A 70424-nucleotide genomic window follows, 5' to 3' on the forward strand; every position below is an offset into this window, starting at 1 on the left:
ATCTGTCAACTATTTTCACACAAAACCTCACCATTTTATTACTATTGTTTAGCTACAGATTTTGTATCATTTTCGTTGCTAATCTATTGTCTCTTGTTCTTATCATATAACGGGAGGATATATAGCAACAAATTGTATGACAGAACAATACAGCTATCACTAAAATTCAGGAAAGTTTGTTAAAAAAAGTATCAATAATGCAAAAGATTTTAGTAGTATCTACCATCGGATATTGAATTACGAAAAAAATATTAACAAAAAAATAATCAAAACCTACTTTATTTAACATTCATTAAATATTGTAATAATTAATAAATATTAAATTAAGTTTTTTTTGTTGTCTCTTTAACATAGCCTAGTATTAATTACCTGCCAACAATGCATGCAACTATCATCTAAGTATTTTTTTTATTAGAAAAGTATAAATAGACAACGAGAATATTAAACAATGTGAACAATAGATATATCGGATGTTTAATTCAATAGGTATGCAGATGATTTTGTTCATTATTTTTAATTGGATGGTTATTTCTTTTGATTCGATTTACTTATGCACATTTAACAATGACTGAATGTTCAATTCACTAGGTGTGCAGATGATTATCCTAATGTAGGAGTGGCAACGGGACGCGTAGGGGCAGATTTTCGCTCTTCTCGACTCCGCCCCGCCGTAATACAAAAATTTTGAAAAAAAAGGACTTGACCCGATCCCCATGTTATTCCAAAATTATCGCCAATTGATAACGTGAACAGAACACAAAACCAGAAACATACATAGTAAAACCCACACAAGCAAACGGAAGGAAAAATGCAACAACCCATATACTCAACACAACCTTAGTTGCAAAACCTAATCGAAGCAGCTATTGAACTACCACACCGAACAACAAACGCAAAAAGAGCAATGAATTCACCAGAAGCCCTCGCCACACAAATTCAACTTCGACCCAGAAAAGATTGAGAAATATAAATGGAAGAAATTAAAGGATTGTAAAATAAATTCAGATAGACAGTGCATGGGTCTTGATATGAAAGAAAGCAATCACAGGTTCTACGCAAAGCAAGCAGGTTTTTCATCATTTAACAAGTAAATCAACTAACTCCTAAAAACACATCAAGACTCAGGGGTTCAGATATTGGGAAAAAATTCAATCTGAGTGTTAAATTGAAGAAAAAATTGGCCAGAATTAATCAAAATACGTTGTTCAGACCAAAATTAATAAAGCATAAAGATTAAATTGATGCTCGAATAGTTTTCTCAAGAGCCCCGAAACTTAAATTGGGACGAGGGAGAGAAACTAACCACTTAGAGGGGAGTCTATTGTAATCGGCAACGTGAAGCACCGCCAAAGGGGAGAAGGCTGCCAAGGATGACACAGGGACGGATGGATTGGGATGACGCCGACGACTTCACACGCATGCATAGCAGGAGAAGACTCCGACGACTCCTTCTACTTCACCTTCGTGCACGGGAGCTACACGGATGAGGGAGGAGCCTGGTGACCGGAACAACGATGGAGCGGACTCGGTTGGATCTGACAGAGGGAAGGGTAAGGACGGCGGGGAAGGAGCCTTGTTGATTGCTATACCTTGGCTCTGACGAAGGGTTCTCGCGTCAAATACTTGAAGGTTATGGCGCGAAATCAATTTGCTCTGGGTATTTTAGCGAGGCAAAATCCCATTCCCCCCAATGTCATCTACTGCGGTGAGGGCTCAATACCGCCTCGGTTCAGTTTATTTGGAGCGGGGGAGTATTCACGCAGCAGGAATCGCAACAAAATAGAGCAATCTGGAGCGGTTGGGGAGAACGGCCGGCAATTTGGGCCGGCAATAAGGTTATTAGATGCGGACCTTCAAACCGCATGAAGAACGGCAACAGATCCCTCAAACAGCAGCGTTATGGAAAAGGGACTGGTGTTTTAGCACAGGTAACACCCGGTTCTCTTGTAGTGAACCCGCATAGAATCCGCCCCGCTTCTACATGTGGGTAGTAAAACGGTGAACCCTAACCCGTCCTTGCGGGTACTCACCCCACCCCTACCCGCCCCTATAATTATTAAAATCCAATAAATAAAATAAAATTTCAAAATTTATATAACTTTCATCACATACATAATATAAATTAAAGTAAAAATTTAAATATAATACAATATTATTAATCATTTACTAATTATTTTACATATATTATACATATTATATATTAAAATTATATATATTATATATATAACGGGGCAAGTATTACCTAAATCCGACCCTGTCCCGCCCCTTCCAAGAACCCACCCCGCTAAAAATCTGCCCCACTAAAAACCCGCCCTGGTGCGGGGCGAGTAATTACCCGTACCGAGCAGGTAGGGGCGAGGTGGATACCCGCGGATTCCGATGGTATTGCCATCCCTATCCTAATGTTAAGGTTTAGGATGTAATTTAAGAGTAGTGGAGTATTTTTTATTTTATTGGGTTAATTCTAGGGTCCTTTATAAAAGTCATTATTTACCTTAAACTGTTTTTAATTTTTAGTTTACTACATTTGAAGTAAAATATATTAAAAAATATTTTTTTTGTTTTCCTTAAATGTGTATTCTGTTTTAATTATCAAACATAAATAAGTTTTATTAGCGAATTCTTCCTGCAATGATCAATGAGGCAATTTTTTGTTAAGAAAATAAAAAACTTTTTAACCCAAAGTTTAAACTATAGTAATATATAAATTATAAATTATTTGATTTTACTCTTGAATTTGTAAGTCCCAAGTAATTAATTGGAAGGTTTGCACGTGATAGTACTATTCATTTAATTTGCTTGATAGCTGAGTTCCTGGTTGCATAGTGAATCCAAAGAAACATCTTCCATTTTTGTATTGTTTAATACCTAATGCACGTATAGACATACCTTATACACTTGAGCGGCATTTAAAAAAAAAATTTGAAACTGAAACACAGAAATTATAAAATAAAGACTAAAAGATTAAAATTAAAATAAATTTTTGTATTATATTTAATATAAAATATATTATTAGATTAATTTATATTTAAGTATTATATTTGGTTTAAGATAAATATAAAGATTTAAGAATAAATTTAAAATTTAAAACATTAAATGAGAATATTTAAAAAAAAATGTATTAAAATTTTAGTTTTTAGTCTCAAAATTTTCAATTTTTTTTTTGTTTCGATTTTTTAAAAATACTGAAAAACTAAAAATTTTGTTTCGAAATTAAAATTTTAATTACAATTTCTAAACATCGAACACAATATTAAATCCTAATTTCCTAATTTCAATTCCAAGTCTATAAAAAAAAAAAAATCTCAAGAGTACAATGACAAAACTGCCTATATATTTAATTTCTTGTCAGCTTTCCCTATTATTAGCCGTAAAAGTTAGTGCTTTTGTTATTAGTACGAAGATTTATTAACATATGTATAGTATGGGCAATAAATTTTATAGCATTATTATTTGATTAGCTTATATATCATGTCTCTTGTTTATCATTTTTGTTTCTATAACTTAAATAGTCATCTACTACTATGAATACTAAAATTTTAATTTCTTTGATACCATCAACTAACAAAAATTTAGGCTTATATATATCAAGACCTACATAGATGTTTACTAAGACTGTTTAGTGTTGGGAATTTTCATTTACTAATATATATACATAACAGGGAAATAACATAGGGAAAATTTTAGAAATAAAGACTGTATAAAGTAAATTTATGAGTAAAAGTTGTATTAATTAAAAAAATTATCTTTATTGACCATTATAAAAAAAATTATCTTTATTGACCATTATAAAATTTATTGAGTTAGTTTAAAAGCTTTACTGGAGTTTAGGGGAAAAAAAAATTGTTTTACCATAAGTTTTAAGGTTCTATTTCAGACACACTTACAATAAAAATAGATTATGTATGTGTATTTTATTCAAATTATTAATTAGATATACTTGCTCGATCATTCGAAATGTTATAATAATCATGAAGATCATTTATACTAAAATTTGTAAAAATTGAATGTTCTAATAACAACACCCATATTCATGTATGTTTTAAACTTTTATTTATCGTTAATTTTGATTTATAATATATAACCTTCTTATCAAGCCAATATTAGGTTTTATACAATTCTCATTAAAAGTTATTCAATGGTGTAATTTTACTTAATTTAATATTATATTTTAATTAGTTGATCCTAATTATATATATTATATTTGGCTCTATATAAAATAATTTCTTAGAAAATAACCGAAAATTCAAGTTGTGATAGAAGAGAAGTTAGTAGAAAGGGAGAGAAAGGACCACAGCACGCAGCCTAATAAGTAATAACCTTGAGGCATTATTATTATTATTATTATTATTATTATTATTATTATTATTATTATTATTATTAGGGAGCCATTCCGATAAAGACGACTAAAACGTCTTTTTTTAAAGGTGTTTTTCTATAATTAAAATTTAACACATATAATCGATTAAATTGTATTATTTTTATCAAAATTAGGTTAGATAAATTAATTTGACCAAAAAATAATGAATCAAATTTTAAATTTGTCTAAATTAATATTATTTTTTATAAAAAATGACTATAATACCCCTTTTATAAAAAATGACTAAAATACTCTTATTATATATATTAATTTTGAAAATCCTAAATTCTAGCACATTTCTTCTCTGTCATCATAGGGTTAGGATTTAGAGTTTTTATAAAAAAAATATTAATTTATGCCGGTTGAAAATTTAATTTATTAATTTTTTGACTAAAATGATTTGTCCAATCTAATTTTAATAAAAATAACACAGTTTAATTGATTATATATGTTAAATTTTAATTTTTAAAAAATATCTTTAAAAAAAGATATTTTTGACATCTTTATTTAAGTGACTCCCTTATTATTATTATTATTATTATTATTATTATTATTATTATTATTATTATTATTATGATGATGTAGGTATGTATGTATTAAAAGTTTGTTCAATCTAAAAAGAGAAAATACATAAATGATCTTTAACATGATCTGTCATGCAAGAAAATTTTTTTTAGAGAAAGATTTTGTAATTTTTTTATAAATCTTTTTTAATATTTTTTTGTTTTATATTATTTTTTTAAATTGTAGAAGATTTAATACTATATTATAAAATTATTTATCTCAAAAATTTAAACTAATAAAAAGAAATATATAAATAATTATAAATAAAAAAACTAATAATAATTAGTATAATTATTTTATAGGTTTTATTATTTATTCTTGCTTCATCATATTTGAAACAAGAGTGTCTGAAACTTCACGTCTGAGCTTCTTTTCCTCCCTTGGTTACATCATTATATTTTATTTTATTCTTTTTGAAAAATACATCATTATATTTTTATTATTTATTAGGATGCTTGTAACAACTATTTTTGGTATTTTTAAATATGATGATAATTTTGTAGCTAGGGCAATTTATTATACTAATTTATGTTGTCAATTTGTGCTAGAATGTTATTATTAGGTCGTTATTTTTAACTATTAATTAGATGGATGAATGATTTAGTTAGTTTCTTTAAAGTTTAGTTATTTGATAATAATTAGTGTAGGAGATGTTTAATTAATTTACGTTTACATTTATGCGTATATGAATGCAATATATGAAAAAGCCCATTCGTGAGTGCAAGTAATTAATTAATTTTGTGTCGTTTTTTCTTGTTCCGTAGTGAAGACACAAAATCGTGGTTGGGCAAATAAAGAACAAAGAAACCAGAAAAGATTATACAAAAGCATATAGCTTCTTCACAAAAAATGAATTGCCATTTTGCATGGATACAGACAATATTGTAATTAATGCTCGTAGTTAATAAAAGCAAAAAGAAAAAATAGTATATTATAATTGAGAGAATCACTTTCTATAATAATATAAATTTAACCTATAGCAAAATACATAAGACAATTAAAATTCTTTTCTTTTGTCTCTTTAGTCCCCGACGTAACAAAAAAAAGATGATTCCTTAATTTCTCATAAAGTCTCTGGATCTCAATAAAATTAACTTTTTCTATGCTAGTCGATAAATAAAATCACAATTAAAGCTTATCCACTAACATCTAGCTAAATATTCGTGAGAACAAACGATATTTTAATCGTGCTTTTGATTTGTATTTTTATTTTTAATATTTTTTAAATAAAAAATATTAAAAATAAAAAATACAAATATTAAAAATAAAAAATTAAATCAAGCGCACCTTTAATTTGTGGCCCTCTTATTTTTTGTAGTGATTTAAACAAAAATAGAAATGGTTATAAAGATATAGTGTTATATTTTTTTAACTATTCTTACTATACATTTATTTATTTATTATTTAAGCCAAAGTATATATAATACTATAATAGTACAGTAATTATCCTATTTATGATAGTACGTTTATAATACAATTTTTCTTTATTAGGTTTTCACATAATTTTAATAATGAAAGTAGTAATTGGATATGTAATTATTATAATGATTTTTCCCTAACTTTTTATAGTTTTTCTGTGCAAAATTTTGTGTATATAATAACTTGTATTCTTGTTTTTATTTATTTTGAAAGTCAAATATCAACTATTTATTAAAACAAAATAATCATCATACAAGTATACAGCCACACAAATAATCTGTTTCCTTTTAGTAAATTTTTTGTCTTCTATCCTTAATAAAATAATAAATAAATATTGCATACATAATAATTTATATTTTTATATCATAAAAAAAGGGAACAATTATTGTATGAAAAGAAGGGAACAACTATTGATATGCACGCCACATACTAATACAAATATTTCATTATTAATAAGCAACTCATGTTTTCACTATGAGTTAAAATTCTTAACCATGTAATAGTTAAAAATATCTTTTCATTGCATTTTTTTTCATGACATTTCTGATTTTAATAGGTCAAGATGTTATTTAGAATTTTTTTATTAATTTAATATTTATAGTAATTAATTATATAAAGAGTACATAAAATTAACTACAATTTTTTTTATAATTTGAATCTCAATAACCATATAATTAAACATAAAAGAAAAAAAAGGGTCATTTTTGGCTGAATGAGACTTAACGCTTTAGATCACATTAATAGATAAAATATTGATGTTCTATGCATTCATCCCAACCGTAAATCAAATATATTTTACGGAAAATATTCCAATACAATACTTCTGGTAGAGAGTTTATAGAAAATATTTTACTGTCTGTAATCAACTACACTGTCAATAGAGAGATCCTTACTGCTTAGAACAACTTGGCCACCTCCATTGATTGGTAGGTAGCAATGTTGATAAAAGAGGAGGAGAAGGATCATCAGGGTACTCCATTCCTTCGTCATCTTTATCGTCATCTTAAAATACGGGTACCATAAAATACCAGGATTTACTATAGTTGTTCATGAAATGCCAGGGTTTGTTAGATGAACCCAACTAGTAGAACTTTGTATAGTTGTGTTTTTTTTCCTCCACGGTCAATGGAACACTTCGGATTGTAATTTCAAAATCCCTTTATTCAACCAAGATAGATTCAAACACACCTTCATTTACCATCATGTATTCTTTCACCGCCTCATAATTCTTGTATCTTTACAATTTTTGTATAGTCTTAATCCTAAATATGTCTATTAGAATTCCACGTTCACCAACTATCAGTACCGTTATTTATTTTTATTAGTTTATCGATGATAATTAAATATAGCAAGAGTACATAAAAAGTACATAAGGTTAATTATAAATTATTTTCTCAGTTTTTTTGTTCTCATTTATTTGAAATTTTTAAAATAAAAAGAACTAATTTTTCTCATTTTCTCAACTTTCATGCTTCTTTTCTTTTATTTTATCAAACCATTAATATTACAGCTTGAATAGCTTAGGACATAATATTCTTTTCCTTATTCTTTCTTTGAACATTTTTCTTTTTCTTTTTCTTTCTTATCTCTTTCTTCAAACTCATCCAATAGATGAACATAGCTGTTTTGATTCATTGATTTCTTAAAATGGTGAACATGGTAAATAGATCCTCGTGGTGGACCACCACAGCAATGCCAATCTCCTTTATCAACTCATGAATCTTCAATCTCAAATTTCGAAGAACAACACAAATCCGATTCAAGATCAATCAAACTCTTATTTTTTTCACCCTAACAAAAATTAGGTAATAGATAATATGCTCTCATTGTAACAAACAAGACTACACAGAAAAAAATATGTGCTATAAGAAGCATGGATATTTCTCCTATTTTCAGCAATGGCAACAACAGGAACAACATAACACCACAAGCAATCAATCACGTGATCACTGAGGAGCATGATGATATATTTAGTGACGGATAAGTCCAGCTCAATTATGAGAATACTAAAATATCAAGATATGAGTTTACTCTAGAGCAAAGATTTGCCTTGTTAGAGTTTATCAAAGAAAAAACTGTCCAGCAATAACCTCATAATGCAAATCAAATTTTGACTAATTCCATTCGAACTTCTACTCTAGGTAAAACCATTGCATTGAAGGATTACCATGTGTTCATAACACGTAGCGGAAGAAAAGAAGGTAATCCTAAAGATCTATTTTGTACTTAAACTTTATTTGAATAATGAACAATATATAGATCAGATCTGAATATAATACATGTGTGTACGCTAGTAAAAATTACTTTCTCCTTCGATGGTACGAAGGTGCTATGCGTATCCACACCGAGACCAACATTTACTATCAACTCCTTGACCAATGGATTTAACTGATCTAAATTGAGAACCTCTTTGCAACTTTTTGCACACCATAAAATTCTTCTCCGAGAATTAGGCTCACATACATTTATGTGTATAGAAGTAAAAGAATAAAACTCTTGTTATTCTCATGTCTTTCCTGTACTCTTGACGTACATATATATAGTATGAGATTTGTTATTGATTTTAAATTTGAATCTCAATTCAAATTTAAATTATATCTTGAAATTCTAAATCTGAATCTTTTAAATTTATCAATCATATCATAACTCAATTTGAAAACAGAATCAGCTAGGATCTCATCCAAATTTAGAAATAGAATAACTAATTATTCTCAAATCTCATTTAATATTCTCAATTATCATACTATTATTATATTCTTGGTGCTAGCAAAGAATATAATAATATTCCATTTGAATCAATATAATTATTTATTTGATTAAATCAAAATAATAATTAAATAATTCTATAGCAAAGATTAGAACACTCGTTAATTGTGATCCCATAGGTTCAATACTAAGCGGGTAGTAAATTAGTCATACTAAATTTACTAATCAAGGTTGGCGTCTAGCAACACTCCTCAACGACCCGATAGTATGAAGTAATATATTTTTAATAAAAACCTTAGAAGAACAAAGTATAATTCCTTCCATCTTTCCAGCTCTTGGTTAACCCTTAAAGTATGGTTTAATTGTCAAACTCTAACTTGTTACCATTATTATAATGAACTGTGAATGACTTAAAAAACTCATTTCTTCATTCATTCAATCCCCTTGGCCAATGTTTTATTCATCTCAGTCATTATAATCATAGAGCTCAAACTCTTTACCGAGAGTTGACGGATTCCTTATTGACTAATCATTAATTCTACAAGTATTTAAATCATACCCAATGTCAATTCAACTAGCACCCTAGGGTATTAGGTGTCCGAAATCAAAGTATAATAAATACATTGTTAATTACTATGATAGTCGCAGGTCAAAGGAAACTCTATTACTATGTTCATCTTGAGAATATCCTATTAATCTTCATCCAATGAAAACCATTATATATATATTGATCTTTGCGGATTATAATGTCCTTTTTAATAATCCTATGATTAAGAGCAATTTAGATTAAATTATAAAAGATTCATCACTTAATATTGTGATCACTATCACAATGATAAATATCTAAATTCAATCAAGAACCTTATTATATTAAAATTTTAACATAATAATAACAAATTATTTGACACATGATTGATTGAATTGTGGTCATACTCCTTATTCCCAACATACATTACATTTTTATGCAAGAATGATGAGCATTATCACTCCAAAATCTGCACTATGGGTCATTGGCTCAGGTGCAACAGATCATGTGAGTTTCGATTTAAAAGATTTTACAAGCTTTTAAAATATTCCTTCAATCAATGTGATATTATCAAATGAGACCAAAACTATCAATACCATCATTGGTATAATCACGTTCTCTAAAAATTTTTTCTCAAAAATATTTTGCACATTCCTTCTTTTGATTTTAAATTTATCTCTGTGTCAAAATTAACCTCAAACTTATATTGCCAACTATTAATCGATGGTAAGTGTTGTGAGATACAAGATCGATTCATATCAAAGATGATTGGCATTGCTAAGTGTAGAGAAGGGTTATATACCATGAGTAGAGAAACAGAATTTTCTCTCTTTCCTCCTCCTCCAACAAAGCAAGCTTCATTGGCGGCAACTACAACTACTACTCATCCCACAACACCTTCACACACTGAGCACAACAACATTTGACATCTTAGATTATGACACATACTCATGTATAAACTGATTTTACTGAAAAAATATTATCCTTTTATAGATTGTATTGTTTCATAAAATAAAAGAAATTATCTTTTGATCTTAATTAGTATAATTGAAATAAAAGATTGTTTTGACTTAATTTATATGAATATTTAGGGTCCTATTTCTGTTTCTTTCAATGAAGGACATAGGTATTTTTTTATTGTAGTAGATGATAAGAGCATATTCACTTGAATTTTTTTTATAAAAACCAAATCTGAAGCATCACAATTGGTTATTAATTTTGTAAATTTTGTCAAAGTATAATTTGAAAAACAAGTTAAGTGTATAAGGACTGACAATAGGTCAGAATTCACTCTAACATTCTTTTTTGCATTAACTGCCATTTTACACCAAACTTCTTATGTCGAAACACTATAGCAAAACGGAATTGTGGAGCGAAACCACTAGCACATTTTAGGTGTTACTAGAGCATTGTTATTTCAATCAGAAATTTCACATTGTTTTTAGCAATATCCAGTTGCTCATGCTAGTCCTTATAAGCCATTGTATGATAATCCATGCAGTTCACTCTAACAACTTTGTCAACTCTAACTCTTTATATCCTATCTCACAACACTTGTCATATGATAAACTAGCCCTAAAATATAAGTTCCTTTCTCTAGCCAGCACCTCAAATCCGAAACCTAACACTTATAGGAAGAGGGCTACACATGAATGTTGGAGAAAGGCAATACAAATTAAATTACCAGCTCTAGATCAGAACATAACTTGATGTCTCATTAAACTCCCAAAAGGCAAGAAGTCTCTGAGTTGCAAATGGATTTTTCGAGTAAAATTCAATTCCGATAGCACCATAGAAATGAACAAAACGAGGCTAGTTTCAAAATGATTCACTCAAGTGCTAGGAGTGAATTATGGTAATACTTTTAGTCCATTGTCAAAATAACTACTTTATGAGTAATGTTAGTATTAATAGCAGTAAAGAAATGACATTTAAAATAGTTGAACGTCAATACTACCTTCTTTCACAGAAATTTAGACAAACAAATTTATATGAGAATGTCATCCGATTTGACTCTGTCACAATTAGGTTTGATTTATAAATTGTAAAAGTCTCTATTTAAATAATTTAGGATATAAAATTTTTTTTATAATAATTAATTTATTACAAATTTAAACTCTATTTAGGAGTTTATTAAAATTTGGACATTTGAAATTTGAAGCTTTGCTTTAAGATACCGAGTTCGAGTGAGGTAACTACTTAGCTAATTTAAATTAATTTTTTTTGTATTTAATATATTTAATTTGTACTCTGGCAATAATAATTACTATCAATAATGATGAATATCAATGAAAGCGCTCCCGCAATACTATGGCATGTGATCAAGTTTTTATGAAGTCAAATATGCCGTGATGTACATTGAAAATTAATAAGGACCCAAGTTGAAAACAAATTTAATTAAACACTTTTGGAAAAATAAAGAGAAACAAAACGAAATTTCATTTGATTGAAATTTAAATTAAAGTCAAAAAACAAACTATTCCAACTGCCTTATTGAAGGCTATCTGATCTGTTTATAATCATTGCTTTAGCATTATATTCCTTTATCTTCTGAATGCAATAATTATTGTACAATATAATATAATGTACACACAATTTCCCAGCGTGCATGCATGGCATTAAGTATTTCTAACTCTACGAGTAATTAAGTGAAAATTAAGGGGAAAAAAAAGGGAAGTTATCACATGTAACACGAATATTAATATTTCACTATTTTTAGTCATAATTTTTATTATAAAATATTTACATAATTATTGAGATTATTAATTGCTAAAATTATTAGAATACTAATATTTTTGGAACACCTGAAAATTTTTCCAAAGTTCATAATCATCTTTGAGTATTGGAAGTTCTATAGAATATTACATATGTTGTTGAAATTAAATAATAATTTTTCTCTATAGTCCAGAAATGGTGTATATATAGTGTCATTATTAGTCTATGTTCACGAGCAAGTTCATCTATTTTGTGATGATATAATGTGCATAAAATGTTAGATAAAAATGTATGTGATGATGGCCACATTACATTGAATGCCTCTCATAAGTGATTCTTATTAAATATCTAACTTGAAATTGAAAGGGGAAAAGGCTCCACCTCCTGAACTTTGTACATCAAAGTCCCCACACTCTCCATCATCTTCTTCTTCTTCAATGCTATTTTTTTAAGAGTAAATAATATGGTGAATTCTATGATGTCTATAGTATGGTGCCTAACTTTTGTCTAATTTACTTGATATGGTAAGTTTTGAATATTTAATAATTTTTTATTTTTATACTTTTAAAATTAAATATTGATTTTTAACTCTTTTAAAAAGTTAGGCAAACATTTGTAGGCACCATAGCAATCACCAAATAATATTTTTGATCTCTTATTATTTGTCCAAACTAAACAAACCGTATTTTTGTTATGCAAAACTTTTTAATCGTTCATCTCAATAACTGAATTAAACATTCTTATTATTAGTTTAAGCAGTCTCTGATGACACTGTTAATGTGCAAGTGTGAGAAGTGTATAAAGTTAGTCCTACATCAAAGAAAATAAAAAAGAGTGAGGAGTTTATAAGATAAGAGACTCATTAATTTATTACCTTAAAATTTTGAGTTGAATGTGGTGTTATCTCATCCTATGTAGTATCTTAAATAATTTAAGATAAATAAAAAATTTTGAATTATAAAAAATATTTTATCCTTTAAATAAATGTCAAAAATCGAAAAAAATATTTATTTTTGTTTTTAGAATAGACAAAAATTTAAATGAATTTATCACTAATGAAATTAATTCACTAAAATCAATGTATATTTTTAACCAAAAGAAGTTGAATCTGTGTCATTATAAGACATATTTTGAGCTTTTACCATCATGAATGGCAACTTTCTTTCACTAATTCATTTCATTTTATTTTATTTCATCTTCATATGGTAATAAAAATGTGAAATAGAAGAAGCAAATTGAATAGGGTTGTACTGTTATACTTGTACATACATGATGCTCCCAAGACGGGCTCTGTCTGCTATGACAAATCCTCTGCAAAATTTGTAGTGATCTCAGTTCTCATATCTACTCATTATCCTAACCAATTTAATTTTCTGCACTCTATCATTGTATCTACGGAATCTATATATATATATATATATATATATATGCTTCTCCTATTACTACACTAGATATAATATATATTTCTATATTTGAAAGAATTTTAAATATTTTAAGAATATTGATGTCTAATAATTTTAATTGTTAATTTTAATTATAAAATATATATAAATATATTAATTGAAATTAGTGATTAAGAATATTTAAAAAAAATTATAATATAAAACGTGCATTTTACATAATGTGTATATATGACTTTTTTTTACGATTATTTTTTAATTTGACAAATTAAAAATTAATTTATTGTCAATTTGAGCTCTATTTAAATGTGATAGTTAGCCAAAATTTTATTGCATATATAAAATAGGGTAATTTACGTATTTAAATTGTTTGTACCTCAATTTTACGCAAATACATTGTTTCAGAAACGGATACGTAAATACATTGTTTCACTTTTCTATATAAACTACTACTGGCAGTAGCGGTTTACAATTGCATAGAAACCGCTAGAACCAACCGCGAATTATGAGTAAAAATTGCAGCATGGAAACCGCGATGAGCTGCCGCGGTTTACGTTTGAGAAGCATTGGTCATAAACCGCTGCTGCCAGCAGTGGTTTATGTGCATTGGTGTGTGTGTGTAAACCGCTGGAGCCTATAGCGGTTTACGTGGAGCATGGCTGCCTATATAAACTGCGGAGCCAGCCGCGGATTATTCATTTTGAGGTTTTGTAAGGTTGGTTAGAGAGAGAAAATTCTAGAGAGAGGTCAAAGCAAGTTGAGAGCGGGTCCGAGGTATTTGAGCTACGGCTTCCGGCGGGATATCATGGCAGACAGAAGGAGCATGTACCGACTGAACGGTGTTGCGCATGTTGCCGGTTCCATTGGTGATGAGGTTAGTTAATTATTTAGCTATTTTTTTAGGCTTAGGATTTTTTTAGTTAGAAAAAAGATATGAACGCAAGTATATACGGAATTTATAGATTAGTCCCTTTTAGTTTTAAAAATGGTATGAACGGTAGAATACCGGTGACCGGATCCTAACTGTGCCTCTGCCGTCTGCCCCCGGACAACGAACAACTCAGCAAGGCGAAGATAGGTGGACTTAACCAAGGACGTGACTGGTAGATTTCTTGTGCCCTTCAAAACAGAGTTCACACACTCAGAAATGTTGGTCGTCATGTGACCATATCGTCTGCCCCCATCCTTGTGCTGTGTCCACATCTCATAATCCATCCTGTTTGTCCAATCACACATGGATGGATTCTCTGACCTCATTATATCAAACCAATAGTCAAATTCTGCTTCCGTCTTCGCATAAGCGGCGTTTACCAGCCACCTCCTGACATCCTACCCCTTGAAGGTGAGGGCAAAATTTGCAGCAACATGCCGAATACAAAATACCCTATAAGCATGCGGAGGTCGCCAACCACTATCTGGTGACTCCAGCGCAGCCTTGATGCCGTTGTGTCTGTCAGAGATACGAGAATACCTTCCTGTGGAGTAACATGTCTTCTAAGATTGGACAGAAAATATGACCAAGACTCAGCATTTTCTCCCTCCACTAGTGCAAACGCAACAGGCAAAATATTCGAATTCCCATCCTGAGCAATCGCCAACAACAAGGTCCCTCCATACTTACCATACAGGTGTGTCCCATCGATACTGACGAGTGGCTTACAGTGGCGGAATACCTCAACACATGGAGGGAATGTCCAAAACATGCGATGAAAGTAGACTCTATCTTCATCAACCTGGTCACCCACTCTAACCGAGGAGGTCTTCAGCAGGGCAATAGAACCGTCCATGGTGAATGTGACCCCAAGGATCCAGCGGGGCAGATCCGCATATGACTCCTCCCAATCGCCATAGATCTGCGCTACTGCCTTCTGCTTTGCCAACCACACCTTCCGATAACTTGGCTTGAAACCATATGTTGCCTCTGTTGCCTCTTGCAACTCCTTAATCGATACCGACGCATCAGCTCTAACCAATGGAAAGATTCTTGCACAAATCACATGATAATCAAGCTGCTTGTGTTCGCTCGAAATCGATGTGGCCATACACGTGTGTGGTCCGTTGTACCTCCTAACTTCCCATGTGCTCTTCCTTTTTCGCATGACTATCCGAATCAACCACGTGCACCCGTTACCAAACTCCTTGCATCTCCCTTGGTATTTTAGATTGTCTGACTCCATAACCCTGTACTCAACTCCACGCCGAATGCTATAATCTTTCACGCTCAGCACAACTTCCTCCTTACTCTGGAACGATTGACCAATCTGAAATTCAGTCAAACCTGTCCCATCATGCATACCCTGCCCATCGAAAGTTGCCTCTACATTCTAGTGTTGGCCGATGGCCTCCAAGTTCAAAGACGACAGGTGGGGAGGGTACTCTTGTGTTCCAGAACCGGAACCTCCATGGGCTGTACGTATACCTCTTGGTATATCATCTTCACTGTCCCCACCAATATCGACCGGCTCCTCATCGGAATCATCATCACACAACGCATTCTCAACTCGATCCGGTCCGACCTCAAACTCAACCTCAGGCACACAATGAGACACACTTGCATGAACAGCCCCAGCACGTTCGGGCTCGGGAGGTAGAACTACCGCTGCTACCACAGGCAGTGATGTCGAGCCACCACCCACTGTGGTCGACTGAGGACCCGGTGCCGATGCCCCAGAGCTATCCACACGATCTTTCAACTTCACAAACATCTCAGGTATCCTCACCTCCGGAAAACTACGCCTGCAGTGAAACAAGACCTGCAGGTCTTCATCCGACCCTATCACAAAGGTCTCATATCTCACACCGGTTGACACAACGCTAATGGGAATCTTGTAAAATAATTTTTTTACCAGTTTCGTCCCACAGGTACCGAGCTTTTGTAGTATGCTGAGCTTAATCTCTGCCAATGTACTCGAAGATCGGATAAAAATACTAATCGGTTCTCTATCTGTGAATTTCACACCATGCCGTTTGCTCTTTTGAATTTTTTCAGAGCAATGGACCAGAGCCACAAAACTATCCTCCCCATCCATTTGTGAATAACACTCTACCTATCCACATTTGGCCCCTCCATGGTTTATATAGGGTCCCCAATGACACACAATAAACGTAAACCGCTATGGGCACCAGCGGTTTACGCACCCAGACCAACCAACATAAACCGCTACTGGCAGCAGCGGTTTATGAACAACCATAAATACACATAATCCGCGGCTGGTTCTAGCGGTTTCTGTGCAATTGTAAACCGCTACTGCCAGTAGCGATTTATATAGAAAAGTGAAACAATGTATTTACGTATCCGTTTTTAAAATAATGTATTTGCGTAAAATTGAGGTACAAACAATTTAAATAAGTAAATTGCCCTATAAAATAAGATTTAAACATCCAACATTATTTATTTAAGTAAACGAGTGAGCTAATTATTCGACCACCGACCGATAACTTTATAAGGATGAATTTGATTGATTAAAACATTTTTTCCTTTAATGTCATTTTATCTAATGGCATGTTATAATATTAATATCACGTTAATTTTTTTATAACAATGTTACTTAGATATTGACAAAAGACTAATTTAATTCAGAGTTTAAAATTGAGGGATTAGTTTAATCAATTTTAAATCTGAAAAACTAATTTTGATCATCGGATAAAAATTAAGAAATCAATTAAATATTATATCCATCTTAATAACACAGATTTTAGTCAAATATATATTATACCTTCGTTGATTTTGTAAAAATAAATAAGATTAATAAGAAAAAAATATCGTGGTCCTTTGTTGACAAATTCAGAGGCAACAGAAACCTGCAGCAACCCTAATTTATTGGTAGGTTTGAAGTATCCAACTAAGTTTTAGGATCATGTTTCCAAGATAATAGTCATCATACACTTATTCATAATGTATCAATAATATGATCACAAACTATTGTACCCTCACCTTGCCTTCCCCTATTTTTCTCTGTCATGTATTTTGTAACACTAAAAAAGATTTCGTGCATTATTGAATGACTCATAATGAAAGATACTTCTCAATAAAGAAGGTAAGATTAAGATACATACATCTTCTGATGAACTACCTGTTTTACATTTATTATCAAATTAAAAAATAGAGTAAAGTATCATTTTTATCCTCAATATTTAAGGTAAATTCTATTTGTGTTCCTAAGGTTTAAATCGTTTATTTGTATCTCTCACGTTTGTAAAAATAATTCAATGTTATCTTACTGTTAATTACATATCATGAGCTTTAGTTGGAATTCTAAAAATCTTTTTTTAAAGTTAGAATACAAATACCTAGACAGAACTAATGATCCACTTCAGATAATAGCTCATAAAAAATTGATACTAATCCTGCAATATTTACATAATTCACTTTTTTAGGGACATAATTGAACCCGAACACAAATAGTGGGTACAATATTAAAATTGAACACATCCAAGTGAGACATAATTGAGAATGAATACATTCAAGTGAGAATAGTTGAAAAATATAATCTGATCTATTAGTATAATTAATGGCAGGATAACATTGAATTACTTTTATGAACAATAGAAATACAAATAGGACGATTTAAACATTATGGACACAAATAGGACTTACCCAAACGTTTGGGACAAAACGATACTTTACTCTAAAAAAATATTGTATATTGTATATTATATATAAACTCTTAAATAAAGTTCGAATCTGCGACAAATTAGTCATTGACATATCAGATTATTGAAAGATATGGTGAGAAATAAAAAAAATTATGTTTTAAAAAATGTGATTAAGGAACCACGTTATTTGGTGCCATTACAACAATTAGAACTCAACAACTATTACAAACCATTATTTGTAATGCAAAAATCATGTCAAGAAACAAAAATGCACCCAAAACTAAAACTAATATATCAACAATGCATGCACATTAAATACCTGCTTATTAGAAATAAACAGGTCCCCAGCCAAAAAAAAAAAAAAAGAAAAAGTGCATTTATTTTATTTATTATTATTATTTGTATAAATGAAAAAAAACAACTCTAAACCAAAGGATGAAGACAGAAACATATGTTTTTAGATAACAATAACAAAATTTGAACTTAAAATCTCATGCCTACTATTCAGATTTTAAACCATATCATCATTAACCAATTCTAGTAGCTTGAATATAGAATAGATAACTTTCAATCCAATCAATAATAAACTCGATACAAATTAAACGGAGTAAGATAGTTTCTCTGTCATAATTGTACCAAACTAGATACAAATTAAATAGAGTAAAGTAGTCCTATCATCCTCAGAGAGAATTCTAAATGAATATGGGAGTGGATAATCCCATAACAAAATTCCATTCTCTAGCTCTACACTTTTTATAGCTTGCACATCTATTGCATTATCTATAAATCTGCACAAAAAATTCTCCAATCATTATTGATACCAAATTGGAAGGTGAATGATATATGTTTGTATGAGTTAGCTGGAATCTGTTCGAGTCCTTTTTTTTGGCCCATGCTATCGCTTAACCTGACAAGCCAAGAACTTGAAAAGTCTGCTTCTGACCAATAAATTATTGCATGCACAACGTAAAATTCAAACTCCCGACGCTTAAAGCAAACAAATGGGCTAATCATTCGACCAACTCAAATTAGTTTGTTTGAGTCTCTATCTTAGGCTTAGCAAGTGTTTGGTGTTGCCTGATTGGGCTTTGGCCCTTTATTGAATTTGATATGCTTCTAAAAATTAGCAATATCCCCAGTCCAAGAAAAAAAAAAGCAATATCAGTGAATATGTAAATCACAATTTTTAGTCATTTATAGAAAAAATGAAACCTCTGACAAGAAAAACTGAAACCTATTTGATCTTTTTTTTTTCAATAAATAAGTAATGATAAATACATGCCATTGAATTACAGTGATCATCTAAGTTAAGAGAAATTAAAAACAAAAACAAAAAGAAAACAAAAAAAAACACTGGCTTATGCTTCCTCTATAAAAATTGCACAGAAGTCTTTACATCTTTTTAGTTTTCTCATATCCACCTGACTTTCTCCTTTATATAAACACTGAAAACCTAATGCCTTTGATGCACAGAAGATAGCTTTGAAACACTTAGCCTCAAAACAGTGAGAAGAAAGAAAAAATTTCACCTAAATTACAAAGCTGTGAGTGAGATCTACTATGAGAATTAGAGCTTCCAGAAGGTCTTGGTTGCAACTAGAATTTTATCTCTGCCATGTGATTCGGGTTCTTTATCGTATATGGTAGGTCTCCACCTCACTGCGCGAGCAATGCGAGCTACTTTGTCGATGGCTTCAGGGGTATCCCTCACCACAACGGTTCCTTCTGGCCGCAATATTCGGTCGATCTCCACCATCAAATCAACAAGGTTACATCTGCAATGAAGCAAATAGAGTAACCCATTATTGATACAAACTATGATTAATAGGTTATCATTTAGCACCTTAACAGATTGAGATCTAAGGTCAACTTAAGAATGTGGTTATCAAACTTAAATGTTCACCTAAAACTACTGGAGCTTAAGTAAACTTGGATCATAGAATTCAGCTCGTAAACTCGATTTTGGAGACCTGATTTTGGAGACCTAAACGATTTGAGTTCACTTCCGAGCTAGATGACCTTGCAGGAAAGAGACTCTCTAGGCATCTCGGAACTAACAATTCAGTAAACAACACAAGTTGATCCATATTGTATTTTTTATCAAATCATTCCAGCTAGAACAATGAACATCCTATGTGTTTTAGCAAGGCAAGCCCAACAAATGTCTAACTATTCAAACTAATGTAACCAAGTTGCAGAAATAGACCATCTGTTTTTACTTTAGTGTGGAATTTTAAGAATTTAAAATATGCATCCAAATTAATGATATAAAACACTTTGATTTTGGATAGGAAAAGAGATATGTACAAAGATAGGAGCATCAGACAGCAATAGCCACAAGTTAGTTGAGGCAGTTATTAGTTGATTAAAATTTAAATCACATTACACTGTTCCCTAGAATGCGTCATCACAACTGGGAAACAACAGATGAAACAAGAGGCTATGACGACCGTACCTTCTTTTGCCAGAAGCTGGATCTTTTGTAAGTGACTCAATGCCGGCCACATGGATCAGATCATAAGTTCGAGGATACGTTGAGAAAGGTTCGCACCTGAGAACAATAACAAAACGTCTCAGATCCAAAACACTAACCCGTTGAAAACTGCAATACATGTTAATGATAATGAAAATTTTTGCCGGAAAGAAGGGTCCTAATTAAAGAAACAAAACAAGAGTATAGATGTACTTGAGTTATTTTTCAGAAAGACGAATAATAATAATTATCAACAAAATATTGAACTCCAAAGGCTCTTTCCGATATCCCCTTAAGTGAAAATACATGAAATTCTGAGCATAGAACTTACCAATCATGATAGACTCCTATAAGACCTCTGTCAAAGACCACATCAAGAGTGGATGGCTTGCGGGCTGGTACTACATTCATAACCCACACAGGATCAGATTTTAGTGCTGCCGCAAAACCCCCAAACAATGCATTCATGTCCATCACATTTCGTATGGCTGGAGTTCCCAACTTAATGTTCAGAGAATGTTTATAGTAAGCAACCCTCCTCACCCACCGTTTAGTGTCAGCCTCGTAGACATCAGCACCATTCTTCAGGAGTGTCGACCGAGGAGGTATAGCTGTTAACCTCTCTGGCCACTTGGGAATCGTCCCAATAGCATATTCTCCTTTGACCAAAGGTGGCTTAGTGACACATTTCTTTAATTTGAAGTACCTGCAAAACAAAATTGTCTTAGTTATGTGATCCCAAAAAATAAATAAATAAATAAATAAGAAAGGTCTATCAACAAATTACGGTGATAACAGTATGTGACTGCTTCTATTATTGGTTCCACGTAATAAAAGAAATGCAACAAGCATGACATATGGATAGTTTATACAAATATCAATATCAAACAAGATAGAAAGAGAAGCATCAATGATAAGAAGAAAAATTAACTCAAACAAGCAATAGTCCCATTGGAAATTACCAAGCATAACTTGGGTCATCTGAATCATCACATAACTCAAGTCCAAATTCATTTTGGTTTGGGAAACACAAATCCCCTGTTGGCTTTTTCCAGATAACAGTGTTGCCATCTACAGCAATAAGTTCATAGCATAACGCTCTTGCCACAGCCTGAAGATCAGACCATTCTTTATCTTGTTTAGGCCACTGAACCGGGGGACCTGAGATGACTACATATCCACCAGGGCGAAGCAATCTGTCTACTTCAATGAAGTAAGTTGCATCTGCAATATAGATTTTGTGCATTACGGCATGAACCAATATTTACAAGGATGAACGATATACAACGTTCAATGTCAATAATGAACTTACTGTAGGCTGTAAAAGGGATCAAACACCGAGAACAGTGAACTAAGTCAAACCCAAATGCGGGAAATGGGAGTCTGCGAGTACCAAGCATGGCAACCAGAGCTGGTACTCCTCTTTCAACCGCAAATTGTATCTGTGATTTATGGGAATCTCTTGGAGCAAAAGACATAGTTAAAATGTTTTGAGATAGTAAATATCCTCCAAAACTGGCAACCTGCAAAACATGAGATACATTTGCAGGTTATAAAGTAGTATAATCTACCAGTGTCGAGGGAGAAACAAGAAAATAGCTCGTACCCCACAACCCATATCAAGAGCGGTCCTCAAGGTGCCACCACTTATTGGAATGTATTGACCAAGTTTTTCAATATATTGCTCTGCCCCATCTGGAAACATTGTGCCACCTCCAGGGAATATAAAATGCGGTCCTTCGAGCTTCATCCATCCCTGATGACCTTTCCTCTCGGCAATCTTGTTGTGTGGCATGTTGTCATGCCATATCTGTACAGTTTATATTACCCACAGTTAGATGGGTTGATGAATTGCAAGTACAAATAACATCATAAAATATAGTATAAAATAATGTTGAAGTACCTCATCAAATAAAAGACGAGAAAAAATATAAGGTTGATAAAGAAAACACAAATAAAGCTGTCATTTTCTCTTCATAGATAAAATATATTAAAGTAGGCTATTTTACGGATTTCGGATAGCTGAGAGAGGGACCTTAATCTGGAGGAGGCCTCTCACTTATTCGGCTATTGTACTAAAAATCTAATGGCTGCGAAGTGAGAATTGATGATTAAATTGAGAATAAACAACTAACCGACCAGACCAACTTCACTCGACAGTATAATGAAACCAAATTTGTTATTTCAATCACCAAAGTCACATTTCCTCCAATATGTTCACAGTTAAAACCAAGAAAATCTTACATGCTTCTAGAGCACGAAATTCCTCATGCTTTTCGCCGTCTACTGCATGACAATTCAGCTTTGTCAATCTTATCCCCTTAACCATCCATTACAATCACCTGATAAACTAAACCTAAGCATGAGAAACCTCTATTCCTCTCAAAACATACAAGAATTTCTCAACAAAACATTGCACCATCCAAACTAATCACTTAATTACAACTATAGCACTACTTATTGGAGTCTAAAACAAAAATTATGGCCATCAAAGACAGAAAATAGCGGTCATATCACTGACCTTTTCCCCACAACTTTCAACAATTAAAACTATTCAATATCCAAACAACATGAACTAAACAAAATTCCTGAGGCCATGCAAGTTTTTCTTCTAAGAAATCATGCAACCTTTAATATGTATATACCTTATGCAAGCTCTCAGGCCACTGCACCGGAATCCGGTACCCGGTAGGCGGCGGAACAAGGCAGAGTGGAGTGTCCTCTGGCGGCGGGCAATGCCTCTCTCTATAGTAATTCATTTCCCTGCTCAGCTGACTGTTGAGCCTGGGATCCTCACATGGCATGTGGTCCACCATGTCGGCAGGGCACACCTCCACGCTCATTTGTTGCCCCAATTCAATCGCCGCCACGAGTCGGTGGCGCTGTCGCGGATCGGAGCCCGACCGAAGCAGCGTCTGCCGGCCGGAAGCAGCAAGTGAGTCACCTAGAGGGGTGAAGACGAGCACAAAGAAGAGGAATACGAGGCCGAAGAACGCCGCGGAGACAAGGTCAAGGATCCGCCATTGGCGCGTGGAGTTCACGCGCTTTGAAGCCGGGAGGTTTGCGTGACCCATCTTAAACTGAGTCGGATCTGGTCAAATGATCATCTGGGTTTTGCGTTTCGATGCTGTTTGGAGGTAAAAATCGGTGCTTTTATGGTTTATAAGAAGTAATGATATTTGACTAGTTTTTCTTTTCTGTGTTGGCGAGAGGTTGAAGAAGGTTTGAGAGTGAGAGTTTAGGTGTGGGGATATGAATTGAAGATGAAGGAGTTTTGGGGGTTTTTATGAGTTAGTGGGGGAATTTGTTTGCGCATGTAAACACCATTTCCTCAGTGCGGAACACTCTTAAGTCAGTGTGTTTTCCACCCGGATGTGATGGGAGGAAGTGGATTATTCTATTTTTGGGAGGATGATGGACCATTTTAGCTTCGTAGCTAGATCCTGTTTCGAGAAAAATAAGATTTTATTATAGGTTTACCTTGCTTTTTCATAATTTTATCAAATTTTTATTATTTAAATTTTTATAATTGATTCTAAGGAAAATCTATTTACGACTATTTTTCTTTAAATTTACAAATGAAACTACATATTTTAAACTAAACAACGCTACACATTACTTTTTAGGACATTTATTCACGTGATTTTAAGTTTAATAGTAATATTATTCATTATCGAAACAAAATATGCTGCATTAACATGTTTTTTTTAATAAATGAAATTAATTATTTACTTAATTAAATATATTTTAAAATTTTTATCGTTTTAGATATTTAAATACAATTTTACTAGCACAAAGAATGAAATCAAGAATTATATGGATTGCGCTGTTACTGGCAGCAAAATCCAAGAAAAAAAGAACACGCCCAATTCATGTAATCTTTGATTTCGCTCTTTGTGCTAGGATATCATTTTTAAACGATTAAAATGGCAAAAATTTAAAAATCTATTTAACTGAGTAAATAATTACTTTTGTTTATTTAAATGAAAAAAACTGCATTAACATTGAGCAAGATTAATTAATTGAACAAACGGAGAAAGATTGATTTAGTTTGAAGTAGGCTGTGGTATGTGGAAACAGCGCATGAGATGATCTCTTACGAGTTAAGACTTGGATAAAGGCCTAAATGCTATTGGAATTGGAACGGAATGTGCTTCACAGATAGTTCCTCAATTTTATAATGTCAATTATCAAAAGTCACAAAGCACTCTAACTGTGGAGAATCTAATCTATTTCTAGAAGTATAATATAATCCAAGTTTAACAATTTTATTTTATTTTATTTTCAAATCAAAACTCAGATGTGGTATCCTTGTTACAAAACTAGATTTGATGAACAAAAAAGGAGGTGATTCAGCATATTGAGAATGATTTCCATCAAAGACGAAGTTGCTTTACATAATGGAAAGGTTAAAAAGAAAGTGAAGTTCTATCTGAACATGACAGTAAATGTACGGCAGTTTTCTTCAGTATAGAACCTTGCTCCATTATAGTTGACCGATGCCCACCATATTCTATAATATAAAAATAAAAATGAATTAACAAATCCAAAATCAAAGTTTCCTAAATTGCCTAACATTGTAGTCATGCTTAACAAGATTTGATCTCAGCAACATGGACCGAACATCACGATCGAACTCCCTTCCAGTCTCAAGAACTCTCTGAAAGGTGGCATTCCTTTGATCTGCATGCCGTGCATACAAGATTTTGTTGTGTGAATCGATTCGAGCCTGCAAGAGTTTTTGGCATGAAGTAATAAGATTAATATTTTCCCAATTATAAACAAAACCTGGTTGAACACAAATCTAGGAAAACAAGACAACTAAAGTATTTCAAACCAGACCTGTATTTGATTATCGGTAATCAAAGCCTCAAGTTCTTTCTGAAGTTCAGCAACTGTTGTCTTGAATGCGTTAGCCATCATGCTCAAATCAACAGAAACAAATGGAAGTGTATACTGGATCAGGGCCTTGTGACGAATTTGATCGTAAAGTGTCTCGACATGGTCATGCAAATGAATGTCAAGCAAAAGGTTTGCTTTGAGGTTCCCCAAGTATTCCAAACATGAGGCATAGTGACTACAAAATGAGTAAAGAAATCACCATTCAGACACAAGCACAAATAGATATAAAGGAGAGTAATTACACCATTAATCAATTATCCCAAAAAGTTTTCTCCCCAGAAAAATCTATTTAATTCTTTATTAATTCATGTCAATTCTCCATGAAGGCATTCCAACTCAATTATTATAAACTCTGGTAATTTTTCTAAATGAGCAGTGCAAATTCATCCAACTGAAACCTTTCATATTTCTAATAATATCAATTCAGAAAAGTGACATAGACCAATCAATCTCATATTGAGAGAGAGAGAGAGAGAGAGAGAGAGAAAGAGAGAGAGAGCAACTTACCTTGAGTAAAAATCATTTATAAGTTCCCTTACTTCGGGCACTAACTCCAAGAAATTCCGGAAGTTGAGATTGTCTATAACTTTGCTCTGCAAATTATAAGAAAATGAAGTAATAAAATCACAATGACAATATAATCAATGTCTCCCAATGGTCATATAGAAGAATCATCATAACAATATAATGAGTACTTACCTTTAACTCTGTCCGATCAAATGTTGCAAGTGCACAAAGTCCTCCATAGGTTGCAACATCTTGAGGTGCAATTACTTCACTATAGTGACTCCCTAATTCTGGATTTGTTTCTAAAAACTGCATTAAACAATAAGAGGTTGCCAAAGTTATAAGCAACAAAACTAATAGGCTATCATTCATCAACCAACAGATGAAAAACGAAAAAGACTGAACACTCTAATTCCCGAGCAGTAACTAAAGACGCAATGGTCTAGAGTGCTCTAAGCTCATCATGGAACCAACCTTTCGAGCAGCAAGCTTGTACTTTTTGGCTTCTAGGTTTGCCAATCCTGCAGCGCAACGAAGCTTTGCTATAGTTATTGAGTCAAGAGCATCCGGTGCCTGTTCTGCTTTGTTAACATAGCTTGTAACATGAGTGAATTGACCCATCTCAATGCTGACTAGAATCACACTCATACACATATGAACGATGTGCTTCGAAGTAGTGCAATAATCCCGAGTACGGACATAACTTTTGAACGCATCCCCCAATTGACCATGAGCATAGTAGAAGTCTCCAAAATCATTGTATCCCATTCTTATGCTTTCTTTGATCAAGTTTGTCTGCAAAAAAGAAAGACAAGTTAAAGGAACAAATAGGAAAAAGCAGGCCAATGACAACAACAGCCGAATTACTTGAACTAATCAACTACATCTTAGTACCAAAAATAGAAAAGCTAACTTATCATATAAGAAAAGCAAACCAACGTGGTCAATTAACATATAGTATCCAAATCAGTTTATAATTCAAAAGAACAATGGGATAGTATTCCAATTCGGCTTCAAATCAAAGTTGTAGTTTAGAAAAAAGTAATTCGTAGAAAAACATGGCCAAGGTGACAGTGGGGGAAATGAGTAATCCAAGTGGAATACAGAGTCTTTCTTAAGGCAACATGATTTCATTGATTGAGAATCAAAGGGAAAACTTATTGCAACAAAACTATGATTACCTAACGAATGTGATAAACTGTGCCTGAGATTATAAGCAATGAACACTAAACGTTAAACTTATATATACCAACAAATATAACTAAAACTATTAGCTAATTCATAACCAACTCAAAAAAACCCAAACAAATCTCTAATTAAAATTATATATTATTCCTCTACCGCAAAAAAAGTGGATCACATCTTCAAAAGCAAAATGTTGCACAATCTAAAAACCAACAAAATCCCTAGAAACACAATGAATAAAGCGCTGCAAAGAGAAATAATTCATTCGTACCCTATACGCATTGAGCTCGTTATCGAGCTTCTCCTTCTTCTGCTCGGCCCTATGATCCACCGCGTCGCACCACGCGGAATCGAGCTCGTAGCTGGGCCCTAACCTCCCATTAATCTTCTGCGCCACCTCCCTCATCAGCTGCGTGTTCTCTCCCTTCTTGATCTCGTCGTACGCCATTCGCAGCGCCTCAAGATTCATCGAAGGATTACCGACCTTCTCGTCGGAGGAGTGGTCGGCGATGAAAAGTAGCCGCATGATCTTCGTCCGGCCAGAGTAGAGGCTCGCGTACGCCTCGATGTCAAGATGGTCACCGCTGATAATCGGCCGCCGGCTTCGCTGCTCGTCCCCGCCGTTGGCGCCGACTTCGTCGGTGATCGGAGCGAAGGTTTCATCGTCGGCGTCCATGTTCGCCTAGGGTTTTCTCTGTGTGTATGTGGGGAGGTTTTTTTGGTCACTATGTGGGAAGGGTTTTGTTTCGGTGTGGTCTGGCTCACTGGGTGCAGTGGTCCGATGCTTTTTTGTTTTGGTGACTTTTTCCGTTTTTTTGGTGACTGGTCCGATGTTTCGAGTGTTTGGATAAACAATTTAAATAATTTTTTGAGTAATTATTTAAATTAATTCTCAAAAATTTTTAAAATAGATATTTTAGTTTTTAACAAAAATTAATACACAGATCAATTTTTAATATTTTTTTTATTAGATATAACAGTTTTTTGTCTAAATAAAATAAAATAATAATAATAGTAAGATTTAATTATTCTGTTAGTCTTCATAATTTCATAAAATTTTTAATTAGGTTTTTATATTTTTCTTTTTTTTAATTAGGTCTTTGTACTAATTTTTTTTTAATTAAGTCCCTCTTAGTAGTAATTGACTTAATTTTATAGGGACTCAATTAAAAAAAAAAGAATTGGTATAGGGACCCAAATAAAAGGAAAAAAAGTGTAGGGCCCAATTAAAAAAAAAAATTGCGCAAGGACTCAATTAAAAGGAAAAAAAGTATAAGGACCTAATTGAAAATTTCGCAAAACTATAGGGACCAATAGAATAATTAAACCTAATAGTAATTATTATTATTAATTACATAATAAATTAATAATATTGCAGCATAATTTTTTATATCTTTTAAAAAAATAATAATAAATTTATTCATTAGATTTGTATGTATGTATTTATAATATATATATAATCACTAAATAATAATAATAATAATAATAATAATAATAATAATAATAATAATAATAATAATATTCAATAAATTTATTAAAAATTATTTTACAAAAAATTTAAAATTAAAACCATTTGATATTTTTGTATTTAATATAATCAAAAGATGTTCTATTTTAAAAATTATGTTTTATTAAAAAAATATTTTAATTTAAATTTCAAAGCATCATTATTCACCTTACTTGTTTCTAACGAAAAATAGTTTATTAATATTATTATTATTAATTGCATAATATTATTATTAATATTTTTGTATTTTTTAGACAAAAATAATAATAAATTTATTCATTAAATTTTTATATTTGTATTTATATTTATAATATATGTAGTCACTAAAGAATAATAATAATAATAAGGGGTAAGTACGATTTTGGTCCCTAAAGTTTAGTGCCAGAATCGAAATCGTCCCTCTTGTATTTTTGGATTTAAAATCGTCCTTAACATTTTTTTTGTATTAAAATTGTCCTTTTTAATAAAATTTTTTGTTTTATTCCTAAACTACCCCTACTTTAATAAAACCACCAAACCCTATCCACCACCATAGCGCCGCCAGCAACCCTAATCACCAGCGAGCCACCATGACACCACCTTCCCCCCTCTCCCCTTTCTTCTTCCTTTTCTCTCATCTCTTCTTTGTCCCCTAGCCCCCACTCTCCTCTCCTCTGCCACCGAACAGCCGCCGCGCCCCTCACAGTGACGGCGTTGCCACCCAACCTTCGCCACTGCGCCCTTACCAGCGTCCCAACCCGTCACCATCCCCTGTCCGAACCCTAACCCAGCCAACCACCCCGCGACCCTCTACCCTCTTCTCCACCTCGCGTCTCCTCTCAATGTCGAACCACCATCACGAACCAACCTCCCCATGGCCGAACCACTGACCCGTAGCCTCCACCATCGACGAGCCATGGCGACCCAACCCAGCGCTGCCGCGGCGTCCAGGCCCCTCCCCTTCGTGCGAAGCCCTTTCCCCTTCCCAGATCTCAATTTTTTTCTCTTCTATTTATTCTGTTGGTGTTGGTGTTGGTGTTGGGGGAGAGGGAGAAGGGGAAGTGGAAGAAGCCGGAGAAGAAGAGGAAGAAAATGAAGAGGGTGCTGTTGAATTTGCTATTAATTTTTTTCTCTTTTGTTTATTATGATTCTGCTGTTGAATTTTTCTGTTTTTGCTGTTGAATTTTGCTGCTGAATTTACTGCATTTGTTGAATTTTAATGGTGGTTGCAGTTGCGGTGGTGGTGGTGGTGGTGGTGGTGAGGGAAAGGGGAGACGGGGAGGGGGAGGGGGGAAGGGGAGACTGGGGGTGGGGGAAAGGGAGGGGGAGGGAGGAAAGGGAGACCGGGAGGCAGGTGGGGGAACGGGAAGGGAGAAGGGGAGACCGGAGGGTGGGGGTGGGGTGAGGGGAAGGGAGACCGAGAGGGGGTGGGGGAAAGGGAAGGGGGAAGGGGAGACCGGAAGTGGCGGTGGGAGTGAAGGAGGGGGAGGGAGAAAAGGGAGACCGGGAGTGGGTGGGGGAAAGGGAAGGGGGAAGGGGAGACCGGAGGGTTGGGGTGGGGTGAGGGGAAGGGAGGGAAAGGGAGACCGGAGGTGGGGGTGGGGGGAAGGGGAGACCGGAGGGGGGGGAGGGAAGGGGGAGGGGGAAGAGGAGGGTATTTTTGTCCAAAAAAATAAAAAGGACGATTTTAATACGAAAAAAACGTTAAGGACGATTTTAAATCCAAAAATACAAGAGGGATGATTTCGATTCTGGCACTAAACTTTAGGGACCAAAATCGTACTTACCCCTAATAATAATAATAATAATAATAATAATAATAATAATAATAATAATAATAATACACTTTTTTTTGTTAGAAACAAGTAAGGTGAATAATGATACTTTGAAATTTAAATTAAAATATTTTCTTTTAATACAAACATGATTTTTAAAATAGGACATCTTTTGATTATATTAAATACAAAAATATCAAATGGTTTCAACTTCAAATTTTTTGTAGAATAATTTCTAATAATTTTATTGAATATTATTATTTTTATTATTATTTAGTGACTATATATGTATATATATCATAAATAGATACACAAAAATCTAATGAATAAATTTATTATTATTTTTGTCCAAAAAATACAAAAAATTATGGTACAATATTATTATGCAATTAATAATAATAATCTTTTTTTTGGACGGAAGACTGTTATGTCTAATAGAGAAAAACATTGGGGGATTGATCTGTGTATTAATTTTTCTTGGGGACTAAAATGTCCGTTTTTAAAATTCTTGGGGACTGATTTGGGTAATTACTCTGCCGAAAAATGAACTGGGAACTGATTTGTCTGCCAGAGTAAAACCTTGAGGATTGATTTGTGTATTAATTTTTTTAGGGACTAAAATATCCGCTTTTAAAATCCTTAAGGACTGATTTGGATAATTACTCTAAATTTTTTGAAGTATTTATCCATTTTGGTCTTTAAAAAATTTGGATCAGACACTTTAGTCTCTAATTAAGTATTTATTTGAGCGTCATTATCTTGATAAAAAAAGATATTTTTTCAATGAAAAAATATTTTTTTTTAGCATATTTGTCAAATTTCTAGTAGTAAACGTAAAAATACTAGAAAAATAAAAAACATCTTTTTTTACTGTAATTTACATATTTTTTTAAAAGATCTTCTTTCCTTAAAAAATATGTTTTTCATATAATAAATAAACAAAAAAGTACTTTTATATTATTATACCCAAACATATAATTGATAGATAAAAAGACCTTTTTACATGAGATACCCAAACATAAAATTACTTTTACTTTTCCATAACATCTCTTAAAAAAAGATAACTCGACAAAAGATATTTTCTTAGAAGCTCACCCAAACAAGCCCTAAAATTAATTACTCGATTAGTTTTTAACAATTAATTTCTCCAATCACTTAAGTCCTTGACTCCGTCAATTCTAACAAAAGACAAAATGGTCCCTAACAACTCTAACAGGGAACAAAATGATCCCTCACAACTCTAATAGGGGATAAAATGATCTCTAACCTCTTTATTCGAAAACGACACTATTCTTCCCCAATTTTCATTATAGTTCGTATAGCCTTAACATTCACACTCTCATTCTTCACTTTCACATTCTTCTTTTTTCTCTTTTCCTTCCACCTCTTCAGCTCTAAAATCAAGCCATGGTGTAACTACCACGCGTGTCGCACCTACCTCAACAAATCATAGATCACACACTTCCTAAATTTCTGTGGCTGGTATACCTACCTTCTCTGCACTTTACTCACCAGAAACATCCACCTCCACATTCTCAATAACAGCATCACCTCCAACCCCGACAACGTTCACCACATCCTCAAGATCAAGTTCCACAACTACCCCAAAGGCATGTCTGTCTTTACTCTCTAGCAAGCAATATAGATTGTTGGACATTAGGACATCATGAGAAGATTTTCTTTCGACATCATATGTAAATTCTCATTCGGAATGGACCCCGGAGTCCAAGTTGACAAACAGTTTCGACCTTGCATCCATGCTATCATTAAAACGAGGAACGTCGCCGTTGCCACTCATATGGAAACTGAAGCAATTACTGAATATTAGTTCGGAGAAGAAACTAAAGGAAGCGATCAGAATGGTGGACAATGTGGTCATAGAGATGATAGGGTAGGGGAGGAGGGAGATAGCAGCGACGACGAAGGGTCTTAACAAATCAGACTCGCTTTCTAGATTCATGGTATCCATCGAAGACGACAATTACTTGAGAGACATAGTCATTAGTTTCCTTAGTATGAATTGGTTGAGAACAAGTTGATGATTTTTCTTCTTTTGAACATTAGTTGCAGAGTGTGCATTGTGTAGTTTGAAGTTACATTGTTAGACGGTTAGTGTTATGCGAGATATAGTGAAAATTGGGGGAGAACAATGTCGTTTTCGAACAGAGGAGGTCAGGGACCATTTTGTCCCCTGTTAGAGTTTTCAGGAACTATTTTGTCCTCCGTTAGAGTTGACAGACTGACGGAGTTAATTGTTAGAGACCAATCGAGTAATTAATTTTAGTTGAGGACTGAAATATCTGGACCGAAATTCTTTAAAAACCAAAATGAGTAAATACTCAATTTTTTTAAAAAAGACAAATAGATTTTTATAGAGGTGTTCACAAGTATCGAGTATTCGATTTCCTGTTCGAACCCAAACTAAAGTAATGCTACTTTATGTTAATTGGTCCGAGTAATAATTCTAAAAGTACAAAATTCGAACCAACTCATAAACCCAAATCTTTATTAATTAAATTAAAAAAATATATAAATTTAAAAAATATATACAATTTTTACTTATTATTATTATAACTTAACCCTATTTATATATATATATATATATATATATATATATATATATATATATATATATATATATATAACCTTTATTAATCAAATTAAAATATTGACTTATTTATTAATTTTACATGTTTATTATATTTATCAAAATTTTTAAATAAAATTTTTATTTTTTTATGAATTTTTATTTTATCGGGTATTCAATTATTCGAACCGAATTAATCTATTTTTAATCAGTTTGGTTTGGTTTAGATACACATACAAAAAACGTAAATCCGAACCAATTACAATACAATTAGTTCAATTCTAATTTAACCCCAAATCTGAACCAACCCGATCATAAACACTCTTAAATTTCTAACCTTTTAAGTTTTTGATAAATACATTCTTAATAAAATTTAAATAAAAAAATTACTGACTTTCACAAAAAGAGAACAATTTTATCCTTCTGTCTATTTGTTCTCACAAATAAATAGAATTGACTGATGTGATTGTAACATTGTCCAGGTATCCATTACAATGCTATGCTAGAAGAAGCCTAAGTTTGCAGAAAAGGTCCCAAACATGAAAATAACATCGTCATGAATATTAGCCTTAATGACATTTAAATTGGATTGTATAAAGCAGTGTATGGAGTAGTTTATCATAGTTGTTCATGGTGGTATTGTTTATATTAATGGCCAGTAATAAAAGCTCATTAAACACGAGATAAAGTGGAGGTGAAGGTGACAGACGACAAGAACGCTCAATTGGAATGCGACTCCATGTTCGATGCAAGTTAAAGATGAGAAAGATGGTTTTGCCTCAATATTTCTGCTGAGTATATGCCATATTTTATATGTCAAAGACAAACACTAATCCAAACAAGCTTGCAAATTTTCATGTATATGGATGAAGCTGATAGTGTTTTTTACCAATATATTTTTGTTCTGTCTGAATCTGTTTAGATGAAACAACCACATTGCAAATTCTTTGTGTGGATTGGTGACTATATTGAAAGAACTAGGTGTATAGAGCTAATAAAAATATTGAGTGGCAATCAAAGCTTAGATGTTAAAGAATATTTTAAGAAGAAAGAATGAGAGAACAAGATGACTAATCTAGAACAAAGAATTATTTACCTAGTGAAAAAAAAAAACAGTAATTTCTGGGTCATAGTTATAGCATTGATTGTTGTAGTTGTTGGTATTTGTTTGTTTTGGAGGGAAGAAAACTCTGATTTTCGTGAAGGGGTTAAGGCAATCTATAATGATTTCTCACTTTTAAAAGAATTTTTAATAAGAATTTACAAACTTCGAAACGATGTCATTTTCATGATTAGGAACTTTTTTGTTCTACAAATTTTAGCCTCCTTTCAGCATGACACCATAACGAATACCTGGACAATATTACAACCACGTTAGGAATTTAAATTTCGTCAAGAATGTATTTGTCAACACCTTAAAAAGTTAGGCACTTATTTGTCATTTTTTTAAATTCTTTTAAAAGAAGAGATTAAAATATAAGAACTTATATTAAAAATAGTTTATAAATAAATTATTTTATATTTATTTTTTTAGTCATAAAAGTTTTTTTAAGATAGATAACTTCATTTATCACCATTGATTTTATAATTTTTATGAAATGTATGTCCCACTATCTTAATTTAAGAATGATTAACTCCTCACTTTACCAACTTTTTTATTTTAGAAAATCTTAATCCCTAAAAAAGAGTAGTACCATAAGTAAATAAACTCAAAGATAAAAAATATTTCAGAATCTAGGGATTGTGAGGGTGTTGAACTTCGGTACATAGCTTTAGTGTAAAGGAGGCTACAATATCCACCAATAATGGTTCTCCCATAAAAAAGTCTATTTCTCCTCTTCCAGATGAGCCAACAAATGATTGCCATTAATTGTATAGCACTAGAGTAGTTTCTCTATTCTAGGAGCCATCGCTTCCTCGCATTCCAGTAGCGTAAGAAAGAGTTGTTGTGGTCGTCTCCAATTGCTGAAGGTAAGTCACATTTATCCCATACTTTCTTCGGTTTCTCACACAAGAAAATACAGTGGCTGATTGTTTTTTTTGTGTTAATTGTATCTCTTGCATGTTGAAGGGATCACTGAGATACGGTGGTTTAAGATCAACATCGTTGGGAGTCTTTCATGAAATCCTCTCCAAAGGAAGATTTTGATCTTCACTTGAATCTCTATTTTCCAAAGATCCTTCCACAATGCTCGGTTCCTCATAATCTCTATGCAAAAATCCAACGGTGGGTGAGGAAAGCTATATGCAGTTTGGTATCCAGTGCTTACCTCATATGAGCCGCTTTTATTGAGAGACTATGTAAGTTTATCTTCTCTTCCATTTATCCTTGTATCTAGTATCCTCTATGTGATCTCTGTTGTGAAAGTGTTGCTAATAAGTACTTTGTTCCATTCAACATTTGGTAAAATTAAATCTCTGACATATATAAATGGTACATTTCGCAGATTGATCACTGTAGATTGAGGGGATGGAATATGGGTATAGGGATGAGGGCCAGGGGTCACCGATGATTTTATGCTACCTCCCTCACCAACTCACCATAGCAATCCCTTCTCAATAACCTTGCAATCCTCTAGAATACTATGCCAGCCCCAAAAAGGTACCATTCCTATTTCAACCTTCATTATACTGCCATAGCAAAATATTTACCTTTTAGAACTCTAGACAGTAAAGATTGTGACTGAGTAGCAATTTTCTAGCAATGTTTGGCTAGAAGAACTAGGTTATGAGCACCAAATTCTTTGAAACTTAGCCCCTTCTAATTTTGGTCAACTCATGGTATCTCAGCTGATCCAAGGCATCTTACTCTTTGAATCTTTTTGTCCCCACCAAAATTGAGAGATGATACTATGAATCTCTCTAATGTGTATGTCCAAAAATCAGAAACAAGAGAGAGAATAAATCGAAATAGCCTCTCCAATCGTCTTTATTAGAACATGTCTGCCTGCTGAAGAAAGAAGTCTTTTCTTCCAACCCTGAATGTGCCTATATACCTTCTTAATTTCTCCAAAAGTCGTCCTTTTTTACCTCTATACTAAATGAAGGTAGCCCCAAGTATTTGTCTTGTGCTACTATTTGTCCAATATATCGAGTTTATCTGCCAAGAGAGTTCAAGTAGTTGGAGGTATTATGAGTTAATAGTCAAAATCATTCCTGAAAGATACCCGATCTCCATTTTGGTCCCTGAAAGATAAAATTAATCAAAAGCATCCCCGAAAGATACCGACGTTGGTGGAGTTCATCCTTCCGCCATCTCAGTTGCTGAGGTGTGTAACGTTTGTTGAGCTGGAACATTAAGTTACAGCATGACACAGACTAAAACAACGTAGCATCAATCTCCCACCCCCAAAACCATGAAACGACGTCGTTTGTGGTCCAGAGTGGAATTTTCAAACGTTTCTCCCCCATCATCTCCTCTCATAACAACCCTCTTCAACTTTCGCTCCAAAACCCTTCATCTCTTCTCTACTCTGTGACTCTTTGCCCTTAGACACTTGCCTATAATCAGAACCTCCTTATTTACTTGACGATCTTTGTGCGCATCAAAATTTGTGGAGGAGTTGGCGCTACTAGAGTGGAAAGTTGAAGGAGCTCGCGGAGAACTTACGCGATTGGAGGAAGGAACAGTAACTGCCATAGGTAAAGATTTAATTTTTTTGTCAGTTTTTGTTAATTTTGCAGTATTGGTGTCTGTTGCTTTATGTTGACGTAGTTGTAAGAACCATTTAGTTAGACTAGAGTTTAGCTTACTATGAGTATGTTGTTTGTTATGTGTTTACATGCAGTTGTTACTCTAAGGTTGTTTCATATTTTGTTGTTAATTAATGTTATTTGATTTTTGCTTTTGTAGATGAAGGGTTCTCCTATAACATTTTTGTTTAGAAAGGGCACATGGGGCTCGCACTTGGCAAAGTCCAGTGAGGGTATATGTAGTTGGTTTACCCTCCTTACTATTGTGCCAAAGCTAAATTCCTAAGGTGACATTGTCAACTAACGTAAATCCTCAAAAGTGCATGTTGCTGAGTTTTTTCCATGTTGGTCCCTTGAAGCTCTAGCTAAAGTTTAAGATAGGTTAGAGACGAAGCATGTATAGTGTCTATTAGGCATCTTTGGTTTGTCTTTCATTCCGAGCAAGCTCCCAGGTAATGAATCATGGTAATAGCAATGATATGAGTTCTATTATTCCCATTTTGATCCTAAATAGAACTTTGATCACTAAGTGCCTTCTATAACTTTGGGCCAGAGAACTAGCATTGCTAGCTTTGTTGTATGGTTTAGTGATAAACATCAAGCCCCCCTTCCTTTTTTCTTTTCCTTTTTTTTATTAGTCTGAAATTAATCTTATATTCTGTATTTGCAGTGTCCTTATGATATAATTAGCATGGCAATTTACATAGACTAGCTTTTCAGACATTTATGCAGTTTTATGGGGTAAACAAGAAAATTGTAACCCAAGGAAGAAGCTGCACGAGAAACAACTTTTTCAATTTTGTTTTCTCTTTTGCTACATTTTAGAGTCTCAAATGTATCAGCATATTCAATAATAATATAGTTTTTCTTTGTATTGAACCAATTTTAATCAGGTCATATATATCTATTGTGATACATAAATCTTTGGCTTTGCACTCTTATTAAGAGCATCTTTTATCAAATTATACAACTTTAGAAGACACAATCATATTGTGCAAAGAAGAAACAAGTGAATGCTGAGGAACAAGCTAGGCAAATGCAACTGCAACTTGCACTTATTAAAGAGTCTGCTTCCTCTACAAATGAAACAAACACCAACAATGATGTTCAATCCCTTTCTCTACCTTCTCCACTAGTCCAGCCACAACCTAAGGTGACAATCAGCCAACCAAAAGGCTCCCCACCAATACAAGATACCCAACCGCAAAGAGAGGAAGGCCACCTAAATTGCATGTCATTAAACGCAAAGTAAGATTGAATGCCTCCACCAAATCACCTGTGACCATATCTACTGAAACATTGAAAAGAACAAGTTTCGCAACTGCTAAGAAGATGCAAAGCTTCATGACATTTGTGCCAACTCTAGGCTTCAAGCATTCAAGAAAGAAAGATTAAGAACTTTAATTAGGAAATGTGTTTTGTATGTCGTTGTTATTAGCTTTTTGGGAACATGGCTGTGTAAACAATTTAGTTGTGTTATCAGGATATTTTAGTTAGGTTTATTATGTTGTTTTGTTTAGGTGAGCAATGCTACAGAACCTTTGTTTTGGTTTGCTCTGTTAAATTGTGGATCCTTGATTACCCACGTGGTATATCTACTAAGATAATAATAATATGATATGATTATGATATTTGTTATGGATTATATCAATGACTATGTCTATTGTGATGTATACAGCTTTTTGGTGAATTTATATTTGAGTTACAAACATCACCATATTGTATTTTCAATGAAATCCATCATGCTCAAAGGACAAGTTTATGTTGACTTAAACACAATCAACCTGAAACACCTAATTTCATTCATAAGTCACATCATCATTACATATCAAGTAATTCAATCTCAAAACTCTAACAACACGCCAAAAGCACAACAACATCACTCCATCTGTAGTTTTACTTGGAGATACATGTGAACAAAAGTGATGCACAAATTACAGAAGCCACAATCATTGCAACTGAGATGTACATTATTAGCATCTTTATTGCTCTAACTTTACCCTCCAAGCTACCCACTCTCCATGACACATTCAATCTCCATTCATCATAGTCACTGCCAACCTCTACATCAGTTTCTGCCCCTGCTTCATACCCATCATCATCAACCCCGCCTAAAGAACTTGCAGTGGCTTCCCTTCTGAATATTTTCAGAAAAAATATCAATTTCAATTGCCCAACAAAATAGACATAGAAAAATAGAAACAAAATTAATTAACCCTAACTCATCGGGTATCTTGCACAAGTGTGGAACAACCTATCTAGATTCTCTCTTGTACCTATTTCTTGATCGTTGTCTTCAACCTGCAAAAGCATGTCCGATCCTTGATCTTCCTCCTCCATCGCATAGAAGAGTTGGAATCATGGCTACCAAGAGACTGAGATGGCAAGTCACTGCCGTGACTTCCATTCATCATGACAGTGACTGAGCAAATATACAAGATCATCTACCAAGAGAATCACACACATTTATGCTTCAAATTGGGATTAGAGTTGTAACATTAGGACTAATTTGAGCTAAATAAACAAAGTTATCTGCTCAGCATTAACGTTAGCCATGCTGGAGTATGCCATGCTGTAACTTAACGTTCCAGCTTAGCAAACGTTACACATCTCAGTAACTAAGATGATGGAAGGACAAACTCCACCAATGTCGGTATCTTTTGGGAACGCTTTTGATTAATTTTATCTTTTAGGAACCAAAATGGAGATCGGGATATCTTTCAGGGACGATTTTGACTATTAACTTGAGGTATTATTGCTAAAGAAAAGAACATATTTATGTAAATTAACTTTTTCACGCCTTCATATGTAGCTAGCTCATAGCTGTCCTTTGAGATCTTACAGAAAAGAATAGAGTCATCCGTAAGAATAAATAATTAACTGTAGGACACTTTTGGTTGATATAGATACTTTGAATGAGACCGTTTTACTCTATCTTATTTGGTAAAAAGAATAAATCTTTTACACACAAAAAAAGGTAAGATGATAGAGATTTTTTTTCCGAATATCTCCATTTAGCTTGAAAAAGGCAAAAAGTTGACCTTCAACAATAATAGAGTAAGAAACTATAATTACTACTTTCCTTTTATAATTGATCCACCTCGAATCAAACCCTAATTTTTCTCACATAAATCATAAAAAGTGAAGTGTTTATTTTAACAAAAAAAAAATTTTATTACAAAAGAAGTCATTTTTTTTAATTTTATCAGAACTACTTTAATTAACTTTTTAAAAAATTATAAATTAATCTTAAAAATTATACCAAATATTAATATTTATAACTTTTTATAAGTTAAATATTAAGAAAAGTCACTTACAAACATATTCAAAAAAACCATTGCTCTATTTTTCTGTTGTTGATTTTATTTTCTTTCTCTACTCCATCTCTTGCTGACTTCGCATTGTATAACACTATAAGTCTTTTTCTTTTTGGGTGGGATCGGATTGAAAAACCAAACCAAACCAATGCCCAAGTCTAGAATAACAAAACATAATTTCTAATTCTATCTCTCTAACTATCCGATTAAATTCCTTTCCCTCCCGCTACAAGTCTACAACCAAAACAAAAACGACGTCGTGTCTTTAGGCGTTTTTTTAGCATGATTCGGCCCAAAATCTTAAGCAGATTTTGTAGACTTTATTTTAGTTAAATTTAGCGTGCTAATTTAATTTAATTACAAAGTGGCGTGTGCATAACTATAAAGTGCAAAATCTTAAGCAGATTTTGTAGACCTTTTTTAGCATGATCCGGCTCAAAATCTTAAGCAAATTTCACAGGTTTTATTTTAATTAGATTTAGCGTGCTAATTTAATTTAATTACAAAATAGCGTGTGTATAATTATAAAGTGTAAAATTTTAAACAGATTTTGCAGGTTTTTTTTTATCATGATCCGCCCCAAAATCTTAAGGAAAATTTGCAAGCTTTATTTTAGTTAAATTTAGTGTGCTAATTTAATTTAATTGCAAAGTAGCGTGTGCATAACTGTAAAGTGTAAACACACATAATAACTGAAATATTTGTTGGTTCTTAAATGTATGGAGATACAAATACAAATTGTATCTAAATATGTTTAAGAAATAATTTCTTTGGAATAGAAATGGTATAAATAGTTAAAGGTGGAGCAAAGTAACTCACAACACTTACGTAATTCATTCCTCCCTGAGATAGATGGCAACTCCGTCGCAAAACGACGTCGCTTACTTCAAGCGAATGACCGGCGCACCCGAGTCTCTTGCACTCCAAAGGATAGAGGTAATCTCTTTTTCTATCATTATAATTATGATATTTTTCTTTTTCTTTTAACAACTTTGATTGATGCTATTAGGAATCGGGAGGAAACGTGAATGAAGCTATTAATGCTCATTTCCAGCAATATAATAATAGTATGTATCTATGATTTTTTTGATTAAGTATATTTTTTATTTTTACAGTTTGTCAAAAATTAAAAAAATATTTTTAAATTTTATTTTATTTTAATTTTATTTTATAAATTTTCGATGTGCATCAAATATATTTTTAATAATTAAATTTTTAAAAATTTTATGATTAATTTAATAATAATATATGATAACTATCTCTGATTTATTTGTTGATAATGATTCTTGTAAAATTATTGCTAAATTAATACTAAATTTTTTGAAAAATTAATGGGACAAAATTAAAATAAAATAAAATTTAGATATAATTTTAAAACTTTTAATAAATTTTAAGAACAAAATATATATATTTTACTCTTTAATTTTTCTTTTGAAGGAGTAGTTTGTTTCAAAATTTATAGTTATTTTAAAGAATAAATTTGAAAATATTACTCTCATGTTTATCTAATATTTTATTTTTTTGTGAATGACAATTCTTGATGCTAGCACCAATAATCAGAAATCGAGGTTGGTTAAGTTGGATGATGGCCCTGTTGCTTTTTGTTGCTAGAATGTTTAGACCGTCACTACTACTTAATAGAATTTATAAGAGAAGAGAACTTATTAGAGGTTCACCTAATGGAATTAATGGTGCTAGTGATAGTAATTTACATTCACCACAATATGCTGTTTCTACAATTCAAAATGAAACCGAAAATTCGCCACGTGAAGCTCGTGATTATCATTACAATGACCATTATTCATCAGATCCCAGTGTCTCACAGCATGTATCTGATAATGATGTTGATAATGATGTTGAGGAAGATATGATTCGAGCTGCAATTGAGGCTTCAATGAATACCAATGTTAATGTATGTATTTCCACAATATAAAGTTAATTTCTTTCTAGTTTTTTTTTAGATGAGTTTTTGTTATTTTAAAATTAAAATCTTTTTCTTTTTGTTTAAATAGTTTTTTTAAAATTTTATTTTGTCAGTGTTTTTAGTTTATTTAAATGCTATTGCAATATGTTAAAATTCATATCGCAAAATGTTTTGTATAACAGAATATGCTAAATTTTAATTTTTCATTAGTTAACATTTGACGAAATAAACTAATTTTTAGAAGCAGAACCATAAGAAGAAAATTAGAAACCTATATATATGGTTGAGTGTATAGTACATATAATTATAGTGACTATATAAATAATTTTAAAATTAAAATTATATTTTTTTATATTTTAATAATATTTTTTTAAACTAAAAAATATTATTATATAATAAATAAATATTGTTTTAATCTTAATAATATTTTTTTAAGATACGATAACCATCTTAGTATAGAGTATATATAGACACTACAACACACACTTATATATGCAAAAGCTAACCACCTATTTAATTTTTTTAAAGTTTTTCTCAAGTTTTCCATATTGAAACATTATTTTTTCAGGGTTCATTGGACGATGATGATTTGGCTGAAGCACTTTCACTGTCCTTAAAGGTTATGAGTTTTTTTTTTAATTTTTTAATTTTTATAATATATATTAATATTTCTTATTTATATTTTCAAATGATATTTGAATTTAGACTGCGGCTGAAGAAGAAAAAGAACGTGAATTTATAGTTAAAGAAATAATAAGCAAAATAGAGCAAAGCAAAGCAACAACAGCAGAAGAATCGGACATGAGTATCATACTGCCGCATGAATATATATCACAAGAATAAGAGAGCGGAAAGAAAAAAAAAAAAAAGAAATTTGTGTGATGCCAAATTTTTCAGGAATTAAGTTGTTAATTTACTTAAAAAAATACTATAAAGTCTGTATCTCAACTTAAATACAAATTAGTCAATATATAATACATAAATTAAGAAATAAATATACAGAAATGTATTTTTCTACATATATTTCGACAGAAAAACACTCACATAAAGACGCTATTTTTTAATAATTAAAATTTAACCTATATAATCGATTAAACTGTGTTATTTTTGTGAAAATTAGACCAAACAAACTGATTTGACCGAAAAATCGATAAATCAAATCTTAAATCGATCTATTTTAATTTTTTTATAGAAAATTGCTATAATACTCCTATGAAAAATGACTTAAAATATTTCTATTATATATTTTAAAAATTCTAAATCCTAATCTTTCTCTTCTCTCTATGCTATCATTGAATTAGAATTTAGAATTTTCAAAATTAATATATATATAATAAGAATATTTTAGTCATTTTTTATAATAAGACTATTATAGCCATTTTCTATAAAAAAGAATATTAATTTAGATCGATTCAAAATTTGATTTATCGATTTTTCAATCAAATCAATTTGTTTCGTCTAATTTTAACAAAAATAACACAGTTTGATCGATTATATATGTTAAATTTTAATTAATAAAAAATATTTTAAAAAAAAGACGTTTTAAACATTTTTATGTAAGTGGTTCCATTTTGACAAAGTTTAAATTTTATTTCGTAGAAAAAAAAACAAAGATATACTATAGAGTATAGATAGAAAAATTTATTTGGTCATAGATAACAACAAGAATAACGATATTTTTATCATTTTTTCTATTTTGAGACAAATTTCTTTATACTTTCGGACAAAAATAAAGACAAAAACTTAATCACAAAAATATCTAGAATAGAATAGGTATATAAATGGATTACATTGTGAGAAAAATAGAATAGATATATAGATAAATCACAAATGATAATGCGTTATAAAATAATTAAAAATGTTATTTATACACCAAAATCAATTATTAAAATCAGTCATTAATATATTTATATATAAATACATGTGTGATTTAATTTATTTTTAATATGTATTTATATTTCAGCATATATTTTATACTGATAACTGACTTTAATAACTAATTTTAGTGTACATATAATATAAATAGAGAATGCAACGCTTTTTAAAAAATGACCTTTTATTTATTTTATATTATTAATTATTTTAATTATTGAATTTAATTATAATAAATAAATTAATTTTATTTTAATTTATATTAATTTTTCGTTTAATGTATTTTGATTTATAATTATTAAGAGTATCATAATACTTAATCATTTATTTGATTTGATTGATATAAATATAAAATATTTTCTTATACTTTTACAAAAAAGGACAAAAAGTTAATCACAAAAATATTTACAACGGTAAGATATGTTGTAGAATTAAATAAATAAAAAAGATGTAACAAATATAAATATGGAAATATAATTAGGTAACTTAAGTAGTAATATTTACTAGAATTATTATATTAATATAGTAGATATAATTAATATATTTAATAATATTAAAGTATATAAGAAATAAAGAGAATAGTAAGAAAGAGAGAATAGTAAGAAAGAGAGAATAGTATAAGAGAGATACTATTGTTTTATTGCTTGTAATTGTGTGTTGTACGTAAAGGCTATGAAGCCTTATTTATAGTTGTTCAAAATCAACCTTCATTAAAGGTTGGTCTTCAAATTTTTTATTGAAATCTTCAGCCGCCCATATCATTAATGGGCATCCATATCACAACACTCCCCCTTGGATGACCATTTAGGATTATTGCCTCGTTAAAACCTTACTAAAGAAAAACTCAGTAGAAAAAAAAATCTTAGTGAAGGAAAAAGAGTACAATATTCTTTAATGATGGGGTTGCCTCATTAAAAACCTTGTCAAGAAAAATCCAATGGAAAAAAAACTTGACCAAAAAAAAAGAGTACAGTCTCCCCCTCTTGCCGACATTATTTAATGTCTCGAAATCGGCGCATCCCAATCTCATGTACCAATCTTTTAAAGGAGGATTTTGAGAGTGACTTTGTAAATAAATCTGCCAGATTATCATTTGAGCGGATCTGTTGGACATCAATTGTCCCTTGATTTTGAAGATCACGAGTGAAGAAGAATTTGGGAGAAATATGCTTCGTTCTATCACCTTTAATGTATCCACCCTTAAGTTGAGCAATGCATGCTGTATTATCTTCAAATAGGACAGTTGGAGCTATCTTATGATCAATCAATCCACATGATGACAAAATATATTGAATCGGACTCCTCATCCAAAAACACTCGCGACTAGCTTCATGAATCGCCAATATTTTGGCATGATTAGAGGATGTTGCAACAATCGTCTATTTTGTGGACCTCCATGATATAGCTGTTCTACCATATGTAAACAGGTATCCTGTTTGAGATCTCCCTTTTTGTGGATCAGACAAGTATCCATCATCTGCATAGCCAACTAATTGTGACTTGGATCCATAGGGATAAAACAATCCCATATCAACCGTCCCATGAAGATATCGAAAGATTTGTTTGATTCCACTCCAATGTCTTCTGGTTGGAGAGGAACTATATCTTGCTAGTAAATTCACAACAAATGATATATCAGGTCGCGTATTATTAGCCAGATACATTAGCGCTCCAATGACACTAAGATATGGTACTTCAGGACCAATGATATCTTCATTTTCTTCTTTATGGCAGAATTGATCATTTTTCACATCCAAAGATCTTACGATCATTGGGGTACTCAAAGGATGTGACTTATCCATATAAAATCTTTTTAAGATTTTCTCTGTGTATGTTGTTTGATGAATAAAGATCCCGTCTTTTGTATGCTCGATCTGCAGGCCGAGACAAAATTTAGTCTTTCCAAGATCTTTCATCTCAAACTCTTCTTTTAGAGTTTTTATAATTGTTGGAATCTCTTCAGGAGTCCCAATGATATTTAAATCATCAACGTACACAGCAATTATAATGAATCCAGAAGCTGTTTTCTATGAAAACACACGGGCATATATCATCATTCTTGAAATCGTTTTTGGCCAGATACTCAGTAAGACGATTATACCACATTCGTCCAGATTGCTTTAGACCATATAAAGATCTTTACAATTTGACTGAGTATAACCCTTGCGAATATTCATTGGATGGTTTAGATATCTTTAGTCCTTCAAGGACTTTCATATAGATATCCCGATCTAATGAGCCGTATAAATAGGTTGTTACCACATCCATTAAATGCATATGCAGTTTATGATATGCAGATAAACTGACCAAATAACGCAATGTTATCGCATCCACTACAGGGGAATACGTTTCTTCATAATCTATACCGGGCCTTTGTGAAAAACCTTGTGCCACAAGTCGGGCTTTATAGCGCACAACTTCATTTTTCTCATTTCGTTTTCTCACAAGTACCCACCGGTATCCAACAAGTTTTACATTTTCTGGTGTACGGACTATAGGTCCAAAGACTTCACGTTTTGCAAGTGAGTCTAACTCAGCCTTCATGGCTTCTTTCCATTTTGGCCAATCATTCCTTAGTCGACATTCTTCGACTGATCTTGGCTCAAGATCCTTACTTTCATGCATGATATTTAATGCCACGTTATATGCAAATATTTCATTGACAATTGTCTTATTTCGGTCCCATTTCTTTCCTGTAAAGACATAATTTATCGAGATCTCGTCATTTTCATAATTTTCAGGTACCTGAACGTCTTCTGGCATTAACACTATATCAGAATTTTGGACAACTGCAGGTGCCTCTACTATGTCTTTTTTAACAGGAATATTATTTACCTCTTTTCTCTTTCGAGAATTTTTGTCTTTGGAACTGACAGGTCTGCCACGCTTCTGGCTTGTATTTGCTTCGGTGGCAATTTGTCCAACTGGGACATCAATTCGAATTGGAGGATTTTTCGCTGGTATATACGACTTGGTTATTCTCTTTGTATCGGAAAATGCATCAGGCAATTCATTTGCTATTCTTTGCAAATGTATAATCTTTTGAACTTCTAGTTCACATTGCCCTGATCGAGGATCTAAATGCATCAATGATGATGCATTCCAATTAAGTTCCTTTTTAGGAAGCTTATTCTCTTCCCCTAATGTTGAAAATTTTGATTCATCAAAATGACAATCCGTAAACCGGGCTTTAAACATATCTCCAGTTTGTATCTCAAGATACCTCACTATAGAGGGAGAATCATATCCAACATATATCCCCAATTTTCTTTGGGGTCCCATTTTGGTGAGATTAGGTGGTGCAATGGGAACATATATCGCACACTCAAATATTCTTAAATGAGAGATATTTGACTGCTGGCCAAAAGCTAATTGCAAAGGAGAGAACTGATGGTAACTCGTTGGCCTCAAACGAATAAGTGCTGCGGCATGTAAAACAGCATGCCCCCAAACCGAGGTCGGAAGATTTGTTCTCATAAGTAAGGGTCTAGCAATTAATTGGAGGCGTTTAATAAGTGATTCTGTTAACCCATTTTGTGTGTGAACATAAGCTACTGGATGTTCAACACTTATTCCATTAGCCATATAATAAGCATCAAAAGCTTATGAAGTAAATTCACTAGCATTATCAAGGCGAATTGTTTTGATTGGATTTTCTAGAAATTGTGCTTTTAATCGAATAATTTGAGCCAGTAATCTCGCAAACGCCAGGTTGTGAGAAGACAATAAGCACACATGTGACCATCTCAAAGATGCGTCTATTAGGATCATAAAATATCTAAAAGATCCACATAGTGGATAAATAGGTCCACATATATCACCTTGAATCCTTTCTAGGAATTCAGGGGACTCAAATCCAATTTTTACTGGTGATGGCCTTAATATTAACTTTCCCTGAGAACATGTAGCACAACAAAATTCACTAGTTTTAAGAATCTTCTGATTTTTTAGTGAATGTTCATGAGGGTTTTCAATAATTCTCCTCATCATGGTTGTTCTCGGATGACCCAATCAGTCGTGCCAAGTTATGAAATAATTTGGGCTAGTAAACTTCTGCTTTAAAGTGGCATGTGATTCAATTGCACTAATCTTGGTATAATACAACCCAGATAAAAGTGAGGGTAACTTTTCTAATATTACCTTTTTATTTAAATCATGAGTTGTGATACATAAATACTCATGATTTTCCGCATTCATAGTCTCAATATGATATCCATTTCGGTGAATATCTTTAAAGCTCAACAAGTTTCTTCGAGACTTGGTAGACAACAGTGCATTATTTATTATGAATTTTGTTCCTCCGGGAAACAAAATTATAGTTCTTTCGGAGCCTTCAATCACATTGCCTGAGCCAATAATAGTATTACCACATTCTTCTTTTGGCACAAGATGGGTAAAATATATATCACTTTTGAGAATGGTATGCGAACTTGCACTATCCGCAAGGCATACATCTTCATTACATATCCTTGTCATTCTCTTCAAAGACAAATAATAATAAAATGAGTAGTATGCACAGTTAAATTGAATAATTAATCGGAATTATTTTTCTAAGAAATACTGCACATAAAATTAATGTCATATACTAAATTTTTTTTAAAACATAACATATTTAATGATTTCAAAATTCATAAACATTAATATTTCATTATTTATATACATCACATTTGAAATTTAAATACATAGAAAATAAAACTTAATAATAATTTCTTTATATTATTTATTTACATGGATACATAACAATCCCACATTTTAAACTATTCAATCATTGATCAAATGACCAATATTTCCTTCAGGATCCTCAATGAAATCAGATACATCATAATGAGTGGTGGAATTTTCAGCATCATTTGAAACGAAATTCGATTATTTTCCCTTGTCATCCTTTTTCAAAGATGCCTGGTAAAGATCGACTAGGTGCCTTGGGGTATGGCAGGTACGTGATCAATGGCCCTTTCCACCACAACAGAAACACTTATCCTCTGTTGATTTATTCTGCCCGATATTTCTTTCTTTATCCCACTTTTGGTGAGATCATCTCTTTTGAATATAATTCCTTTTCCTTCCATAATTTTTCTTGTTATTAAAAGCTTGCCATTTACCTCTTCTGGGGTAATTTGCCGTATTTACTTCAGGAAATGGGGCGGCGCCAGCTGGGCGCGCTTCATGATTTTTCAATAGCAACTCATTATTGCGTTCAGCAACAAGAAGGCAAGAAATTAACTCAGAATATTTTTTAAACCCTTTTTCTCGATACTGCTGTTGTAGGAGCACATTCGAGGCATGGAAGGTTGAGAAAGTTTTCTCCAATATATCATGATCAGTGATCTTTTTTCCACATAATTTCATTCATGAGGTGATTCGAAACATTGCAGAATTATATTCATTTATGGATTTAAAATCTTGTAGACGCAAGTGCGTCCATTCATATCGAGCTTGAGGAAGTATCACCGTTTTCTGATGATTATACCTTTCTTCAAGGTATTTCCAAAGATCTGCGGGATCTTTTAATGTGAGATATTCATTTTTCAATCCTTCGTCAAGATGACGACGAAGAAAAATCATGGCTTTGACTTTATCCTTCTAGGATGCATTATTTTCAGCCTTAATGGTATCTCCAAGATCCATTGAATCAAGATGAATTTCAGCATCTAATACCCATGATAAATAATTGTTTCCAGATATATCAAGAGTATTGAATTCAAGATGAGAGAGTTTCGACATAATAAAAAATTGTTACCTGAATCTTCTTAAAAATTTGATCAGAGTCTCGCGCTGATAACGTGTTGTAGAATTAAATAAATAAGGAAGATGTAACAAATATAAATATGGAAATATAATTAGGTAACTCAAGTAGTAATATTCTCTAGAATTATTATATCAATATAATAGATATAATTAATATATTTAATAATATTAAAGTATATAAGAAATAAAGAAAATAGTAAGAAAGAGAGAATAATATAAGAGAAATGCTATTGTTTTATTGCTTGTAATTGTGTGTTATACGTAAAGGTTATAAAATCTTATTTATAGTTGTTCAAAATCAACTTTTATTAAAAATTGGTTTTCAAATTTCTTTATTGAAATCTTCAGTCGCCCATATCACTAATGGACATCCATATCACTTATCACAACAAGATACAGGAGTTTTTCCTGTTAAATATAACACCATCAAATAATAAAGTTTCAGAATATTATGATTGACGAAAAGAAAAAAAAAAGATATGATGCTATTATAGTATTAGTAAGATAAGTGGCATGTGCGGCTGGCACCAAACTAACCATCCTCTCGACGCTATCTCGTCTTTCAATTAAAATTTATTTAAATTATATTATAAAAAAATATTTTATTTCATATAAAATAATTTAAAAAATAATTTAAAAAATATTAGGAGTATTATAAAAATTTGTAATATCCAATGATTTTGATAAATACATACATGTACTCAAATTTTAAATAAAATACTTTACTTAATCAATAATAATATAAAAATTAAAAAAATATATTTTTATTATCTATTTACTTAAGTTACTGGCACATTACAAAATTTTATAATACTCCTAAAAAATATTTTATTTCAAGCATAGTAATTTAAAAAAAATATTTTATCCAAAAAAATATTTTATACCATGCAAAATAATTAAAAAAAATCATTTAAAAAATATTAGGAGTACTATAAAAATTTGTAACAGACGCATTTAAATTATTAGTGCTGTCTTTGCATGTATAATTCTAATCGCTCTGGTTCAAACTATCTTAACACCATATCCATGTCTAATTCGAATCAAGCTGAGACTTACATCCATACATAATTTGAATTGGATTACTTCGAATTACAAAAACTTCTGCTAATTAGACTTTATCTAATTTGAATTACTATTGGTTTTTCTAATTCGAATTGAGCTCATTCTAATTAAATAGAGAAATGATTATGGGTGATTCAAGTAACGTTTTTGATTTGGTAGAATTAAGTAATTTTATTCTCCTAAAATTTTATAGTCATGGCATGTGGATTCGACTATATTTTTATGTTGGTTATTGAATACCTAACACAACCCTCCTCCTTTATTCGTGTTTGAGACTGGCTATGTACCGCAAGTGTAACATAGGCGGAATTTCCTAAAATTTTATAGTACTCCTAAAAAAATATTTTATTCCACGCATAGTAATTTAAAAAAAATATTTTATCCAAACAAAATATTTTATATCATGAAAAATAATTTAAAAAAATGACTTAAAAAATATTAGAGGTACTATAAAAATTTGTAACAGACACATTTAAATTACTAGAACTGTCCTTGCATGTATAATTCGAATCGTTCTGGTTCAAACTACCTTAACACCATATCCATGCCTAAGCTGATTCGAACTACGTAAGACTTACATTCATACATAATTCAAATTGAATTTATTCGAATTACAAAAACTTCTACTAATTTGACTTTATCTAATTTAAATTACTATTCGTTTTTCTAATTCGAATTGAGCTCATTCAAATTATATAAAAAAGTGATTACAGATGATTCAAGTAACGTTTTTGATTTAATAGAATTAAGTAATTGTATTCTCTATTTAGGTTAATTGTATCAATTGCCCTAATATAATTATTTATGTGCACTGGTGAAGTAGTGATACTTGCTAACATGCTCAGAAACTATATTAAAGCTTAGTTAGCTCTTAACGTGTAAGAATAATTTATATCTTTATACATATGTATGCCCTGGTTAACGATTTTGAGTTATAATAAATCTGGAGAAACAATATAGATTTTGGATGTTATTTTTTTTAATGTACAAATCTTTTGTTAGTTTATTTTTCTTGTTCCATTAGTAAGACCAATTGAGTTAACATTCTTGTTTTGATTAAGGATTGTTATGTTAGAAAAAAATAAGGTACAAAAAGACACTAAGGCTATTGATAATATCTTCAAAAATACTCAAGTTTAATAAAATTTAGAGAATAAGCTACTATTTTTATCTACGAAAGTTGAAAACGCTGACATATCTACCCATAAAAAAAGAAATTACTATTTGTACCCATAAAACATGAGTTCTATATAACAAAATTATCCAAACACTAAAAAATCACATAAAAACTCCAAATTACCCTTATCATCATTTGCATCATCTTTTCCCCACCATTACCGCCGCCACTAACCCTAACCCCATTCTCTTTCTCTCTCTCCTTCCATTTTCTGAGCTCGTCGCTGCCGTCAGAGTCCGTCAACTCTGCCAACTCCTTCCTCTCTCTCTCTCTCTCTCTTTCCTTTTATATTTTGCTTCTCTCTCTTCTACTTTTTTGAATGGTTGCATGATGTAGGTTCAGTGGTTTCTGGGTTTGTAGACTGGGGAAGAACGGGTGGAACCGCGGACTCGACAAGGGCTGGAGCTCTGTGTCAGCGAGAGATGGAGGGCTAGCTGGAACGGGTTGGGGCAACGGTAGCGATCAGGCAGCGGCAGCGGCTCTAGGGTTGTAAAAGGCAGCGAAAACAGAAGGCGACGGTGGTCCTGGGATTGCGGAGGTAAGGCAAGAGGAAGAAGAAGAAAGAGAGAAGGAAAGGGTGGAGGAGAAAAGAAAGGGGGAAATGACGCGGCGGCGGCGAGTGGAGGTTGGGTGGGACTTGACGGCACCAGCGACTGTTGAGTGTCGCAGCGGTGGTTACGCAGAGGAGCTAAGAAGGAGCGAGAAACACACTACTAGAAAACTAGTTATTACAGACAGATATTTCCGACGGATTTTATCCCACTGAAATACAGAAGGAATTTCAGAGGGATTTTTTGTCGGAAAACAAAAAAAAATAGATTAGCATAAATTACAGACGGAAAATAGAATCCGTCGATAATTCCGTCGGAAAAATTAATTTTTTTCCGTGAAAAATGGTTACAGACGGAAAATCCGTCTGTAATTAAATAGACAAAACACTACATTTTATTAAATTATTACAGACGAAAAATCCGTCTGTAATTTAAATTTTCTGTCGGTAAATATTGAGATAACACTAATCTTATCTCTATCCACTCGATCCATTTACACTTCACCCATATCAAATGTCATTTTAATTGCCGTCATCGAGTTGCTTCTTCTCTCCGTCGCACCAGTTTCTTCCGCTGCTGTCGCTGCCGCTGGCGTCACAGATCTCTCTCCGTCGTCCTTTGCGTCGTACGGGCTCCCTCCGCCGCCGCATCCAACCCTAACCCCAGAGCTTCGTCGCGCTTCCAACCCCTGCTTCGCCGCTCCCTCCGTCTTAAAGCCTCCGTCGTGCTCACTTTGTCGTAAGCCTTCAAACGTCGCTCCTTCCTCCATGGGTGAAGCTTAACCACAGCTACAGAAGTACCGCGAGAGTCGATTGAAGCAGTACAAGAACTACGAGAACCTCTCGTTCTCGTAAGGATCTCGACAAGGTGAACCCCTCAGTGGCTTCACCAATTCGAATCAATTCAACAATGGCCGCCGTGGCTTCACCTTCCTCCAAACAAAATTGAAAAACCCTAACCTGGAGGCCTTCCACTGCAAACCTACCGATCCCTAATTCCGTCTCATCATCAGAGGTAAAATAAAATCCCTTTCGCCCATTTCAACCCTTCTCCGCCCCCAACAGTCTCTATATACTCTCTCTAATTCAATTGTACAATTTTATTTTCCTCTTTATTCTCTCCCTTTCGATGTTCTATTTTTATTCTGCTGAGAATTGAAATTGCTGGCTGAATTAGCTTAATTTTAGGTTTTCTAATCACCTTTCAGTTTTATTGTTGTTCCTTATTTTTCGATTATTTTATTGCCGCAGATTGAAAATGAGTAGGCGTGGGAGCAGAATAGTCTACGTTGGGAACCTCCCTGGTGATTGACAAACCCCGTTTTGACGGTTTATCTTGTATTGATTTTAGGGGATTTTATAACCTTTTACCCACATTTATCCATTGAAATAGCATGGTTTTATAACTTCTCCTTTAATTGTGCTTAAGAGTGAAAACATGCTTTTTAGGTCTTAAAATAGCTAAATCTAATTCTCCTTGATTCCATTAGATGCCTTGATATGTTTGTTAAGTGATTTAAGGTTTAGGAGGCAAAGATTGGATCAAGGGAATAAAGAAAGAAGCATGAAAAGTTGGAGAACTCATGAAGAAATGAAAGAACCGGAAAGCTGTCAAGCCGACCTCTTCGCACTTAAACGACCATAACTTGAGCTACAGAGGTCCAAATGATGCGGTTCCAGTTGGGTTAGAAAGCTAACATCCGGGGCTTCGAAACGATATAAGATTTGCCATAGTTGCATCGCGCATAGGGGCGCGCACGCGCACGGTACGCGGACGCGCCGATGGTGGCACATGACCCACTTAATGCAACACGTGGCCAGCGATTTTAGAAGCCTTGTGGGCCCAATCCAACTCATTTCTAATGCTATTTAAGCCAAGGATTGAAGAGGAATCAAGATACTTTTCATACTTTAGAAGTTAGTTACCAATTAGTTTAGTTTTGGAAGTAGTTTCTAGAGAGAGAAGCTCTCACTTCTCTCTAGAATTAGGATTAGGTTTAGTTCTTAGATCTAGATTTTAGATTCATCTTCTTCTACTTCTATCCTCTTAATTTCTAGTTGTTACATTCATCTTCCTCTATTCTTTTGTTGTAATTTCCTTTATATTGTTCTTGCACTTTGTTGTAGATCTACTTTTGTTCCTTCCATTTTCTTTCAATTCAATAAGAGGTAATTCATAATAATTGTTCTTCTTTGCTTTTCTATTATTGATCTCTTGCCTTTATAGTTAGATCTCTCTTTAATTCTTGCAATTTATGTTGTTTACTTGTATTGCACTCTATGTGTTTGTTGAAATGCCTCTTCTAGATTTAGTGTAGATTTTGTTCCTCTTGGCCTAGGTAGAGTAATTAGTGACACTTGAGTTATCTAATTCCTTTGTTGATTGATAATTGGAGAGATTGCTAATTGGTTTGGAGTGCACTCAAGCTAGTCTTTCCTTGGGAGTTGGCTAGGACTTGTGGCTCAAGTCAATTCATCTACTTGACTTTCCTTTATTTAGTAAGGGTTAACTAAGTGGTAGCAATGAACAATTCTCATCACAATTGAGGAGGATAACTAGGATAGGACTTCTAATTTTCATACCTTGCCAAGAGCCTTTTATAGTTATTAGTTTACTTTCATCACCATTTACTTTCATGCCTCTTATCAAAACCCCAAAACAACTCAAACCAATAACAAGACACTTTATTGTAATTCCTAGGGAGAACGACCCGAGGTTTGAATACTTCGGTTTATAAATTTAGGGGTTTGTTTTAGTGACAAACAACTTTTTGTATGAAAGGATTATTGCTTGGTTTAGAAACTATACTTTGACGAGATTTCATTAGTGAAATTCTAAACCGTCAAAAATCCAATCGTCAAAATGGCGCCGTTGCCGGGGATCGAACCCGGGTCACCCGCGTGACAGGCGGGAATACTCACCACTATACTTTTTTTTTTACCGACGCGTGCGCGTCATGCGTGCTTACGCGTCGATGTTCATATTGGTTGAAGGACGCGTACGCGTCAGGTGCGCGCACGCGTGCATCGAGTTAGGCCGGAGGCATAATGTCGGCCCAAGTCTGGCACAACTCTCGGGTAAAAGTACCGAGAGTGCAGATTGTGCAATCGACGCGCGCGCGCACAGTGCGCGTGCGCGTGCATGCCAATTTAAGATCATGTGCGCGTACGCGCCGGGTGCGCACACGCGTGCATAGACTTGTGCCTTAGGCCCAATGTTCGCACAGTGCAGGCCTAACTCTCGGGTTTTTGGCCGGAGGTGAAATTTTGCATCCACGCGTACGCGTGCAGTGCGCGTCCGCGTGGATGGTCGAAAAATGCTCAGGTGCGCGTACGCGTTAGGTGCGCGCACGCGTGGATGGTGTTCTGTTTTTCAAAATTTTTCTAAGTTCTTGCACCAATCCAAGCCTTTCAATCCTCCAAATAGCTACCAAAACACCCTAAAACATTATTCAACATACTATACTACTAACTAAACTCAATAAAACAACAAAAACAAGAAATTAAGCTAATTCTACCAATATTTACAAAAGATAAAAATGAAAATGAGAATCTACCTACAATGGCAACTCTATTCACTTATTAACAAACTAAAAGAGTATGGAAAGAGTTTACCATGGTGGGGTGTCTCCCACCTAGCACTTTTATTTATTGTCCTTAAGTTGGACTTATGGGGAGCTTCTTATCAAGGTGGCTTGTGCTTGTATTCATCTTGGAACTCCCACCAATGCTTGGTTCTCCATTGTGCCCCAAGATTTCTTATGGATTGAGCCAAGTGTTGATGGAGTTCTTCACAAGCTTGGGGCTCCCAAAGTTGGTCCTCTTTTTGTAATCCGGGATCCCACACTTTGTTTTCACACCCGTCTTGAGGTTGATCATCATTATTAGTCCATCCGGGTGGTAAGCAAGATGAATTCTCTATAAAGTGCCAAACAATCCTTCTAGACCCATCCATTTGAGCACTACTCCATCCTTTATATCTCATGTTTGATGCATCAACCATAATGAGCCTTGATTTGCAACGCCAACCACGAAACATCTTTCGCTTACGCTTCAACCCGCAAAGCATCCTAAGTTGACCATCCGTTTCAAGCAAACCATACTCAAGTGGGACAATAAAGCTAATAGAAATGAATTTTACCCACTCAAGTGAGGGAGTAGATGGCAACCTAGGCAGAGATGCTTCCAACAATCTTGACAAAGCGTATTCCACTCCCATCCTTCTATTTCTAAGGACTTCCACCTCTTCACAAGATTTATCTATTCCAATCCTTTGTTCATTAGTACTATTTAAGCCTTTTCCATTAATCAAACTATAATTGGGAGGGTGAAAGAAGTTTACCTCCACAATATTTTCAAATGCACCGGGAGAAGGCTCTTCAAGTTCAAAGGATTCTCCACCACTAGGACTTGATACTTGCTCTTCATTGCCATGGGAATTCAATTCTTGCTCTATCCCATCCAAGTCTTCATATGGAATATGCCTTGGAAGGTGTGCACTTTCCTCCCTAGCATCAATTTCAATCATCTTGGAGGGGTTTTCTTCAACTTTATGTTCCCATGGAGGCTCCGCATCTCCTAAGTCTTCTACCACTTCTTTCTTGTCTTCAACAATTAAAGCTTCCTCCAATTGTTCCAATACAAAGTAACTTCCTTCATTTCCCACCGGAGTTTCTAATCTCTCCCTCATGCTATGTTCTTCATTCGATTCTCCACATGTAGCCATGGGAGTTCCTTGAGTGTTCAAGCATTGGGAGGCTAATTGATTTGTTACCGCATCCAAGGCGGCCATGAAATTTAGCACATCCCTTTGCATCTCTTCTTGCCCTTGAACAAGAACACCAAGGGTTTCATCCATTAGAGATTGGGGTGGTTGGAAGGATTCATCATTTTGGGGGGAAGGGTTCATAGTAGGAAGGTGGTTCTTCTTGGTAGAGTTGTGGTGGTTCAATGTTTTCCATTCTTTCCACTTGTTGCACAACACACTCCATGGTTGCTTGAAATTGATCCAATGCTTCCTTGAGGTGATCCCTTGACTCTTGTTCCTCTTGGATAATATGATTAGGATCATGTGGCTCTTGGATCAATGGATATGAGTATTCTTCCATGGGAGGTTGTGGTGGAAAGTAGTATTCATCTTGTGGTTGAAAATTTTCGTATATTAGAGGTGGTTCATCTTGGTAATAATATGGAGGAGGTGGCTCTTGAAAATATTGATGTTGGAATGGTGGTAGCTCTATGTGTGGTTCATATGGCTCATATGGTTGTTGGTAGGATGGATATGGATTAGGGTCATATGAAGGTGGTTGGTGAAAAGAGGCTTGTGAGTGTGGTTGGGGGCCATGTTGAGGAGGGGGTTCATAAGCATATGGTGGTGGCTCTTGAAAGTCACAAGGAGATTCACCATAGCCATTGGATTGATATGCATCATAGAATGGCTCTTCTTCATAGTGCATTGGTGGAGGTTGTTGCCATGAAGATTGATCATATGCATATGGTTCCTTCCACCTTTGATTGTTCCATTCTTGATACACATCTTCATTATAGTCCTCATTTCCTACAACATTTTGATAACCAAACTCATAGCCAAGATGAGAATTCATGATAGCAAGAGGAAAATGAAAAAAAAATCAAATAAGAAGCAAGAAAATTAAATCCTAAAACTAGCAAGAGCTAACAAAAGCAAACATATTCACACTATTCACATATATACAATAACCAATAACAAACACCATTACAATTCCCCGGCAACGGCGCCATTTTGACGGTTTAGAATTTCACTAATGAAATCTCGTCGAAGTATAGTTTCTAAACCAAGCAATAATCCTTTCATACAAAAAGTTATTTGTCACTAAAACAAACCCCTAAATTTATAAACCGAAGTATTCAAACCTCGGGTCGTTCTCCCTAGGAATTACAATAAAGTGTCTTGTTATTGGTTTGAGTTGTTTTGGGGTTTTGATAAGAGGCATGAAAGTAAATGGCGATGAAAGTAAACTAATAACTATAAAAGGCTCTTGGCAAGGTATGAAAATTAGAAGTCCTATCCTAGTTATCCTCCTCAATTGTGATGAAAATTGTTCATTGCTACCACTTAGTTAACCCTTACTAAATAAAGGAAAGTCAAGTAGATGAATTGACTTGAGCCACAAGTCCTAGCCAACTCCCAAGGAAAGACTAGCTTGAGTGCACTCCAAACCAATTAGCAATCTCTCCAATTATCAATCAACAAAGGAATTAGATAACTCAAGTGTCACTAATTACTCTACCTAGGCCAAGAGGAACAAAATCTACACTAAATCTAGAAGAGGCATTTCAACAAACACATAGAGTGCAATACAAGTAAACAACATAAATTGCAAGAATTAAAGAGAGATCTAACTATAAAGGCAAGAGATCAATAATAGAAAAGCAAAGAAGAACAATTATTATGAATTACCTCTTATTGAATTGAAAGAAAATGGAAGGAACAAAAGTAGATCTACAACAAAGTGCAAGAACAATATAAAGGAAATTACAACAAAAGAATAGAGGAAGATGAATGTAACAACTAGAAATTAAGAGGATAGAAGTAGAAGAAGATGAATCTAAAATCTAGATCTAAGAACTAAACCTAATCCTAATTCTAGAGAGAAGTGAGAGCTTCTCTCTCTAGAAACTACTTCCAAAACTAAACTAATTGGTAACTAACTTCTAAAGTATGAAAAGTATCTTGATTCCCCTTCAATCCTTGGCTTAAATAGCATTAGAAATGAGTTGGATTGGGCCCACAAGGCTTCTAAAATCGCTGGCCACGTGTTGCATTAAGTGGGTCATGTGCCACCATCGGCGCGTCCGCGTACCGTGCGCGTGCGCGCCCCTATGCGCGATGCAACTATGGAAAATCTTATATCGTTTCGAAGCCCCGGATGTTAGCTTTCTAACCCAAATGGAACCGCATCATTTGGACCTCTGTAGCTCAAGTTATGGTCGTTTAAGTGCGAAGAGGTCGGCTTGACAGCTTTCTGGTTCTTTCATTTCTTCATGAGTTCTCCAACTTTTCATGCTTCTTTCTTCATTCCCTTGATCCAATCTTTGCCTCCTAAACCTTAAATCACTTAACAAACATATCAAGGCATCTAATGGAATCAAGGAGAATTAGATTTAGCTATTTTAAGACCTAAAAAGCATGTTTTCACTCTTAAGCACAATTAAAGGAGAATATACAAAACCATGCTATTTCATTGAATAAATGTGGGTAAAAGGTGATAAAATCCCCTAAATTCAATACAAGATAAACTGTCAAATTGGGGTTTGTCAATGATATTCGTGAAAGAGAAGTAGAAGATTTGTTTTCAAAGGTACTTTGCTATTTTCATTCGTGAAAGAATTTGACTTTTCATTTGCTTAATACTTACCAATAGAAACTACTTTACACCTTGTGCTGCCTTTGTTGATTTTTCGTGTCCTTGTTCATTTTAATTTTGGCAGGTTTCTTCTCTTAGAGAAGGTGTATCCCTAGAAACCAAACTTCTGAGCAGGTAAGCTAGCTTGTTTGCTATTTATGTAGGAAGGAAGCTGCTTTGCGACAAAGAGAGGTATGCCAGAAGAATGGATATTAATCATATCATATGTGGCAGAAATATGAACTGAGGAAATCACAGCCCCCTTCGTGGAATACTCACTTTTTTATTTATTTATTGTCATAGGGTGCTCTCAAGGCTGGTGGTGCACGAAATTGCAATCACACTTTTGCAACCCCGCACAACTAACCAGCAAGTGCACTGGGTCGTCCAAGTAATACCTTACGTGAGTAAGGGTCGATCCCACGGAGATTGTCGGCTTGAAGCAAGCTATGGTTATCTTGTAAATCTTAGTCAGGATATCAGAAATTATCAGGGTTGATTGTGAAAAGCAAAAGAACATGAAATAAGTACTTGTTATGCAGTAATGGAGAATAGGTTGAGGTTTCGGAGATGCTCCATCTTCTGAATCTCTGCTTTCCTACTGTCTTCTTCATCAAACACGCAAGGCTCCTTCCATGGCAAGCTGTATGTAGGGTTTCACCGTTGTCAATGGCTACCTCCCATCCTCTCAGTGGAAATGTTCAACGCACCCTGTCACGGCACGGCTATCCATCTGTCGGTTCTCAATCAGGCCGGAATAGAATCCAGTGATTCTTTTGCGTCTGTCACTAACGCCCCGCCTTCAGGAGTTTGAAGCTCGTCACAGTCATTCAATCATTGAATCCTACTCAGAATACCACAGACAAGGTTTAGACCTTCCGGATTCTCTTGAATGCCGCCATCAGTTCTAGCTTATACCACGAAGATTCTGATTAAAGAATCCAAGAGATATCTACTTAATCTAAGGTAGAACGGAGGTGGTTGTCAGGCACACGTTCATAGTTGAGAATGATGATGAGTGTCACGGATCATCACATTCATCCGGTTTAAGAACAAGTAATATCTTAGAATGGAAGCAAGCATGATTGAATGAAAAACAGTAGTAATTGCATTAATCCATCAAGACACAGCAGAGCTCCTCACCCCCAACCATGGGGTTTAGAGACTCATGCCGTGGAAGGTACACAAAGAAACGTGTAAAGTGTCATGAGGTACAGATACAATGTCAAAAGATCCTATTAATAGTGAACTAGTAGCCTAAGGTTTACAGAGATGAGTAAATGACATAAAAAATCCACTTCCGGGCCCACTTGGTGTGTGCTTGGGCTGAGCAATGAAGCATTTTCGTGTAGAGACTCTTCTTGGAGTTAAACGCCAGCTTTTGTGCCAGTTTGGGCGTTTAACTCCCATTTTGATGCCAGTTCCGGCGTTTAACGCTGGAAATTCTGAAGGTGACTTTGAACGCCGGTTTGGGCCATCAAATCTTGGGCAAAGTATGGACTATCATATATTGCTGGAAAGCCCAGGATGTCTACTTTCCAACGACGTTGAGAGCGCGCCAATTAGGCTTATGTAGCTCCAGAAAATCCACTTTGAGTGCAGGGAGGTCAGAATCCAACAGCATCTGCAGTCCTTTTCAGCCTCTGAATCAGATTTTTGCTCAGATCCCTCAATTTCAGCCAGAAAATACCTGAAATCACAAAAAAACACACAAACCCATAGTAAAGTCCAGAAAAGTGAATTTTAACTAAAAACTAATAAAAATATACTAAAAACTAACTAAATCATACTAAAAACATACTAAAAACAATGCCAAAAAGCGTATAAATTATCCGCTCATCACAACACCAAACTTAAATTGTTGCTTGTCCCCAAGCAACTGAAAATCAAAATAGAATAAAAAGAAGAGAATATACTATAGACTCCAAAATATCAAAGAAACATAGTTCCAATTAGATGAGCGGGACCAGTAGCTTTTTGCTTCCGAACAGTTTTGGCATCTCACTTTATCCTTTGAAGTTCAGAATGATTAGCATCTTTAGGAATTCAGAACTCAGATAGTGTTATTGATTCTCCTAGTTAAGTATAATGATTCTTGAACATAGCTAGTGAATGAGTCTTGGCTGTGGCCCAAAGCACTCTGTCTTCCAGTATTACCACCGGATACATACATGCCACAGACACATAATTGGGTGAACCTTTTTAGATTGTGACTTAGCTTTGCTAGAGTCCCCAATTAGAGGTGTCCAGGGTTCTTAAGCACACTCTTTTTGCCTTGGTTCACAACTTTATTTCTTTCTTTTTCTTCTCTTTTTTTTCGAAATTTTTTTTTGTGTTCACTGCTTTTTCTTGCTTCAAGAATCAATTTGATGATTTTTTTTAGATCCTCAATAACAGTTCTCTTTTTCCCTCATTCTTTCAAGAGCCAACAATTTTAACATTCTCAAAACAACAAATTCAAAAGACATATGCACTGTTCAAGCATTCATTCAGAAAACAAAAAGTATTGTCACCACATCAAACTAATTCAACTAGTTTCAAGGATAAATTCGAAATCCTGTACTTCTTGTTCTTTTGTGATTAAAGCATTTTTCATTTAAGAGAGGTGATGGATTCATAGGACATTCATATCTTTAAGGCATAAACTTTGAATTTTATTAATTATGAATTAAGAAAAAGACTCAAAAATAGAAAACAAACAAAAATTTAAATAGGCTCCTAATGATAGAGGTTTTCACAGAGTTAGGACTCAACAACCTTGATTTTGAGAAGTGGATGCTCCCTCAAATTGAGGGGAGAACTTTTGGCATTTCAGCTCTTGGAGTTCACGCCCCTGCTTCTCTTGTTCCTTCAGCAATTTGCAGAGCATGCAGTTCTGATTCTGCTGTTCTTCCTTAAGTTGCTCCATAGTCTCTTGCAACTTGGTGATAGATGCTTCTAGGCTGGCCCAGTAGCCAATTTCAGGAAATTCAGGGAGGAACTCCTGCGCCCTCCTTTTGATAGAGTTGTCTTGCATTTGTCCTTCCATTGACTTCTTGGTGATTGGATGTTCAATGGGTATGAATTCATCTACTCCCATCTTTACCCCAGCCTCTTTACAGAGCAAGGAGATCAAGCTTGGGTAAGCCAGTTTGGCTTCAGTGGAATTCTTATTTGCGATTGTGTAGATCTCACAAGCAATCACATGATGAACCTCCACTTCCTTTCCAAGCATAATGCAATGAATCATCACTGCTCTCTTGATAGTGACCTCAGAACGGTTGCTAGTGGGCAATATGGAACGCCCAATAAAGTCTAGCCAACCTCTTGCAATTGGTTTGAGGTCTCCTCTCTTGAGTTGGTTTGGGACACCCTTTGAATTGGTTATCCACTTAGTTCCAGGGAGGCATATGTCCTCTAGAACTTGATCCAACCCTTTATCAGCTCTCACCATTCTCCTATTAAAGGATTCAGGATCATCTTGCAGTTGAGGCAATTTGAAGATTTCTCTTATTTTGCCCAGATGGAAGTACATAACTTTCCCTCTGACTATGGTTCTGTAAGTATGGTAAGCGGTTCCAGTCATTCTCTGCTTATCTGTTAGCCACAGATTTGAGTAGAATTCCTGAACCATATTCCTTCCAACCTTTATCTCAGGATTGGTTAGAACTTCCCATCCTCTGTTTCGGATTTGCTCTTGGATCCCCGGATATTCATCTTCTTTCAGATCAAATTTAACTTCCGGGATCACTGACCTCAGACCCATTATTTGTGATAATGGTCTTCATGTTCTTTGGTTAAGAACTTCTCTTGATTCCAAAGATTCTTTGGATTGTTCTCTTTCTTTCCTCTTAAATTGGTTTGTTTTCCCTTAGGAGCCATGATCTTGATGAATCTTGACTCAGTGATCATGGAAAAGCACATCAAACTTAGAGGTTTGCTTGTCCTCAAGCAAAAGAAAGGAAGGAGGAGAGAGAAGAGAAGAGCAAATTCGAATGGTGTGGGGGAGTGGTGAGGCCGAACGTGTTTTTATAAGGGGGGGGGGAAGGAGATTTCGAAAAAATTGAAAGAAGATTTGAGAAGATATGGGGAGAATTTGAGAGAAGGTGAGTTTTTGAATAAGATTTGGGATTGATTTGAGAGAGATTTGAAGAATGATTTTTGATTTTTTGAAGATTTGAAAGTGAATGATGAAAGGTTGAGATGTGTTTATGTGGAAAAGTATGGGTAAGAAAAGGAAAGTTTGAAAAAAATCTGATTGGAAAACAAAATCTTGGTCCCCCACCTTTCTGGCGTTAAACGCCCAGAATGGCATCCATTCTGACGTTTAACGCCCATTTGATGCCCATTGTGGGCGTTTAACGCCCAGTCAGGTGCCCTGGCTGGCGTTAAACGCCAGAATCCCCTTTGTCACTGGGCGTTTTGCTAAACGCCCAGGATGCTGCACACCTGGCGTTAAACGCCCAGAATAGTGCCCATTCTGGCGTTTAACGCCCAAAATGGCACCTTTACTGGCGTTAAACGCCCAGAATGGTGCCCATTCTGGCGTTTAACGCCCAAAATGCCCCTTACTGGCGTTTTTTCGCCAGTAAGCTCTTTTTCTCTGCTTTTTGCGCTGAATCCTTCTGTAACTCTGTGAATTCCTTCATTTTTGATACTTGCCTTTGTAAAAGCAAAACATATAACCTGCTAATGACTGGGTTACCTCCCAGCAAGCGCTTCTTACTGTCTTAGTTGGACCTTTACTGAGAATCACTCAAGTCTCAGTTTTGAGCATTCTGCTCAAAATTGCCTTCAAGATAATGCTTGATTCTTTGCCCATTAACAATGAACTTTTTGTCAGAATCAATATCCTGAAGTTCAACATATCCATATGGTGACACTCCTGTAATCACATACGGACCCCTCCACCGGGATTTAAGTTTTCCTGGAAACAATCTGAGCCTAAAGTTGAAGAGCAGAACTTTTTGTCCTGGCTCAAAGACTCTGGTTGACAACTTCTTGTCATGCCACTTCTTTGCCTTTTCCTTATAAATTTTTGCATTTTCAAAGGCATTGAGTCTGAACTCCTCTAGCTCATTTAACTGGAGCAATCTTTTTTCACCAGCTAACTGAGCATCCATATTTAGGAATCTGGTTGCCCAGTAGGCTTTATGTTCCAGTTCCACGGGCAGATGACAGGCCTTCCCATACACAGTGGTATGGAGAGGTTCCTATAGGAGTCTTGAATGCTGTTCTGTATGCCCACAGAGCATCATCCAAACTCTTTGCCCAATCCTTTCTTCGGGCTATCACAGTCCGTTCTAGGATTCTTTTTAGTTCTCTGTTAGAGACTTCAGCTTGCCCATTTGTCTGTGGATGATACGGAGTTGCCACTTTGTGGGTAATTCCATATCTGACCATAGCAGAGTATAGCTGTCTATTGCAGAAATGAGTGCCCCCGTCACTGATTAGTACTCTGGGAACACCAAACCTGCTGAAGATGTATTTCTGGAGGAATTTCAGCACGGTCTTGGTATCATTAGTGGGTGTAGCAATTGCTTCTACCCACTTAGATACATAGTCCACTGCCACCAGAATGTAAGTGTTTGAGTATGATGGTGGGAATGGACCCATGAAGTCAATTCCCCATACATCAAACAATTCTATCTCTAATATCCCCTGTTGAGGCATGGCATATCCGTGAGGCAAGTTACCAGCTATTTGGCAACTGTCACAGTTACGCACAAACTCTCGGGAATCTTTATAGAGAGTAGGCCAGTAGAAGCCACATTGAAGGACTTTAGTGGCTGTTCGCTCACTTCCAAAATGTCCTCCATACTGTGATCCATGGCAATGCCATAGGATCCTTTGTGCTTCTTCTCTGGGTACACATCTGCGGATCATTCCGTCTGCACATCTCTTAAAGAGATATGGCTCATCCCATAGGTAGTACTTGGCATCTGAAATTAATTTCTTTCTTTGCACTCTGCTGTACTCCTGGGGTATGAACTCACAGCTTTATAGTTGCAATATCTGCAAACCATGGAGCTTCCTGAATGGCAAAGAGTTGCTCATTTGGGAAAGTCTCAGAGATCTCAGTAGAAGGGAGGGACGTCCCAGCTACTGGTTCTATTCGGGACAGATGATCAGCTACTTGGTTCTCTGTCCCTTTTCTGTCTCTTATTTCTATATCAAACTCTTGCAGAAGCAACACCCATCTTATAAGCCTGGGTTTTGAATCCTGCTTTGTGAGTAAGTATTTAAGAGCAGCATGGTCAGTGTACACAATCACCTTTGATCCCACTAGATAAGATCTAAACTTGTCAATGGCATAGACCACTGCAAGTAATTCTTTTTCTGTGGTTGTGTAATTCTTCTGTGCATCATTTAGAACACGGCTGGCATAATAAATGACGTGCAGAAGCTTGTTATGCCTTGTCCCAACACTGCACAATGGCATGGTCACTGGCATCACACATTAATTCAAATGGCAATGTCCAATCTGGTGCAGAGATGACTGGTGCTGTGACTAGCTTAGCTTTCAGGGTCTCAAACGCTTGCTGACATGTGTGTCAAACACAAATGGGTGTCAGCAGCTAGCAGGTTACTCAAAGGTTTTGCAATTTCGAAAAAAATCCTTTATGAACCTTCTGTAGAATCCTACATGCCCCAGAAAGCTTCTGATTGCCTTAACATTGGCAGGTGGTGGTAATTTTTCAATTACCTCTACCTTTGCCTTATCCACCTCTATTCCTTTGCTTGAAATTTTGTGCCCAAGGACAATTCCTTCAGTCACCATAAAGTGACATTTCTCCCAGTTTAAAACCAGGTTAGTCTCTTGGCACCTTTCAGGACAAGTGCTAGGTGATTAAGACAGGAGCTGAATGAGTCTCCATATACTGAGAAATCATCCATGAAGACTTCAGGAATTCTCCACCATATCAGAGAAGATGGATAACATGCATCTCTGAAAGGTTGCAGGAGCATTACACAGACCAAAAGGCATCCTCCTGTAGGCAAACACGCCAGAAGGGCAAGTAAATGCTGTTTTCTCTTGGTCCTGAGGATCTACTGCAATTTGGTTGTAAACCTGAATAGCCATCCAAAAAGCAGTAATAATCATGACCAGCTAGTCTTTCTAGCATTTGGTCTATGAATGGTAAAGGAAAATGACCTTTCTGGTGGCTGTATTGAGCCTTCTATAGTCAATACACATACGCCACCCTGTGACTGTTCTGTAGGAACCAGTTCATTTTCTTCATTATGAACCACTGTCATGCCTCCCTTTTTGGGGACAACTTGGACAGGGCTCACCCAGGGGCTATCAGAAATAGGATAAATAATCCCAGCCTCTAGTAATTTAGTGACCTCTTTCTGCACCACCTCCTTCATGGCTGGATTTAGCCTCCTCTGTGGTTGGACCACTGGTTTGGCATTATCCTCCAACAGGATCTTGTGCATGCATCTAGCTGGGCTAATGCCCTTAAGATCACTTATGGACCACCCAAGAGCTGTCTTGTGTGTCCTTAGCACTTGAATCAGTGCTTCCTCTTCCTGTGGATTTAAAGTAGAGCTTATAATCACTGGAAAAGTGTCACCCTCTCCCAGAAATGCATACTTCAGGGATGGTGGCAGTGGTTTGAGTTCAGGTTTGGGAGGCTTATCCTCCTCCAGAGGAATTTTCGAAAATTCCCTTGTTTCCTCTGGTCCTGCTTGATCAGGTTGAGCATCTTTGAAGATGTCCTCAAGCTCTGATTCTAGGCTTTCAGTCATATTGATCTCTTCTACCAGAGAGTCAATAATGTCAGCGCCCATGCAGTCATTGTTGTGTCTGGATGCTGCATAGCTTTTACAGCATTCAACTTGAACTCATCCTCATTGACTCAGGGTTACTTCCCCTTTTGTACATCAATGAGAGTTCGTCCAGTTGCTAGGAAAGGTCTTCCTAGAATGAGAGTTGCACTCTTGTGCTCCTCCATTTCCAGCACCACGAAGTCAGTTGGAAAGGCGAATGGCCCAACCTTGACAATCATATCCTCTATATGCCTGATGGATATTAATGGAGCCATCAGCAAGTTGGAGGCATATCCGGGTTGGTTTGACTTCTCCAGTCAACCCAAGCTTTCTGATAGTGGGATGCAGGTATTAGATGATGCTTGCTCCAAGATCACATAGAGCTGTCTTGGTGCAAGCATCTTCTAATGTGCATGGTATCATAAAGCTCCCTGGATCTTGAAGCTTTCTGGTAAGCTTTTCAGAATGACTGCACTGCATTCTTCAGTGAGAAACACTTTTTCAGTTTCTCTCCAATCCTTATTATGACTTAAGATCTTTCATGAACTTAGCATAAGAAGGTATTGCTCAAGTGCCTCTGCAAACGGAATCTTTATTTCAAGAGTCCTTAGATAATCTGCAAAGCGGGGCAAATTGCTTATCCTGCTCCGCTTGGCGGAGTTTCTGAGGATAAGGCATCTTGGCTTATATTCTTCAACCTTAGTTGCTGCAGCTTATTCCTTACAAAAGTGGTTGAAGAAGCCTTTTTAGAGGGATTACTGTCAGCACTCTCAGGTGTTGATCTCCCTTGGCATCTAAACGCCAGGAAGGGTGAAGTTTGGGCGTTTTAACGCCAACTTCTCTCCCTTTTCTGGCGTTTGAACGCCAGAACTGGCAAGGAATGTTAACGCCAGTTTCTTCTCTTTCTGGCGTTTGAACGCCAAAGTATTCCTCTCTGGGCTCTTACTGTCCTCAGAGGGATTTTGGGTAGTGGCTTGGTTATCTCTGTCAATTGTTCCTTATTTGACTTTTGCTCTTTGAGTGGTGTGTTCAGTGTCTTCCCACTCCTCAGTTGAACTTGACACTCTTCTGTTATCTGTTTGGATATCTGCTGTTTTGCTTGATTCAACTGCAGTTCTATGCTCTTGTTAGCAACTTTAGTTTCATGGAGCATCTCTTTAAATTCTGCTAACTGTTCTGTCATCAGGATCAATTGTTGATTAAGCTCGATCATCTGTTCTTGAGGATTAGGATCAGTGACTACTGTCATAACTTCCTCTTTTGGAGAGAACTCATTGCTAGACTACAAATATTGGTTTCTAGCAATAGTGTCTATAAGCTCTTAAGCCTCTTCAATTGTCTTCCTCATGTGTATAGATCCACCAGCTGAGTAGTCTAAAGACATCTGAGCTTTTTCTGTAAGCCCATAGTAGAAGATGTCTAACTGTACCCACTCTGAAAATATTTTAGAGGGGCATTTTCTTAGCATACCTCTATGCCTCTCCCAGGCATTATAAAGGGATTCATTATCCTCTTGTTTAAAGCCTTGGATGTCCAGCCTAGCGTGTCCTCTTTGGAGGGTAAAAATGATTCAGGAATTTGTCTGATAACTGTTTCCATGTCTTTATGTTTGCTGTAGGTTGGTTATTCAACCACCTTTTAGCTTGATCTTTTACAGCAAATGGAAACAGTAATAGTCTGTAGACATCCTGATCCACTCTTTATCATGTACTGTGTCAGCAATTTGTAAGAACTGTGCCAGAAACTCAGTAGGTTCTTCCTGTGGAAGACCGGAATACTGGCAATTTTACTGCACTATGATAATGAGTTGAGGATTTAGCTCAAATCTGCTTCTTTGATGGGAGGTGTACAGATACTACTCCCATATGCAGCTGTAATGGGGTTAGCATATGACCCCAGAGTCCTTCTGGATGATCAATCCAACTTAGGTCCATAGTGGATAAAGGGAACTGATATGGATGCAAATAGATAATTTTTGTTGTTTTTTTTTTGAATTACCGAAAAAAAAATAAAACAACAAAGGAAAATAAAATAAAAAAATTTGAAAATTAAAAGAAAATAAGATCAAAGCAAATTGAAAACTGAATCAATTAGTTATTTAAAAAGATTTTGAGATTAGCAATTAGAAAGATATGATTGAAAAAATTTTTGTGAAAAAGATTTGATTTTTGAAAAGAGGAAAGAGAAAAACAACAAAATGACACCAAACTTAAAATTTTTAGAAAATCAGACACTAATTTTCGAAAATTTTTAAGGGAAAAACACAAAGAGGACACCAAACTTAGAATTTTTACGGATCAAAAAGGGACTAAGGACATGCAAAATCGAAAATTAAAAGAAAAGCAAAAGCATGCAAGTGACACCAAACTTAAAATATGAAACTAGACTCAACTAAAAGACTCTAAACCAACAAAAATAAAACAGTCCTAATCTAAGCAAAAGATAAGCCGTCAGTTGTCCAAACTCGAACAATCCCGGCAACGCGCCAAAAAACTTGGTGCACGAAATTGCAATCACACTTTTGCAACCCCGCACAACAACAGCAAGTGCACTGGGGGCGTCCAAGTAATACTTACGTGAGTAAGGGTCGATCCCACGGATATTGTCGGCTTGAAGCAAGCTATGGTTATCTTGTAAATCTTAGTCAGGATATCAGAAATTATCAGGGTTGATTGTGAAAAGCAAAAGAACATGAAATAAGTACTTGTTATGCAGTAATAGAGAATAGGTTGAGGTTTCA

At 34.3% G+C, this 70424-nt stretch overlaps 3 protein-coding genes across 3 annotated transcripts; 1 reads left to right on the plus strand and 2 right to left on the minus strand.

Moving 5' to 3' along the window:
• Positions 1 to 19625: 19625 nt before the first annotated feature.
• Positions 19626 to 24149, minus strand: LOC130962071 (probable pectin methyltransferase QUA3). The gene is made up of 7 exons (XM_057888161.1): positions 23405 to 24149; positions 22366 to 22569; positions 22072 to 22282; positions 21722 to 21983; positions 21091 to 21465; positions 20742 to 20837; positions 19626 to 20061 (listed from the first exon to the last, which is right to left on the minus strand). The coding sequence occupies exons 1-7, from the start codon at positions 23831 to 23833 to the stop codon at positions 19854 to 19856; spliced, it is 1785 nt and encodes a 594-aa protein (XP_057744144.1). The 5' UTR covers positions 23834 to 24149; the 3' UTR covers positions 19626 to 19853.
• A 911-nt stretch (positions 24150 to 25060) lies between these two features.
• On the minus strand, positions 25061 to 28126 carry LOC130960171 (COP9 signalosome complex subunit 1-like). The gene is made up of 6 exons (XM_057885475.1): positions 27625 to 28126; positions 26643 to 26963; positions 26361 to 26477; positions 26169 to 26254; positions 25602 to 25836; positions 25061 to 25488 (listed from the first exon to the last, which is right to left on the minus strand). The coding sequence occupies exons 1-6, from the start codon at positions 28027 to 28029 to the stop codon at positions 25312 to 25314; spliced, it is 1341 nt and encodes a 446-aa protein (XP_057741458.1). The 5' UTR covers positions 28030 to 28126; the 3' UTR covers positions 25061 to 25311.
• Positions 28127 to 41063: 12937 nt separating this feature from the next.
• LOC130962516 (plant UBX domain-containing protein 9-like) lies at positions 41064 to 52487 on the plus strand. The gene is made up of 6 exons (XM_057888722.1): positions 41064 to 41147; positions 41221 to 41278; positions 41759 to 42123; positions 42704 to 42754; positions 42841 to 42953; positions 52331 to 52487. Exons 1-6 carry the CDS (start codon positions 41064 to 41066, stop codon positions 52485 to 52487), a joined length of 828 nt encoding a protein of 275 aa, XP_057744705.1.
• The last annotated feature ends 17937 nt before the right edge of the window (positions 52488 to 70424 follow it).

The sequence above is a fragment of the Arachis stenosperma genome, chromosome 2 (genome assembly GCF_014773155.1).
Source record: "Arachis stenosperma cultivar V10309 chromosome 2, arast.V10309.gnm1.PFL2, whole genome shotgun sequence".
Lineage (NCBI taxonomy): Eukaryota > Viridiplantae > Streptophyta > Magnoliopsida > Fabales > Fabaceae > Arachis > Arachis stenosperma.

Bases quoted from the DNA above. Each gene is read 5' to 3' on its own strand.
- LOC130962071 (XM_057888161.1), bottom strand. From the start codon at position 23,833: ATGGGTCACGCAAACCTCCCGGCTTCAAAGCGCGTGAACTCCACGCGC. The intron at 22,283-22,365 runs GTACGAGCTATT...CATGTTTTGCAG, and splicing joins CTCTTGATATGGGTTGTGGG to GTTGCCAGTTTTGGAGGATA. The intron at 20,062-20,741 runs GTACGGTCGTCA...GCTTCATTGCAG, and splicing joins CCAGCTTCTGGCAAAAGAAG to ATGTAACCTTGTTGATTTGA.
- LOC130960171 (XM_057885475.1), bottom strand. From the start codon at position 28,029: ATGGACGCCGACGATGAAACCTTCGCTCCGATCACCGACGAAGTCGGC. The intron at 26,964-27,624 runs GTACGAATGAAT...TCTTTTTTGCAG, and splicing joins ACGAGCTCAATGCGTATAGG to ACAAACTTGATCAAAGAAAG. The intron at 26,255-26,360 runs GTAAGTACTCAT...TATAATTTGCAG, and splicing joins TTGATCGGACAGAGTTAAAG to AGCAAAGTTATAGACAATCT.
- LOC130962516 (XM_057888722.1), top strand. From the start codon at position 41,064: ATGGCAACTCCGTCGCAAAACGACGTCGCTTACTTCAAGCGAATGACC. The intron at 41,148-41,220 runs GTAATCTCTTTT...TGATGCTATTAG, and splicing joins TTGCACTCCAAAGGATAGAG to GAATCGGGAGGAAACGTGAA. The intron at 42,954-52,330 runs GCATGAATATAT...TGCATGATGTAG, and splicing joins GACATGAGTATCATACTGCC to GTTCAGTGGTTTCTGGGTTT.